This window comes from Chrysoperla carnea, chromosome 2 (genome assembly GCF_905475395.1).
Source record: "Chrysoperla carnea chromosome 2, inChrCarn1.1, whole genome shotgun sequence".
NCBI lineage: Eukaryota > Metazoa > Arthropoda > Insecta > Neuroptera > Chrysopidae > Chrysoperla > Chrysoperla carnea.
The window spans coordinates 34,253,774-34,325,862 of NC_058338.1; the positions used below are offsets into that span (position 1 = coordinate 34,253,774).

General features: G+C 28.5%; 2 protein-coding genes across 2 annotated transcripts; both read left to right on the plus strand.

Moving 5' to 3' along the window:
- The first annotated feature begins 395 nt into the window (after window positions 1-395).
- On the plus strand, window positions 396-3,547 carry LOC123293715 (probable cytochrome P450 9f2). Its single transcript, XM_044874618.1, has 7 exons — window positions 396-611; window positions 1,187-1,347; window positions 1,416-1,747; window positions 2,265-2,466; window positions 2,535-2,753; window positions 3,012-3,269; window positions 3,364-3,547. The coding sequence occupies exons 1-7, from the start codon at window positions 409-411 to the stop codon at window positions 3,525-3,527; spliced, it is 1,539 nt and encodes a 512-aa protein (XP_044730553.1). The 5' UTR covers window positions 396-408; the 3' UTR covers window positions 3,528-3,547.
- Window positions 3,548-15,461: 11,914 nt separating this feature from the next.
- LOC123292640 lies at window positions 15,462-33,373 on the plus strand. Its single transcript, XM_044873354.1, has 23 exons — window positions 15,462-15,604; window positions 16,658-16,868; window positions 16,937-17,097; window positions 17,457-17,791; window positions 17,872-18,070; window positions 18,219-18,437; window positions 18,926-19,186; window positions 19,333-19,498; window positions 21,836-21,853; window positions 22,922-23,125; window positions 23,592-23,752; window positions 23,988-24,322; window positions 24,382-24,580; window positions 24,648-24,869; window positions 25,525-25,785; window positions 26,176-26,339; window positions 30,232-30,500; window positions 30,567-30,727; window positions 30,957-31,288; window positions 31,453-31,651; window positions 32,528-32,749; window positions 32,809-33,066; window positions 33,186-33,373. The coding sequence occupies exons 2-23, from the start codon at window positions 16,672-16,674 to the stop codon at window positions 33,350-33,352; spliced, it is 4,710 nt and encodes a 1,569-aa protein (XP_044729289.1). The 5' UTR covers window positions 15,462-15,604; window positions 16,658-16,671; the 3' UTR covers window positions 33,353-33,373.
- The last annotated feature ends 38,716 nt before the right edge of the window (window positions 33,374-72,089 follow it).

The window sequence follows — 72,089 nt, forward strand, 5'->3', positions numbered from 1 at the left end:
CATGTTCAGTGCTTCTCCACCCCTAAATGTAGGACGAAACTGGAGCAAGTATTAACTTATATCGTTGTTTGTTGTTTATCTGTTAAAATCACAGAGCCCGTTCTTTAGAATGTCTATGTTAGTGACCAAACGGATCATTATGAAATTTTTCTCGAATTTGTACTACATATGTAGCCTTTTCCGTCATTCTAAAATCAGTTCACTTTCAGAATTCGGAATAATCTTACGATTGAGGTGGGGTAATCTATGTAATTTTTTGCATTTTGGGCCTACACTTTTTGAAATTTTAGATTACCTCTGCTGTAATTTTTATTAAAGTAACTGCGTAGTTTATAATTGGAACATGGATCGCTAAGGATGGGTTTATTAAATATTTTGATTAATTTATATTCTAGATAATTAATAAAAATGATTTTTGTAATACTTGCGACAATCATAGCCCTTGGATTGGCTCATTATTACTTTACTAAAAAATACAAATATTGGGAAGAACATGGTATTATTCATCATATTAAGTGCAACCGATATATGGAAACATACCGTTTTCTGATCAAAAAATTTGTTATGTACGATGATATAATGGAGGATTATAATGCTTTTCCTGATAAACAGTAAGTTACACATGTGTAAGGAAATTTTTACAATATAAAGACCAAGACTTTGTCAAGCATAAATTTGATATCAAATTTTTAAAATAATTTTTATACAACTGTAAATTTTCTTTTTTAAGATTAAATCTAAATGGTACGAAAATTGAGGTCTAAGAAAAAATATTTTCAACCAAAGTTGTTTTTTTGTAGCACAGAAACAGAATCTGACATATTCAATTTAATGTGACGTCTCGTAGCCTATAACCGGTGGACGATCAAAATGCTTTCAACGATATGTCATTTGTCAAATTATGATTAGTAACTTAGATGTCCGGAGGGAACAGATAAACATACATACATATCGGTCAAACACATAGCCCTCGCTGGGGTAAAAAGAGATGGTAGTTGCTTAATTTTTCCATTTAGACTCAAAAATAAAAATTTACAGTTTTTAATGAATTAATTTTATCTCTGGAATGTAAATATGCAACAAAATTCAATGGGAAATTTTTTCTTAACGAATTAAAACTTTGCATTAATGTTATCTCTCTCTTTCTCTGTCACACACCCTTTAATGACCGAAATATTTATTTTAGAGTTTATGGTGTATATGCTTTTGGACTTCCACAATTAATGATCAAAGATCCAGATATATTACGTAATATTTGCGTGAAGGATTTTGATCATTTTGTTAATCATATTGATGCGTTTTTTAAACATGATAGGCTATTTGGCAAAAGTTTGTTTGCATTAAAAGGTATTCGGCACTATTTATACTTATAAATTGACATGAAATCAGAAAAATAAATTTTAATTTTTGATTAGATAAAAAATGGAGAGATATGCGAACAATAATGACTCCAGTATTTACTGGTAGTAAATTACGTGGATTAGTTCAATTACTATCGGAATGTGGCGAACAAATTAATTTACATTATGCTCAAAAATATAAAGATCAAGATGATAAAGTACTCAAAATTGATATTATGGATATTAGTACTAGATTTACAAATGACGTTATTGCATCGGCTGTATTTGGTATAAAAGTAAATTCTTTAACGGATCCAGAAAATGAATTCTATTTAGCTGGTAATGAGATCATTAAATTTCCAGCATGGAGATTTATAATGATCATGATGCTACCAAGTCTTAGCAAGGTTTGTATAAGGTTTTTGCAATCGTGTATGGCGTCTTTTTAGCTCGGTATATGCATGGAGCTCGAAAAACAGGTTTAATTGAGGAAAATGCTTAAAACGAAAAATGTTTGGTTGCGAACCTGTTTTCATAAAATTCATTTTCGTGTTTCAAGCACATGTCAACTTAAAAAACACACCATAGGAATGAGAGACTAGTGCAAGACAGGATAGTAATGACAGAATTCGTCATAACTTAAACTCAAACACACTTTATTAGAAGATCTTTAACCTAAAAATAATGCTTATTTATTCTTGTTATGTAGATAAAATTTGGCCATTGTTAAAAAGCTATGTTTGTATATACTCTTAACTTTTTTTTGCTTATCCTTCTTTTTCTGCTTTATGCCGAGTTAGAAATTCTGCCCTAGCTGACATATTTTGAAATATATCATGTCAGCTTATTCTATAACATGAGAGTGTCCAAATTCGAGATTCGACAATAAACACAAAATTAGAAGGTTTTTTTTTCACTTTGCAGCTTACGAAAATGGGATTTGCGTCAAAACACATTTACAATTTTTTCATAAAACTTGTTGAGGATACAATTCGTATACGTACAGAGCGTAACATAATTCGTTACGATATCATTCATTTGTTGTTGGAGGCACGCAAAGAGCAAATGAAAGCCATTGAAACAAAACGTGCTAGTAATGAAAATGTGGATGTTTTATCCAAGAATTGTATGTACTTGCCGTGCCGTATCAATCCTCTCGTTAGCTAAAAATAATTAATTTAAAAAATTTTACAGTGTTAACTGATGAAGATATTACAGCACAAGCTTTTATATTTTTCCTAGCTGGTTACAGCAATGTGGCAATATTAATGAGCTTTGCAGCCTATGAATTAGCTGTTCATCCAGATGTACAAGTCAAATTACAAAAAGAAATTGAATCTCTTATTAAAGAAAATGGAAAATTAGATTATGATGTTATAAAAAAGATGAAATACTTAGATATGGTTGTTTCAGGTAAATAAGACATATGTTTTGACAATTTTTAGGAGCCATAGAGTAGGTAAATTAACAATTATACAAATACTGGAAATTGGGAGGTTAGTTGTTAACAGACATAATCTGTTAATACTTCATGTAACTATGTTTAATCAATTAAATACTCCATGAATTGAACTAGACAAACTGAAAATGCAGGGATGCACTTACAACTTTGATGAATTTATTCTTTGAAAATTTCAATCATAAAAAGGGTGATATTTGTGATTTTTACAGAAACGTTACGTAAATGGCCACCTCTTCCTGCTATCGATCGTGAATGCAATAAGGCATACAAAATTGAAACAAATAATGATATTATTGAAGTAAAACCTGGAATGATTATTTCAATTCCTGTGCTTGGATTACATTACGATCCGAAATATTTTCCAAACCCAAATAAATTTGATCCTGAACGTTTTAATGACGAAAATAAAGCAAAAATGAATCCATATACGTATATGCCATTTGGAATTGGTCCACGGATTTGTATCGGTAAGCTAATTTTAAAAAGTTAATTATTCAATTCATATTAACTTTCAAAAATAATTCAGTTAAACAAGTTATTCACTTTTATTTTTGTTTCTAGCTAATCGTTTTGTGATATTGGAAACTAAACTGTTTCTTATAAATCTTTTATTAAAATTTGATATTTTACCAACGGAAAAAACACCGATTCCTTTAGTTTTGGCTGGAGGAAATGTTATAAAACCAAAGGATGATTTTAGTTTATGTTTAAAATTAAGAAATTAATATTTTATTTTATAAATTTTGTGACGTTTTTATAAAAAATATAAAAAAATTAAAAACTTTATTGTGAAGCTTTTTTCTTTATTTCATTTACATAGATTCATTACTATCGTACAATAGATGTGAAGAAAATACTAACGAATGGTTATGGTATTAATATCAGGGTTTTGTGAAGGGAATATCTTCCCATCAAGATAAGTAGGGTTTCGTAGTTAACAAGTAATAATGTAAGAAGTCATAATTATTTATCAAGGAAATTCGTAATACATTTTTGATTCACAAATTCATAATATTGAAATTTTAAAATGTATAAAGTTAAAAAAGATACATATTAAGGAGCGATAAAGTTAAGTGGAATTAAATTCACATTGTTTGACTTCCTAGCGACTTCATTTTTTCTCATTTGAGTTTCTTTCACACCTTGTTGTCTCATGGGAGCATATCATTTATGGTGATCGACTGAACAAACTTGAAAATTGTCTCAAGAATCGAAATATAGAAACAGAAACTTTATTTGGGTAAAAATTGGATAGTTTTTGTCGCCAGAGGAGTTCTGAGGCAGTGTACGTGTGGTCGAACGAGAGTTCGGCGAGTGTTGTTATGGTGGGATAATGTTATGGTGTTCTGTATAAAAATCTCTGCTTGCGAAAATATTAACATTTTATTCACTCTTTACATCGAATCTATAGGGTGTTTACAAATTGAATTATTCGATAGGAATGTTAATGGTCGCTTAGAAATGTAGACCATTTAGAACAGATAATAAGGGAAACGATTGGGAGTGATTTCTTGAATCGTTTCCTCTATTTTTATCTGTTCAAAATAGTTTACACTTCTAAACGGCCATTAACATTCCGTTCGAACTTTCTCAAGTTGTAACACCCAGTACATTCAATGTCAAAAATTAATAGCTGAATGATAATATTATCAAAAGCAGAGATTTTTGTATAAAGACTAACTTTTTTTTGTAAACCTTATAATAAAATAGTTTTCTATATGAAGCCAACTAAAGTAGACACTCAATATACATGGTATACAAATGTAAACATTGCAATAAAAAGCATAATCAAATAAAAAAATATATTTATTAAAGTTTGATGAATCATTGTTTGTTTTAGTGTAAATAAATAATAAATAATTAGGTACTTAAGGACGTTCATTATACATACAAATTTATTATAAATTCTTTTCGAACATGTTAGTAAAGTTTCAGAATCCTTTGCTATTATTTTCTATGAGAAAAAATAAATAATAACCCTTTTTTTGAAAATATTGAATATTCTAATATACACCAAAAGCATGCATTTGTACACATACAGCAGAAATTGGACGTCTACATATATCTATACAGAATGTTTGATTTACATCTAGGCATATAAATATCACGAGTAGGACATAATACATACTCTTAAGTAATGCATCTAAGTGAGAGGTATTATATACATGTGTTAAAGCTTCGATATGCGTTGAGATAGTTTTAAGACGCTTGGAGAGTGGGAGTTTCTTCTTTCTGAATAGATGCTACAACAGATAAGCCACTATACAAGTCACTTTTGCAATTTCATATAACACCTATAATACCTCTTACCTAGATACACTGCCTAACGCATGTACTCTGTCATACTCGTGATATTTATATGCCTAGATGTAAATCGAACATTCTGTATAGTAAGGTACACACAATCTTAATTATACAATGAACTACAACGCTACCAGATTTATAATAACTACTCGTTTTCTATTGTCCTTTATAATTTTTGCCCCTTTAACTGTAACGAACGTCCTTAATATTCCTTTTATCAGTATTGAAATTGATAAACTTTTAATCATTGACTAGCACGTTTTTGGCGTATCCGTTTAGAGACAATTCAATAACTATTGTTTCATAGTCATTTAAATAAAATATCAAATATTATTGATATTATTATTGTTAGTCTACAAGATCATATCATTAGAGACAAGAGTATAAAATAGTCACTCATGTTACACAATCTTTTGATAGTAAATAATATAATTTTTCAAAACAATTTGTAATGGCGTCATTCAAGGTTTGTCTTTATAAGTTCAAGGTTTATAATGTCAAACGTTCAAATAAATGAAAATAAAAAATAATTACAATAATTATGTATGTAATAATCCTACATATATTTTAAATGTGATAGTCTGTAATTTTGTATGTTTGTTACTCAATCACGATACACTTTTATCCCAGAAAAATGTTAGGTGTTTTTGTGGAATTATAAAAAGTATCCACATTTGGTATAGATATGTCTTATGAAACATTATTCTAGGACAATAAGGAATAACTTATCTTTTTTTATTTTTAACCCCCGAACTAAAAAAAAGGGGTGTTATAAGTTTGACCGCTATGTGTATGTAGCTGTGTGTTTGTCTGTCTGTAGCATCTTAGCGCCTAAAATGAAAAACTGATTTTAATATTTTTTGATTTCATTTGAAAGGTAATTTAACGGAGAGTGTTCTTAGTTATATTTCATGTGCAAGCTTATAGTTTTGTACCCGAAAAAACTAAAAATTGGCGATGATTTTCAAAACTGATTCAGTTTGGAAAGGCATGACATATAATTTTAACATATAAATAATTACTATGGAAATCAATGGTCAAATAAACATGGCTCAATTCATTTCGAAAAGTGAAATGGTAAAATAATAATTCAAAACAATAATTCAAAAGAACAAAATAAACTCAAATATTTCAATTTCAATTAAAATATTCCCAAAAATTTGTCCCAAAAAAGGGAAAGCTCTCTAAGTATCTTTTTCATCTCATCTGATGTCCTTGACCACTATGATATTCATTAAAGAAAGAGTGCGTGCAAGTTTAAAATGTTTATAGGTGTGTCCGTGTGTTTCTCAGGGACATCGTAGCCCTTAAACGGTCGAACCGTTTGATTGAGAACATTTTGTAGCTTAGTTTCCAAAAATCGGTTTACAAAAAATAAATCTCATTTGTCGCGACTTAAAATTTAATGATAATATTTATAAGTGTCTTAACACTTATAAAATTATGATTTCTAAGAAAATTAATTATTTTTAATATCTCTATAGTTGTAAAAATATTTACAATAACATAAATACTTCTGACACCCAAAGTAAAAACATGCGATGCTCATACGAAATTAAACCCGTGTAAGTTACTATTTTTATGGGTAATCTGGCCACTTTTGAAATAAGGGGAAGAGAAATATTGTTAAACATAGTATAAAAAATAAAAAATGAAGTGTACCAATTTTCGAGTATCGGCTTAGTTTTCGAGTAATTGATTCTTAAAGTCTACATTTGAAATTATACATATGGCCATTTTTTAATGGTGAATCCTTTAAATTTGGATACTAAAATTTAAAGCCTATAATTTTGAAAGAATTTTGAAAAACATACCTATAGTTTTTTTAATATACCGATTTGAAACTAATATTAGCGATTTTCAATTATAAAATTACACTACCCACTTTAGCTGATTTAAAAATTATAACATTACACTTTGGTTGATTTTAAATTCACAACGCTTTCGTCGAACACGTTCGTTAATTTTTTCTTCGGTTTTAAATTGTAAAATTATTTTCCTCGATTTTAAATTATAACATTCCTCGATTTTAAATTATAACATGCCTCGATCTTAAATTATAACATGCCTCGATTTTTATTTATTAATTTATAAAAACAAATGAATTTTGTTTATATGTCAAATAGATGTGTTATTAGACCCACTGAACTGTATTTTTTTAAATCATGATTTAGACAATTTTGGCCATAAAAAATTATTCTACTTTTGAAATAACAAATTATGCACTTTTCCGTTATAGTTAAAAATCATTTTCCAGTACATTAAATTAGTAAAATAAAGCACATTGAAGACTTAAAGAAGAAAATTGGATAATTTTTTAATCAAATAATAAAGTATTCTAATACTAGAGCATGCATGAATTATTGGTTTCCATGGGAACATAAAAATTCTAATAAAAAATGGACTCGTAATATATAATTCCAAATTTTACTTTAGACTTCGATTACTCGAAAACTAAGCCAAAACTTGAATTATTACTACATTTAAAAATATTCCATGGTCAAATCGAGGCGCCACAATTATCGTACTCGAGCCGAAATCAGTAATATGGATTTCATATAGTTCATCAGACCTTAAAAAAAACGTAAAATACCTGAAAAACATCTTGACACACAACAAACCTGCAAAAACATTTTAAAACAACATCTCTTGTATAAAGACAATTTGTTTAAGTAATTTCATGCATGGATGGATGCACTTGTTGACAGATTTGGTCTATTTTTTTCACAGACTCAGAATAATGTTTGCTTGAAGTTGCAAAATTTTTGATTGATTAGATCGCGACATAATCAACTGCAAAGTTTGCGATTTCAAAAGTTAAAGAAAGAAATTTAAGAAAAAAAGAATTATTAATTATTAATACGCTAAATTATTATTCTTTTAGATCGATAGATATTCAAATTAAGTGGAAAAACTGGCGACCTGGATGTTTGCTCCGATCGCCCACCCTTAAAGCCAATATTGATCTCGTCTTTTAAACGGCCAAAAATTCTGAAACTTTGGGATTCAATAGTAAGCTCTATCGAGTTCTTAAATTTAATTTTCGGTTAAATTCTTCCGAAAAAAAATTTTACCATAACTTTAACATGGGAACTGATTAAACAAAACGCTTTGTTGCAGTAAAAACATGTTGCATTTTAACAGTTTCAAACTCAAAATTTCATTTTTCGGACTTTAAATCGTCATCGCAAATAATAAGTCAATTTTATGATTGCTGGATGAAACATTTTACTACAGATAAGTGAATTTATTAGTTTTTGGAACCTTATGTTTATAATTTTTTTTATTAAGGTCAAATTTTTATTATTTATTTGATTTATGATAAATACTTGCAAATTTTATATCAAAGTAGGTAAATATTTGAGAAAAATTGACCCTGTTATCAGCCTGTTTATTTTGACACGCCTGAATAAATTTAATTGAATCGACCCGAAATATGATTTGAAAATAAAGATCTACAATCTCACATTTTATATCATAAAACTGAATAAAAATATTAAAAACGTCAGTGAAAATTTGACCTAAAGAAATGATAACAAGTGTGAATGTGCTCTTAAATTTTGATCTATTCGGGTGAAGTAATCAAGTATATCCAGTTAAGACTCGATTTAATGTTTTTGTAAAAGTTTCGTGGTTAAAAAGCTGCGTTTTGTAACAATACTGTACACAGGGCAGAGGGCAGATAGAAAATACTCTCTGCCTCCTAAAATCGATGTTTGCATACAAATAAGTAGATCATCACATATGTCGACAACTGGCTCATAAAAATAAAGCTGATTAATTCTCTTTGTCAGGTTTTTTGAGAATTAATTAAGTAAGTATAAGAGTGGACTTTTGGATGGAGCAATAAGATTTTGATGAATTTTGAAAATCAGATTCAGAAATATAAATCTTTAGACTGATCGTTTATGAATAGAATATAAATACATTTTGTAACATTTTGGAGAACCGCATGCGATTAGATAATATAGATACAAATATGGAACAAAAATTTACTTTTGGAGATTTTGGATTAAAAAAATTAAGGTATATTTGTTCAACCTTATTTTTAACCCCCGAACTAACAAAAGGGGTATTATAAGTTTGACCGCTATGTGTGTGTGTCTGTCTGTGTGTCTGTCTGTCTGTGGCATCGTAGCGCCTGGACGAATGAACTGATTTTGATTTTATTGGTTCAATTTGGAAATGGCATAACATACAAATAATTACTATGGAAATGAATGGTCAAATAAACCTGGCTCAATTCATTTTGAAAAGTGAAATGTTAAAATAATTAGGTAATTCAAAACAATAATTCAAAAGAACAAAGTCAACTCAAATATTTCAATTTCAATTAAAATATTTCCAAAAATTTGTCCCAAAAAATGATTGCTCTCTAAGTATCCTTTTCATCTCATCTCATGTCCTGGACCATAACTTTGATATTGTTTTAAGAAGGAGTGTTATAAGTTTAAAGTGTTTATCTGTGTGTTTCTCAATGGCATCGTAGCCCCTAAACGATCGAACCGACTTGATTGAGAATATTTTATAGCTAAGTTTCCAAAAATCGGTTTATAAGGAATAAATCGCATTTGTCGGGGGGTTTTTGTAAATTTTGTTTTCACATTTCATAAAATTTTGTAAAGATGAAATTAACGGTATGGAGTTTATGAAAATATTATGAGAGTGTCTTAAGTCATTATCCATCCCGTAGCTCCAATTTTGGTATGAGATTGTGTTTATATATAGGTTAAAATCTAAAATTTGCATACATTGCTGTACCCAAAACTTCAGTATAGATTTTTATTCGAACCAATGTTTGTAATGGGACAAATCGTCCGCATAAACTTATTTTAAAATAATTTTTATTCTTTTTGTTTTTAAACCACGACAATCCCCAGAGAGGAGTTATCAATTCGATTGTTCCATTGTTTTTGTGTATGCTATGCGATATGATTCGTTTTCTATCGAATTGGATAAGCTTTCAAAAGGAGTAGAAAAGTAGCGATGAAATGGTTAAAAACATATACAAATTTTAATAACATTAAGAAAAATCTCCACTTTAAAGAGAATGTCCGAGGGAATAATTAAGGAAACAATTTTTTTTTATAAAAGTTTTAAGTACCATAATGACTTGACAATTATTCTTAACTTCTTTCCAATAATTATAAAATCGGATAAGATTATTTAATAACAAATTCAAAAAATAAAAATATTTATAAACATAGTAATAAAACTTAAAAGATAAAAGGAAATCATAAATAATAAAAATTCGTGTTTTGCGTGAATTAATAAAAATGTTTGTTAGAACAACGTTTATTCGCGTAAGATTATTTAATTCGGGTTCTGACGAATCGGTAATTTCGGTACAGCGGTATAAATCCTACATAAATGTCTCGGGTGGATATGGCAGCGTGATAGATGGGAATCATTTCAATTGACATTGAATCTTCAGTGGAATTCAGTGGAAAGAATCAAATGCTAATATTTGTGTTATTTTAACGTCGTCAATGATGTCAATTTCATGATGACAACTGACAAACATACGCTTAAAGCGCACACTTTTCATGTTTCTTACAGCCGAGTACCTTCCGATCAAAGAATACTTGATTCCTTTGCCGCATTCAAGTGCAAAGATTAAACAAGTACAAAAATTAGAAACTACTAAAAAAAACCCACTAACAATAGATAAAGCGTGAGAATTCATAAATAAACAATTTATGTTTTGAATGAATTAATAAAAATATCCTTGAGAATGAATGATTAATCATATTTTGTTTTAACAAAATCATCATCTCGAAGAATACTTCAATTAGCACACAACACACGTCAAGAGATGATAGTAAATTTTGTCTAGTAATAATATTAATTTATATCTGCGACTTATATTTTAATTTGTTTACACGCACTAGCAATCTATGAATTATGATACTTTGTCATTTCATGTCGAAAATTACTTTTGTTAAGATGTTTTTATTAGCTTCATACGTATGTTAGTATGTTAGTATATAACTTTGAACATTTTGATTTCCTTCAAACGTCGGACATTTGGCCAATTATTTTACTTCATATGCAATGTCTTGCAAAGTTATTTGTGCTGACCGAGTTGTTTTGCCTTCTTATGAAGCAGCAGAAGTTCGCAATACAGAGCGATAAATTCAAACGTCGTTACCAGAAAATCCGCCGTATCTCCGAACATAATTAGAATTTAAAAAAATCCGTTTAAGGACATATTCTTTAGGGACTTTCCTTTAAAATCATGAAAAATCGATTTCTTCAAAAATAAAAATTTCTTGACCAGAATAGTGTCTTAAACTTACAACTACTGCATATTATAGCTTAAAATACCTTTGTATATCTTGCCATATAAAAGGTGTTTTTTTTAAAGGAAATAAACTTTAAATTGAAGTCAAACACATCAATCGCTACAATGGAAAGCTAATTTTATATCATTTGTGTTAAAATATGATTTGGGTTTTAAAGTTGGTTACGTTGGTTTTTCTGGTAAAGTCTGGTCCGAATGAAGCGTAAAGTGTGCATGATGCGAAAACCACACATAACACACACTGTTTCAAGTGTGGAAGTTGTCAGATATTTTGTGCTCATACGTGTTTTGTTATTCCACTGTAATAATAGATCTATTTACTCAAGAATCAGAAATGTAATTTGCCTTTTAAGGCAGTACGCTACATCACTTATTTAGACTTATAGAATGTAAACATAGTATGCATATTCATATGATAAAATTTTTAACACATGTTTTTATCAAATATGAGATAAATTTGGCTTTTTTTTGTATGTTTTTGAAATTGATTCACTTTTATTTACAAACAATGATTAAATACTAATTTTAATTATCTAACAGTATTAACTCAATTAATTAATTTATACGTCAGAAAAATTTTACAAAAAAAAGGCAAAATGCGTTGTAAAACTGCTTTTTTAGTTTGTTATGTGGATCCCTTAGGGAAGTGTGAACAACGTTTTGAAAAAAAAAAAGTTGTGCTACCTGCGTAATAGGTGAAAATTTGTTTCCACGTATTTCGCAGGTAACATAAACTTGTAAACGGTCCAAATAACATACCAAAAACCATTCCAGCCGCCATTTTTACTAGTATTATAAAATTTTAAACATTGTTCGAAGCATTTAGAAGACTTTTTTCTGTTTTTTTTTGTTTTTTAATTTCTTTCTCTATCTGTCTTTCATCTCTCTATCTGTTATAATTATGGACACCAAGTTTTGCCTTCTCGCGAGAAAACAATGCTGTTTACGGAAATTTGTTTCAAACAAAAGTTTTCTTTTTTTATAAGGAACACTTTTGTTCTATCTCTAACGGTTTAACATAAGCAAAACTAAAAATTTTAAATTTTCTGAAAACCAAGTAATTTGCATGCATCATGTCTCAAAAACGATAAGACCAATTTATGCTAAAAGCTCATAGTTTTTTAATTGAAATGCAAAAACTGAAAAAAGTTCGAAAACTAAGAGAATTTTCACGTATAACGCAGGTAACAAAATTTTTTTTGCTTTCAAAACGTTCTTTCTTCACACTACCCTAAGGAGCCTATATAGGTAACATACTAAAAAAGGAGCTTCACTTTTTATTGTAGGTACTTGAAAAATTTATTGTACTTAAAACTTAAAAAAAACCTAATTAGTCCCACTTTCGCAGATTATGTGTCAATGCACTTAAACCCAAATTGTAGTCAAATTCAAACAAACAGAAAATATTATCGGTAACTAAAAGTGATTCAGAGTGTCTTGTCATGTTTTCAATGGCTCATATTATGAGTCACTGTTCCTGATAGCATAATTATCATTATCAAGGTCTTATATGAATTATTATAAAATCGACAATATTTGATTTTGTGATATCAACAAATTTCAAAATTCGTATTTTAGATTATTGGTCATAAATAGTTAGTTCTCTGAAAAATATACGTAAATATGAAACTCGAATGAAGTAAAAATGGTAACAGAAACAAGAGAAAAAAGTAAAACAAGAGTAAAAAGACCAGTTGCATCACCATGCAACTTGCCACAAAGTCTATAAGTTATTGAATGACAAACTTGCGATACTTTCACAAATCTTAGATTTTTAAATTAATTTATTAAGTAATTTATTTATTTAAATTATTATTTAAGAAAACTTATAAATTTTTATAGTTTTAGCACCTACCTAGTTTCTAAGACAAAATAAGCATGCACTTTAACTTATATCGAAGGTCTTGGTCTTGGTACTGGCTTTGCACAGGAAGGCTTAGTTTTGCAAAGCGATTTCTTCCAAAATAAATCCGATGAGAGTCTATATTCTAGTAAATAGAACATTTAATCACAATAAATACATTTTTCGACCGAATTTCCGAAGGGTCTAATCTTGATAGATTGTAATATGGTCTCGATTTATTCGTAAGACTTGCAAGACCAAGAATAAATGAGATTTTGCTCATCATTACCAAGCGCTTTGTGGCGTTTTAGAAATAGAAAAACGCAACATTGTTCTGGGCATGGTAAATATTAAAATTCAATTACTGATACTCTGTGTTTATTAAATAAACATCTGTCTCCCTTTATCCAACATTCCATGTCGTATGTCAATACAAGAGGAGAATGGCAATTAAAACTACTTGTATTCTCTTCGACCTTGTGAGGGAATTTACATATATAATAAACAAATATAAATAAACACGGAAGTACACTAGAACCGCAAAAAGAGACATAAAATTATACAAATTCAAAGAAAATTTTTTTCTAAGAGGTTTATTAGAAACTCGAAAATTCGTCGGCCCTAAGTCTAGGTAATAAAGCTTTCTTGCTCAAATATTTTCTACGAATACGTTTTGGTTATTCAGTTTTTTTCCCTTATTTATTTCGTTGCGTTCTGAGCGCACGCACTGGCTCCACTTACCTAGAATCGGCACTCTTACATTTTCTTGGAATCATAAAACATGGGTTACTATAAATTGGTACCGTAGGGGAAAAATTTTTTTAATTTCCTTTTATGAAAAATGCTTAAATCTGCCATTAATTTGTTAAGGCTTGTTTCTATTCTTTATCGGGGATGAAAAATGCAAATTTTAGAAGTGTTATTTTTTAGAAATCTGAAGTGTTTTAGAAAATATTTTTTTATTGACAGATAAATCTTTTAAATATTTATTCAAGTATGTTAAGTTAATTTACCTTTCAATAATTTGTAAAAATTTGTAAAACTGATGGTCGGTGTGGAACAGATATACAATAAAAATAAAAATTGACCTTGGCAGCGCTGCAAGTATATTGAAAATATAGCAGTTTTATAATTATTCAATTATATTATTTGCAAAGAATGTAGGGGAGAGTTGGCTTTATTTTACTACAAGTTAAATCGTTCCACTCGTAGATATTCCTTATAACTATCAAATTTTTTCCATACTATCAACACTAAAAATGATGGCCTAAACAATTTTCTCGGGGCCAAACAATTTTCTAGTATGTGGAAGTGAAAAAACAAAAATTTTGTTTTTGTGTATTTTATTTTAAAGACAAAATGAAAAGGTTTTTTAAAATTAAAATGTGCCTTTATTTTAACGCTGTGTCTATTTCTTCGTTTCATCAAAAAAAAAAAATTGATTTTTGAATTTTAACTTGTTTTTACCACTTACAGTGGTAAACACAATAACCAGTATCAATCACCAATAATTGAATTCTAGCATGGTAAAATTAGAGAAGGTATGTTCTTGCGCATGAGGGGGTTGACATCTTTGACCATTCAGCGCCATATTGGATGTTTATCTACATGTGTTACTTGATCTTACACCTCGAGGTCAGGTATGTGTCAGATAAAAACTTCATGCATAAGGATGATTTTATAAAAATTTAACTAAATGATTTTATCAACCTGTTTAGCTACTTAAATGTGATTTTTCCTTTCATTTACATACAAATCAACTAAGAATCTACATTGATAATAATCACGCCATTTAACTGCCAGACCGGGCCAAAATGTGCTCTCAAAAAGCAAACAAACCTTTTCTAATTCTATCATGAATTCTAGAAAATAAATTTTATGATAACCAAGATAATATAGTTTGAGATTCTCATTCATTCATATTCGCAAGGCTATTCATAAAAAAATTTTTGAGTCCTTAAAACTGATACAATATAACCGACTTTCCCCTAGTTGAAAACTTAAATTTTAATAATACTCAGACAATATGTGTTTTTGAATCTGTTTTACCTGCCCGTCAAAAGACATTGATCGAGTGTTTCATATCAGATTTTTTTATAGTAATAAATGTCCATATATAGTATTTAAATATCATAAAATATATGTGTTTAAAATCAGCGCGTAGAACGGAGCAACTAAAAGTATCTAATCTAAAATGTTATTAATATAAAATAACACGCAATCATTGTACATAGTTATAGTTGATGTTTTAAAGCAAATTGATGAGTGTATTATTTCGTAATATTAGTGTTAGTATCTGACAAACAACATTGTCAGTGTTTGCGTTTATTTTACAAGTGTTAATCTATTTTGTAAGTTTTATTTATTGTTTATATTGATAACTATTCATTCACTTGATTTTTATGGGATCCGATGGAAATCGTTTTCCCTACTGAACTTTACAGAATCAAAAACATGCAAACGAAACTTTTTTCGATTTACGTCCTGAAGTACCCTAGTCCCGTACAATACATTGTTTTTATTTAGCTAAAAAGCAGACATGTGAACTTCCGTGTGCGACAGAAGAGAAAACTTTGGGAAAAATGTGTTTTTTTTAATGATACAGTATGAATAATTAAAATTTCATAATTTGAAAATTAAAATTATAACTTTCTAGCTAAACCCGGTTAGGTTTCGCTGTAGCTTTGTCTGTTACTATTTACTGGGGAAGCTAAATTTTTATATTTATTTTTATTTCGCTGTAGCCCATTGTGATGGGCTTTATAGCCTTACCACCTTTTCTGCTGATAATTTCATTTATCAGCTCCTCAATTATTTTCAGAGGCTGAATGCACTTCCTTCATGCATTAACCATGCACCACCACATATCCATATCGATATATAACATTTCTATATCTTATACAGAAAAAACTATTATACTAAATATATATACTAAAAAGGCAAGAACACATTACGTTTTCCAGGGGGTCTTCCAGCCAAATATTGACTATGATCAATGTTTCTAAACTGCAGGGACGCTTCCAAATCATGGTGGAAACCAAGATAAAATTTGGTTCTCCTACTAAAAAGTTATTAAATAAAAAGACGCGACTAAAGAAGTTTTCATTTCAAAAAGCTTTCACTTAAATTTCATGTAAGCATCCTGCATCCCATGTATATCAAGATATGAGTACTAGTTTTAGTCCCAAGTTTGTAACGCTTAGAAATTAGATGATACCAATGAAATTTTGATATAGGCGTTGATAAAATCACTTAATTAGTCCATTTCCGGTTGTCTGCATGTCTTTCTATTAGTCTATCACCACGAAAACTCAAAATCGAAAAGATATAACAAGATGAATGATATTGATGTTTTCGAGTTCACGTAGGTCCACAAAATATTCATACTTTAACTTTTATTACAGATATAAATTTTAAAATGATTACCATAATCGTTGGTGTTGTTACCATACTAGCGTTATTTCATTATTATTTTACTCGTACATATGAATACTGGAAAAAACGTGGCATACCATATTACCAAGAAAGTAATGCATATCTAGAATCAATTCGAATATTTCGAAAAAATGTTATGAATGAGTTAATCGACCAGTATAATGCATTTCCTGATAAAATGTAAGAAATGTTAATTAAAATGAGAAAAAATTTGAAAACATTGTACTAATATTTATTTTTGTCGATAGTGCTTATGGGATATACTTTTTTCGAATGCCTCAATTAATAGTGAAAGATCCAGAATTAATTCGAACCATTTGTATAAAAGATTTTGAACACTTTACAAATCACCAAGGTGTATTTTTTCAAAATGATGAAATTCTTGGCAAAAATTTATTCGCTTTAAAAGGTAAAATTTTGATTATCATCCTGAACTCGTTTTAATTTGGGTTTTGCAGAATGTTATTCAAAATAAAATTTTTGATCGACCAAACATATTTTGTTTGGTCGATCTAAAATTGTGAGCCCACTCTTATTTATCAATTATCAGTAATATACATACTATAGACTACTTCAACGGGCTCTGTAAAAAACTAAAAGCAAATATTTTGGTGGATAAATTTCTCATTTTTTTGAAAAGCAATGTATTCTATGACGTATTTACAAATAATAGACAATAAAATTTAAATAGAAAAATTCTTATTCTTAAAAAGAAAGTAAAAACTTAATATTTCAAAATAAATGAAAATATTCCTCAATACTTTTTAGATAAAAAATGGCGTGATATGAGAACCATATTAAGTCCAGTATTCACAGGCAGTAAATTGCGTGGCTTAAGTGAATTGATGTCAGAATGTGGTGATCAAACAGCGGCATATTATGTTCAAAGAATAAAACAACAAAATGACGATAAGCCTTTAAAAGTAAATATTTTTGATGCTTGCGCCCGTTTTACAAATGACGTAATTGCATCCACAGCTTTTGGAATTAAAGTGAATTCCTTGGAAGATAAAGACAATGATTTTTTTAAAATTGGTCAAAGAGTTTCATCTTTTTCAACATGGAAATTATGGCTTTTAGGTTTGCCTGCTGTTATACGAGAAGTAATATTAATTGAAGTCTATACTATGTTATCATAGAATTAACTTTTTTTTTCTAGAACTAACAAACTTTTTTTTTATAGTATTTCAATATAAAAATATTTGACAATGATATATATGACTTTTTCCGAAATATTGGCAATGAAACTATCACAGCTCGGTTAGAAAAGAATATTATACGTCCTGATATGATTCATTTATTATTGGAAGCAAGAAAAGAACAAATAAAACGCAGCGAAGAAGGAAATGGAAAAATTGAAAATTTACCCCAAACAAACTCTAGTAAGTCTCTGCGGTCGCTAATGACCTAGACGTTAAAAAGGACCTTAAATAAAATAAAAAAAAATAAATAAAAAATAATAAAAACTCTAGTAAGTTAAATTTTGTGCGCTTGAATTTTGTTTTTTTTTTTTTAAATATATTTTTTCAGTTCTTACAAATGACGAAATAATTGCTCAAGGTGTTATATTTTTCGTTGCTGGATTTACTAACGTAGCGTTAACGATGTCTTTCGCGGCATACGAACTAGCCGTTAATCCAAAGGTACAGGAAGAGCTTTATGCTGAAATTAAAGAAACAGAGAAAAGAAATGCAAAAATTGACTATGATACTATTAAACAAATGAAGTATTTCGATATGGTTATTTCAGGTTTGAGCAAATAATTCTTTTAATGATTTTTTAAATTTAGAATTTGGATTTGAAAATTTGTAATTAGGATTTTTTTCAACATTTGAACAGATTATAATAAATGATAGTACTTCTCCTTTCGACATTTTTCGGCATATTAGTATTGACATGTGTTACCGATCTCAAATGGAAATGCTAACACCGAGAGGGTTACTTTTTTACAGTAAATATCACTTGGTCCAATATTTCCATAAAATTTTTTACTTTTGCAAAATTTGACTACTCCAGTTTGTACTGCAGTTTGCAGTATTTTGTGCTAAATCTTTAATGGAAAGACGAATATACGTGTGGTTTTACAAGAAAGACGTGACCAGACTACAATTTGAGGTTCGAGGAGCCTGAGGAGGTGCTCATCTGCTCAGTTGCTTTATTTGCAAACATCTAATTACTTGCCCATCTAATGTTAACTATTAAATGAAGACTTTTATTAATAACATCTCTCATTTTAGAAACTTTAAGAAAATGGACTCCTGCATCCGCTACAGATCGTGTATGTAATAAAGAGTTTACAATTGAAACACCTAATGATGGAAATATTACTGTGAAACCAGGAATGACTTTAAATATACCCATTAGTGGTCTGCATTATGATCCAAAATATTTTCCAAATCCACAGAAATTCGATCCAGAACGATTTAGTGAAACAAATAAATCCAAAATACATCCATATGCTTACCTTCCGTTTGGAGTTGGTCCACGTATTTGTATAGGTAAACATCCATTATAAATATTTTTGTCAAAAACAGAAGACTTCAGACTTAAAATTTAGAAGTTCACAGATATAAAATTTAGAAGACATATTTATTTTAAAAATAATTACGCCTCTATAGTTTTTATGTTTATGTTTATTTTTTAGCCAATCGCTTTGTTTTGGTAGAAACTAAAATATTATTGTATCAAATTTTGAAAACATTTGAAATTGTGACAACTGATGAAACACCAATTCCCATGGTATTAGAAAATGGTGCTGCACTGAAACCCAAAAATGATAATTTCGGATTAGCATTCAAATTGAGAAAATAGCGTGTAAATTATAATTTATTTTACCAAATTTTTATTTTTTTATTTAGCATTAAAAATTTTTAAAATTTGAGACTTCATGATTTTTTTTACATGTGATATTTAACATATTTAACTTATATTTATTGTAGTATTAAATGTATAATAATTAATATAATTGTTTATAGAAAATCAATAAAGAAGTTTTTAAAATTGTATGAAAATTAATTCAAAGTACCAATTTACTCACATTATTTGATGAATATTATTTTGTTCTTGTTTTAATAGTACAGCAAGCAAGGATATTTTCTATATATCTGGTGTGCTTTTGAAACCCGAACGACTTCTAAATATTTCGAGACTCGTTAATTCCAAATTGTTAAAGTGGGAAAAAATCTCGGCATCAATAACATAATTTTGGATTAAAATATTGATAGAAAATTCGATTACCTTCCATTAAGAGACACTTCCAAAAAAATTGTTTTCCCCGTCAAGTACAAAAAATGTCATCTATCGAAACCATTTTTTAATCGTTCATTTAATTAAAAATTTAATGTTAAAGTTCAAATTTTTGAAAGGTAATATAAACATCTTTTATGAATGGTTTTGAATCCAAAGAATTTATATACATAGAGAACGCCAGGAATGTGCTAGCCTGTAAGTGGATGCGATATGATGAATGAAAGAGAAAACTGCCAGTGAGTTCTCCTGTGTCCCTGGCATAGTCATATGTCATAATCATATGATGCATAGAGATTTTATATCTGCTATTATATTTGTTTTCTACAAACAGGTTATATACAGTTTTGTATTATTTTTTCTGAAAAAGTGTTTAATATACTGATTTGCATATTCTCCAATATGTGGTCGCAATTTATAGGCAAGACTATAAACCATAATCTTTTTTTTAAGATAAGCCTATACCATTATTTTTGTAAATAAATTATATTTCTTCTGATACCACTTTCGATTGGTTAACATATCGCTGTAATTATACCTATATTGACCTACCTGTTCAAATCTGATTGCCATATATCCATGAACACAACTAAGCAGGCACACCTAGCCAGGCATATTATTCATATTATAAACTCAGTTTAAAGTAAAGTTGTTTAGTAAACAAATGATTAAAGTTAATTTAATCAAAAATTATTCATGAACAATTTTTGATAGACAAGCTATATTTTAGATAGGTGTGTGTGCTTATCAATTAATAAAATTTCATAAAAAATGTGGTGATCAGATGGGTGGAGGTCGATCTCCCACGGTGTACTGTTACTTATTTAAAAAAGTAATATTACTTATTTAAATTTTCAAGTTCCAATTTAGGGCTCCCTACCAGATAACAACTACTAAAGAGATGATCGTCTTCTTAGACTGTTTTTGTTTGTTTGAATTTGATCGAGAGTGTTGGCTATGTTTCAAGAAAATCTGTTCAATCGTTTGAAGATCATCAACACTTTTGGAGTTGTGATCGGTTTAAACTCCTCTTTGTTGGTCGGGGGTTAAAAAAAGAAGAAAAAATCCTACTGCACCTAATGACTTTCTTATAGTGTATTTACTTTGATAATGTTAGAAGCAACTAAAATATTATATAAACCTCTTTTAACTTTTTGTTTATTTATTTCTAACGAATAAAATTAGGGACAAACTTTCTGGATAAGCACATTATTAAAAGTCCAAATATCAACACATTTCATATGCGTATTTCGTACGTAGTATTCAAACAATTATCTCTGTTAGTTAATTCCAACTTGGGGTTTGGTAACCTGAAGTACCTGTTCCTGTATATGGATGATAGTTGACAGATAAAATGATTTAATGTTTAAAAATTTCAGAATGATACAATGAAAATGGCTAAATCATCGTTTTACTTAAAAAGTTAAAAATAAAACTCATTCAAAATAATCTACAATGATTTACTTTCGAGTGCGTATTTTAACTTCTATGCATAAGATAACATAATGACAGTATAATAACAGCAACAACAAAATTTCCACTATTAAGAGTATCTAGGATGTAAAGTTAGAAATATGCGAGACAGAATTCAGGGAGATTTTTCGAATTTCCTCGGAAACGGTCCTTTTCCTTAACTTCCCTCATCATAGGCTCTTTTAACTTTCTCTTTTTGAAATGTCTATAATAGTTATTTATGGTAGAAAAATGAACGTATTTTTTTAACTTTTTTTAACTTAAAAAACACGGCGTTTTGTAACTAAAATGAGTGTCAAAATAAAGAGTGAATCGTAAAAAAGTTTACCTGCAAGTAGGGGAATTGGTTGTACAAAGCATATTCCGTTTTGGACTTCCAAAAGTATTAAAGCGAAACTGACTCAATTTCGCTTTAATACCTATCTTAGTATTCATGGGAATGGAAAGTTAGTATGGGAATGGAAAACTAGTGTAAACCTATCATACAACCTCTACTTATAAACTTTTTGTATGTATATAGATGTTGTGTAATCTTTTCATCAAATTTTTTCAGCATATCTTATCTTTTTTTTGGTATAAATTAACTGAAAGTCATTGTTTATATTTGTAGTAACGGATTATTTTCATTAAATTAAAATATCATTCATTACATGTTTAAGTTATACTGTTTGATTTTCATCAACAAATTTCTGTGTTTACTAACATCAAAAAGTAAGTACATTTTTTTGTTGGTGTGTTTTTGTAAACAATAGCCGTAAAATTTGTCCGATGTATTAAACATGAGAAAACTAGATATAACTTCAACATTGACCAAAAGGCGATTAAAAATTCAGGAGAAATGAAGGTTGTAGCTTGATAGGCTTTGTTTTTTAAGTTGAAATTACCCAGCGAACACGACATTTTTTGACTGTTAGGCGATACAAAGTTCATCGGTTCAGCTAGTATGTAAATATAAAGGGTTGTTCACGCTATACACGAAGAATTATGGTTAAACGGCTTGAATTGAACAAAATTTTCTTTCAAAAATAGAAAGAGAATTATTAGCTGCACATTTTAAAATGATTTTCGTAATAAAGAGTGTGACCGGAAACTCGGAATGTATCAAAGTTTTTTTTTTCTTTTTTTTTTTTTTTTAATAGAACACTATGTAATTTCATTTTTAGGTTCTACGATCAAAATAAAAGTGTTTTTCATGAAGGTTTGTAATACGAAAATAATTTTAAAATGTACAGCGAATTACCTTCCATTTATTCTGTCCTTCCACACTATACGAAGATTATGCCTAAACAAGCCGTTAAGCCATAATCTTCGTATAGTGTGAACAAACCCTGTATAATTTATAAATTAAACGTAGCCTTAATTTAGCAGATATTCTGGAATATAGTAGTACCTAAGTAGTTTAAAAATGCGTCGATAAATCGATAAAAAATTAAAACAACTAAAAAAAGTCATGACAATAGTAAGATTAGTATTATTGATCAAATTAATAATTAAGTTTTCTATTGCAGATAATCAAATAAGATGATTACCGTAATCGTTGGATTAATTACAATAGCAGCCTTGATTCATTACTACTATTCAAATGTGTATAATTATTGGAAAAAGCGTGGGATACCATATTACTTAAAGAATAGTGTATATTTAGAATCATTTCGACTTTTTAACAAAAACTTTATGGACGATGCGATCGAGCAATATACGGCTTTCCCCGACAAACGGTATTAGTTACTTCTTAATAGAGTGTATTCGCTCCGAGCGTGAATTTCGTTTCCATGACAACGATACACTACTTTAATTATAGAATTAATGGATGCATATATAATTGTGTGGATTGCATTGAAAACTTACATTTAAAATTTAATATTCTTGTTTCACAAATTTAAATAAATAATTACGATAATTAACATTTGAAAAATAATATTTGTACAATTTGATTTCTTATTTTCACAATTTTTAATGCATTAAGTTTAATTAATTAGTGTTTTTCAATCATTTTAATTTGCCAGTTTCTATATCATTAACATGTAAATAATTGCAAATTAGTCATAACAGCCCACTTTATCTCCAAAATTTTTCACTTAAAGCGCTGGCATCGATTTTATTATCCCCACCATGACTACGCACACAACGAATAAACAATTCTTTACGTTTCATATAATTTTTTCTTCTTGCTTTCATTCATAGCGCGTATGGAGTATTTACTTTTGGTCAACCTCAACTTATGATAAGAGACCCAGATTTATTGCGTGAAATTTGTGTGAAAGATTTTGAACATTTTACAAATCATCAGGATGTATTTTTCAGAAATGATGAGATGCTTGGTAAAAATTTATTTGCTTTAAAAGGTAAAACATTTTTTAGCCGTTTTTATAAATAAAATACTTAGATTCTTATAGTTTCTTGGTACACGTAAAATTCGAAATTTCTCCCTTGACTTGTTAAAAAATACAATGGTTTGTACTTTGTGAGAAGTATAACAGCTTATATTTTACCATTTCTTGCAAATGGCAATAAAAGCATAAATTAAATTCCAAAATAAAAGCTCAAAATTGATGAAAAAGATCAAACTATGTTTTTTAGATAAAAAATGGCGTGATATGAGAACAATATTAAGCCCAGTATTCACTGGCAGTAAATTACGTGGATTATGTGAGTTGATGTCAGAATGTGGTAACCAAACAGTGACATATTATGCTCAAAAAATAAAACAACAAAATAACAATAATCCTTTGAAGGTGGATATTTTTGATGCTTGTACACGTTTTACAAATGACGTAATAGCATCCACAGCTTTTGGAATTAAGGTCAACTCCTTGGAAGATAAGAATAATGAATTTTTTGGAGTTGGTCAACAAGTTTCGAGTTTTACATCATGGCGACTATGGCTGTTTAATTTACCCCTATTCGTAAAACAAGTAAAATTTCTTAATACTTATAAATATTAGAAAATTTGCTGAGGATCGAAATTTTTTAGGCTTTTAACATTAAAATATTTCCTGAAGATGTTTATAAATTTTTCCGGCAAATTGTCAATGAAACTATCCGAGTTCGAGTAGAAAAAAATATTATTCGACATGATATGATACATCTATTAATGGAAGCTAGAAAAGAACAGATCAAACGTGCTGAAGCATCCAATGGAAAAGTGGACAATATCTCTGCAACAAATAATGGTTATAATTTAAAAAATTACCAAAATTAATGAAAATTTTCTGTTTATAATTAAAATTTTGATTTCAGTTCTCACAAACGATGATATAACTGCTCAAGGGGTTATATTTTTTATTGCTGGGTTTTCTAACGTAGCATTGGCAATATCAATGGCGTCTTATGAAATGGCCGTAAATCCTGAAATCCAAAAGAAAGTGTACGCCGAAATTACGGAAGTACTAAAAGCAAATAATGGGAAAATTGATTATGATGTTATTAAACAAATGAAATATTTGGAAATGGTTATTTCAGGTATGTCGCATAAAAATTGAGCATGTTTTATACAATTTGGGTTTACAAGCTAACTGGACGTTCATATAAATAGTGCGTTTTCAATCGAAGCACCAGTTTTAACGAATTAGACACAATAATTTTATGCACCATTTTTGCCCTGGCACTAGATGATTTTATTAATGGTTACAGTATCATTTAAAAAATACTTCATGGGCTGGTAGCTTCAATGCTGGTTCATTGCTCTATTAATTTTACAGTTATTTGTGACATGTTTCACATAAACAATATTTTAAGACAAGCTTCTTTTACATTAGCATTAATTGAAATGGAAAAAATAATTTCTTCTCTCAATATATGTTCGTGTCTTTTTATCACCTAGACATAAATCAACGCTAGGTAATTTAGAAGGAAAATTTATTTTCAAATTTTTAGTTCTTGTTCAGCCACCCCCCCTTTTTTTGGCCTTCATGTTGAGTATTCCTATGGAAGTATATCCTAACGCATAAATTAATTAAGTGTTTCAATGAATATTTTAACAAAAATGAGAAAAATAAAAAAAATTATTACTTTAAAACCATTTAATTAACAATCTTTTTGTTGTTGAAAAGCATATCTCTAACCTCATTTTTCAAAAGTGTCGTTTTGATCATATATTGACCGTTTTGAATTTCAGAAACATTACGTAAGTGGAGTCCGGTTGTGGTAGGCGATCGTGTTTGTAATAAGGCATTTAAAATTGAAACACCAAATGATGGTGTTATTAACGTGGAACCTGGAATGACCATGAGCATACCGATAAGTGGTCTACATAATGATCCAAAATATTTCCCAAATCCAAAGAAATTCGATCCAGAACGTTTTAACGAAACAAACAAATCGAAAATGAATCCGTATACATACATACCGTTTGGATTAGGTCCACGAATTTGTATTGGTAAATATAAATAAGTTTTTTTTTACTAACATACTAAATTATTTTCCCAAATTGAAGAAATAAACAAATAGATGACAGCGTGGTACTACGTTCCTATGGACGCATTAAGAAATTACCCTCAATACAAACACAGTAAAATCTTTCATTAATCTGTTTAATAAAGCCACCTGCATCATGACAATGGGGAAGCCAAGCCTTCCTCTTACATCCAGAATACTCGCTGAAGTCTTAAAAAATAGCGTCCACACCACTAACTGGTTATTTAGATAATGTTTTTTCATATCAGGAATAATTAATGCCAGATAATTATTCTTTTTTAATCCTAGTGTTACGATTACTTTATAAAAATAATTTCGTTACTTTAGAGTAAATTTTATTTTAATTTTTTAGCAAATCGCTTTGTTTTGATTGAAACTAAAATATTACTATTCCACATTTTGAAAACATTTGAAATTGTGACAACTGATGAAACACCAATTCCAATGGTATTAGAAAAAGGAGCTGTTATTAAACCTAAGGGTGATACTTATGGATTAGCATTTAAAATAAGACAATAATTAATAAATTTTAATGTTTTTTTGTATATATGTATATAATTTGTGTGTGATTTAGTTTTAAATAAATGAATTTTTTTACTAATGTTTTTAATTTATTGACTAGTCAAAAATATAAACGCAAAGTAATTTTAAATAAAACAAGTGAAAATAAACTATTCGATTTGAAATCATTTATATAGTACATTATTTATATTTAAACTTTTGTTCTATCTCTAAAGGTTTACAAGGTGGAAACGAAAATGAACCAATGAACCAATTACATGTCTTTATGAACACCTATACCAAAATTTTGTTCGTAGCATCAATATTTTTAAGCTTTACAAACTTGCGTTTCATGTTTTAATGCTGCTTATAATAATGATGGCTAAATTTTTATCACTTCAGGTGAAAAACTTTACTTTACGTGTAGCGTATATGAAATTGCTTTTTTAAAATGTTTAGAAACTTCTAATTAGACAAGGCGGCAGACATAATTGAAGTGATGTTAATAATTTTTTTTCGTTCATTTAAGGTAGTTCCAGCATGAAATCACTTTTCGACAGATTTGGCCGAATTTTTTTTCTCGGGTTTATAATAGCTTTATTTATGAATTCCTAAAATTTCATAATTTTTGGCCGTTTAGATCGCGAGATATTTAAAGACAAAGTTCGCGATTTTGAGGGTCATGTCCCATTTAAAGCATGTAAAATGTCCGGTCTCTCCAACTATTTTTTATGATATTATTATATATTGAAGAAAAAGTAGAAAAAAATGTTTATACAATAAAATTCTAAAAAAAAAATTTAGAAATTAATTTTCACTTTCGAGATATTAATTTTGACGTAAATTGATCGAAATTGGGACGTTGGCATAATTATTTCCCATTTTAAACGGTCAAAATTTCTGAAACTTTGGGAATTAATAGTAAGCATTATTAAATTCTTAAATTTAATTTTTCGTTAAATTATGTCGAAAAAAATTTTAACCATAGCTTTAGCATAGGAACTGCAGATACCATGCTGGAAATACCTTAATAAATTCCAATTTCATTTTAAGTTTTGTTATGGTATTAGGTTTAGTTTTACAGTTTGATGTGTAATGTCGCAAATTTAATTGGTAATCTGCTGTCTACCTGATTAATAAATGTAAGGGAACACTTTATTATTACTTATATTGCTTGCGTCGATCTAGATAATAAAATTCACAAATATTATTGTTTTTTTGATTTGATAATTGGTCACTTAAGTGATTCAATAAATTGTAAGCTAAGTGGTGCTTATTTATATATAATAATAATGGGGTTTTAACCTCCGTTTCTCAGACCACGTCTAGAACAGAGGCCACCCACATCATTAATTTCAATCTTTATTTATTTGTTAAATTACATCCGAATATACAAGATGATGTGGGTGGTGTTGGTTACTTCGCTCTTATCCAAGCGATGACAGTGTGATCAATTTACCGCCCCATTAACTTTTTTTTTCACACTGCCACTGCCTGGTTTCGAACCCGCAATCTTCTCGCCAGTAGTAAATCAAGTGAAGACGCCATAACTAACTCGGCTACTAGCCGGTAAAGTACTTGACTAAAGTAAAAATTTAAATTTATAGGAACTCAGCACGAAGTATAAATACGCATAACATTTCGTGGTACGCTGATATTAAACCATAACAAAATGAACATACTTAGACAATGAGTGACGATTTTCCATTCATATTTCAAGTACGTTCATTATATGATATGCCTCGAACTGCAAATAGACAAGCATTATGAATGTACGAAATTTTCAATTCAAATTCCTAAATGTAGCTTCGAAAGATGTTAGTGAATATTTTTTAATGGTTTTATAATGTTATGAATTCCCTAATTACAGTAATTTTTAACTTCAATTTACACATTTCTGACCCATCATATAAATCTTCTTGACCTTGATTGTAATTAAGGAATATTGTTTATTATTTTCATTAAGGTATTTCCAGCATGGTATTTTCCGTTCCTATGCTAAACTATGGTAAAACCTATTTTCGCATTCACACGAACAGATTGTTTAAAAATTATTTTACCTCCACCAATACTCCTGGGTATTTATTTAAATAGATTTTATTGATGCCAAAAGAAGTATATATGTTTTTGAAAAGAATATATTTAAGTCTAGTTCAACTGTTCGTCCCTAAATTTTTGGATCATTTCTTGTAAGACTCTTTTGAATCAAGGTAAATACAGTTCTATGTAGTAATTGTACACATATCTATTATGTATTAAATTGCAGAGTTTGTTCTTAAATTAACATAGGCACTACTTAACTTAAATTGACCCCATTCTGACGTAACGTCTTAATACCCGATAGTATAAAATTTATGAATTTTATCAATTATAGTATAGTTTTTTACATTGAGTATTTTGTTCGCATTGACTTGATATGAAGGTCATTAATAAAATAATTTATATCCTGCTTAGATCACTAATTATGTTTTATTACAGCACACATTATTCTGTTTGTTGATACATTGTGAGATAATAAATGTTACTATCAATCGTAATAGTGAAACTAAAAGTTGAATTAATATAAACAATAGCTGTCATACTACACTGATAAAAAAAACATAAACACTTATTAAAATAGTGAATATTTGAGTGAACTTATTTTTTGTGAAATATTTGAGTAAGTTATATTTTTTATTCACAATAGTGAATCAAATTTTTTACCTTTACGCACAGTGAATTAGTATTATTAACAATCAATTAAAACTGAATTTATTGATCTAATTGTTGTATATTTTATAATTTTATTCTTGTTTCTAATATCACATTATTTTTGTTGTACTCGATTTTTCTCAAAAATCTTTTAAGAGTGAAGAGTATTATATATTATTCGAAATTTTGATAATTATTCAAATACGATCATTATGTTCAAATACGATCCTTTTTCTCAAAAATACTTCTTTATCAGTCTCAAAATTGCACACCAGGGCTTCGTACCACTCAACAATTCAAGTATTGTTGTGGTGAGTATTGATACTGGTGACTCGTTATAAATCAGGATTCCTCGGATTACACTATTTGTTGCATGTATATCATTGTACTGTCAAGGGCGTAGAAAGGGATGTAGAAAGTTCGCACGAAAAGTGTTGAATGTTTCGGATTCTCGAGAATCTTATGTATATTTTATCCTATGTTTGTTTGTACCCAAAAATTTGTGTTTTCTTTCATCCAGTACGGGTAATTTAGGGTCCTTTCTAGTTTACAAGGTAAGGATGATATACAAGATATAAGCTTAGTATTAAGGTCTTGTTAGGATTCTTCGAGTACAAATCCCTAATAAGAAGACTATCTAAATTATATTAAGAAATGCAATAAAATAGTCAAAATACGAGTCTTTATAATACAGACATTGATATACACGTTGAAGGTATAAATAATCGAAATTCAATATTAACGGTACAATATCATGGATCGAGAACCACGAATCGGATCGATTTTTAGCCTGGATTTCAGAAAGTATTCTGGACTTGTTAAAATTTGTTTTGAAAAGTTTAACGAATTATTTTAAAAAATTTGATTCAAATAATAAAATACTCTTTGAAATATTAAAAAGTAAATTGACAGATTTGACCTTAAAATTACGAAAATGTTCACTTAAAGAATTTTCTACTTTTCCATTGAATTTTTTATTTTTATTTTATTTTGGAAGATAAGACTAAATTCTAAATAAATTGCCAAAATGTTTTTGTTTTATAAATAAAAATTAATTCAAATTCAAATAATAATAGCTAATTTAAACTATTGTTCATAACATATTCTATTTATTTAAAATTAAAACTTGCCATGGAATGATTTAGCAATCCTAATTGAAAACACTTATATTAACATTTATTTGTTTTTAGCTTATTTTTTTCTAGATTGTAAAAAATATGAGATAAATCATTATGAATTTTTGTTGAATTTAATTTTTGTGTTAATTGAAATTCAAAACTTGAAGATGTTTGCTATAATTGCACTGATTGTAATTTTGTATTTGATACATTATGCTATAACTAATGTTTATAAATATTGGGAATCACGTGGTATACCATATTATAAACCAAGAAATGCATATTACGATACATATTGTACTTTTCTACAAAAGGATAATTTTTCGTTAGAAATTGCCAAGGCATATAATGGTTTCCCCGATAAACAGTAAGTAATTTCAAAAACATTATTCTGTGTTTTTTAAAATTAATTGCGAAAAATTTTATTTTACAGGGTTTATGGTTCCTTTCTGCTTCGAACACCACAATTAATGGTAAAGGATCCCGATATTTTACGCAATATTTGTGTTAAAGACTTTGAACATTTTACTAATCATGTGGACATATTTTTCAAAGACGATCTATTATTGGGAAAAAGTTTGTTTGCATTGAAAGGTGAGGCTACAAAATGTTACCAGGTATATTGGATTTATACTATCATTTACGTGAAAATTATTTCACTAATAAGAAAAAAAGCTGATAAACTTTTAAATCATCCTGATTAAAACAGCCTTAAAGAACTATTAAAAATCGATTCATCTTTTTGGGAGCTACTGTCTTTTGTCAAGGCTAAAAATATGAAGAAACGATCTAGGTAAATTTAATATTCCTAATTCATTTTCAGATAAAAAATGGCGAGATATGAGAACAATTCTTTCGCCAATATTTACCGGAAGTAAATTACGTGGTATGGTAGATTTAGTGTCAGAATGTAGTGAACAAACTATGGATTATTATGCTCAGTTATTTAAACAAACGAGCGATAAAACAGTAAAAATTGATATTTTGGATGCAACATCAAGATTTACTAACGATGTAATTGCGACCTCTGCATTTGGTATTCAAGTGAATTCATTAGCCGATAAAACAAATGTTTTCTTTGAAACTGGTCAGGAGGTATCCAAATTTCCATTCTGGCGGTTTGTTGTTGCCGCTTTCCCAAAAATTGTGAAAAAGGTAAGTTTGTTTTAGTCTGAATTTTTAAAAATTGATAAATGTTAGTTTGGTAATAAAGACAATTGAATTTTTAACTGTGTCACGAGTATTGAATTTATGGAAAACAAAATATCAAATATCGAAGCACACGATAAGACAGTTTAAAATTTTTCATTATTTTACAGATATTCAACCTATCATTATTTCCAAGTAAAATTTATGAATTCTTTCGAAATATTGTTGAAGAATCGATTCGTATTCGAAAAACACAAAATATTGTTAGATATGATTTAATCCATTTATTATTGGAAGCTAAAAAAGAACAAATGAATAAAATTAATGAAAAAAGTGATAATGACCAAAAGTTGGAGCTGTCCAAAAATTGTTAGTATATTCAAAAATGTTTGTAATGGGTGTGACTGCTAAAATTTGATGAGCAGTTATTTGCTTGTAAAATTAGTGATGGATCCCGAACCATTAATTTTGTCTCTATCACCTATCAATAGGTGTTAGTTTTTTGATTGAATCATAATAATAATTTTTTTAGAAGGTTTAGATTCTATTATACTATTTCTAGCTAAGAAGATTAAAAAACTTTTTTTTCGTCTTGTAATTAAAGGATAAATTTTGGTTATTGGCTTTCAGATTTTTGTTTAGTCAATTTTAACGATATCAATGAAAAACTGATTTAGAGGTTTGCTTTTTATAAAGTTTTCACCCTTAATAGCTTAATATAACATTTTTCTTTGTTTTAAAACTTCCACGCGTACTCTCTTAAGTAACTTTGCGCTCCTAGGCACGTACCTAGTTTGTCTTAGGGATAATCCACTGCTGGGAACTACTTATCTTTTGGTGCAGATTCTTGTTCTTTGCCGCAAATACTTAAAAAAAAAATATAATGAACCCAAATTCTAAATTTAATATAAATTTATTATTTAATTTACTTTAGGGTTTATTAATCGATTAGAATAATTGTTTCTTTTTTTTTTTTAAAACAATAGTTAAAAATTTTAATTAATTTTAATGAAAAATTTGATTGCACGTGCGTCAATCTTTCTTTTTTGCCGAGCTGATTTTTGAAAAAATGTTTTTTGTATTTGTTAGTTAATTGTCTTCTTATTTGAAGCGTTCTGAACGAATATTCATCAATATTAAGCTTGTGGCGCCTATTACCCATTTTTGGAAGGGGAAATGCAGTCAGATATTCTCGAAGTTGACATTGGATACTCATATTACTAAAAAAGGAATTATTTGTTTTAGTATTGGACATTGACGATATAACTGCTCAAAGTTTTATATTTTTTATTGCTGGTTTCATAAATGTTGCACTGACCATAAGCTTTGCAGGATACGAATTAGCTATTCAGCCTGAAATTCAAGACAAATTACGCAAAGAAATTCGTGAGCTATTACAGAAAAATAATGGAAAACTAGATTACGATATTTTAAAGAAAATGAAATATCTAGATATGGTTGTAACAGGTAAATTTCAAAACATGAAAAATTTTCAAAAGGTTTCTAAATAATATTTTATTTTACAGAAGTTTTACGAAAATATCCGCCAGCTGGTATGTTGGATCGAGTTTGTACCAAAGCTTATACAATTAAAACAGCTACTGAATCAATTGACTTAGTACCAGGAATGCCAATTAATATTCCAGTGATGGGCTTACATTATGATCCAAAATACTTTCCCAATCCAAATAAATTCGATCCAGAACGTTTTACTGATGAAAATAGAGAAAAAATGAATCCTTATACATATCTACCATTTGGGGTTGGACCTCGATTGTGTATAGGTCAGTATTTTTTACAAAAAGTATTCTTATAACATGTGGGAAAAAAATTACCACTACTGTAGCAGTACAGTACAACAGTTCGTAAAATATACACCTTAAATAAGCTCTAATTTTTTCAGCGTCTCGTTTTGTTTTAATGGAAATCAAAATTTTCTTGGTGCATTTAATAAATAATTTTGAAGTGATTGCTACTGAAAAATGTCCTATTCCAATGGAATTTGAAACAGGAACAGTTCTTAAACCTAAACATGATGAATTTGGGATAGCGATAAAATTAATCAAATAAAAACTTTAATTAAGTACAATATGATTTTTGTAAAACATTTTTTTACTTCCCAACACGCTTTGACCTTTCATAGTCTGTGCGAGGTTTAACCATCGTTCCTGTGTAGTTATTTTATCCTTCACAATTTTTCCTGAAAGATACCAAGGCAGATCATCTAGTGCCGATCGTTGCGTAAAAACGGTAAGATTATAGATTGGCAAAAGCTAAGCGTGGAAACTAGTATTACGGTAAATTAAAAAAAATTAACAAAACCTATCGATAAGGAACAGTATCACTTGCTCAGCTTTTTTTGTTAATAGATGTTTTTTGTACATCTTTGTAAATTATATAGCTGTTTCTTTACGATCAATACTCGTGATTTAATTGTTATAGATCTAACAGACGAAAATTAGAAGAAACTGCAAATCATTGAAAAGCGTGTTGGTTTTTGATAAATTAAATCAAAGATAAAATTTTTTTCCATATCTCAATAATAGAATGCGCTGTATTGACAGAAAGTTTTAAATTTTGAAGAGTTACTGAAACGCTTGTCTTGACATTCTCGTAATATCTTTTCCCAGACCTTGTCACCATTAAATTGGATCGTTGATACTTCAAATTAACTATAATCTGCATTGTAACGATAGGAGACTTAAAATGTAAAAACAGTTACTTTTTCAGAAATCATAAACAATTTCGATTATTGCAGAAAACAATGATAGATATCTTGGCAGATATAATAAACAAATCATACTTTTCAAACATAAACATAATTCGTTGGATATTTATTATTATATAAGGATGTTTTCGAATATTTTCATATCGTAAATAAAAATGTAACAATTGTGTCCACTTGAAATTCAAAGTGTTTTTTTTCTGCATACTAATGGCGGCATATATTTATTACAAAATACTTTATATACGATATTAGTAATGCTCCAGGTCTAAACTCTCTTTTTTTATGATTCTACGACAACATCCACAAGAACAAATTTGTGTAATGCATGGTATATGCAACTGACTAGGACTTTGTGGGTCTCAGAGTTTTACCCGGCTCCCTATCATATATATTTATTATAAACAGGCTGTTTTATTTTTAAGTTGACATTTGCTTGTGACTCGAAAAATAAGTTTTATCGATACAAATGCTTCAAGCAAAAATATTGGTTGTATTATTGTTATTTTTATTGAGCTTGAGGGTTCAAAACTGCGGGTTAGAATGCATTTACGGTTAGTGTCAAGGATGTGCTTTTTGAGGGTGATAACTTCACAGCTCTTTTTCCATTTTTATACCACAAAATCATGTTGTTAGTGGTTTTTAAAGCTTTGAAAACTACCCCATCCTAACTAATCTGATCTAGAGGGATAAAAATTGAAATATAAGATGTTTTATTGTCAAGAATAAGTTTTTTTTCAGTGGAAATTTTACTTTATTGCACTTTTTCATTCCGGTATTTCTACATAAAGAAATTTCATTGAGAAATACCATATTTTTCGCGATTGTTTTGTTTCAAAACAAAGCATCCAACAAGAAAAAATATTTGATGGGCGGGAGGAATGTAACTTTAGTGATGGAGCTTTGCTGCTCCCAAGTTTTTTTAAACTTTGTTAGTGTTAGCTGGAACAACACTAATAAATAAATATGTTATTATACATAAACATATATTTAATACATTATTTATTCAGTACTTGACATTTGAATACATTCGGTTTCCGACATATAATACCATAACGTTTGAGATATTATATACATATAATATCACTGTCGTTTAATTTGTGTGTTTAAATACCGAGCGCCTAAAAAATAACAAAATAATGATTTCGACCAAAGTTTTAGGTTTGTCTATATAAAAATTAGCGTGAATGGAAACTACCTACTTGAAAAAAGTAGGTCTTTAAATAAGAATTCGAATGTAATGCCATTCACATTCTGAGAAAAAACTGCGAAACTTTATTAAACAAATTTTAAACTTTGTGTTTGACCTTTTATTTTTATATTCAGACTGTGTATACCAAATCTCATTATATTTGGATACTTGTTTGAGTTTTTGGAGCACAAAAAATGAATAATAATTTAGGAGGTTATTTCAACTATTGTACGGATTTATAGAAATGTAGAATCCTATACTTACCAACTTTACTTCTTTCTTAAGTTGTCTAAATAATTTTTGTTAACCGTTCAACACCAGCCGTTAGAATACACCCCCTTTACTGCCAAGGTATTAAAATGGCAGTGGAAACGGAGAGTCTGTCAGATCCAGTGACATTTATAACAACACAATGGAATAAGTGTATCCAGCAAAGCGTACCCAACCGTTGAAGATCTTATATAAATTTGCCACTATTATTTACTAGAATTCGCAGAAGGAACTATCTCTATTTAGACCATTTATAAAGACAAACTGTTTTCTGAAATTCCATTTTTCCCATTAAAGTCACCGATCTATTCACGACTTTCGTCTTGCTTTCTTCTTTAACAGTCTTTTCGACAGTCGACATTCAGTCGACTGACATTCATTAGTTTGATATTATCATAGCTTTTCCGATAAATCTGCTTAGCCCAACGTTCTACTGCCGTATCAATTGACACACACGAAGATGCTTAATAAAATAACACATCTTGAAAATGAAATTAAAACTGATTCAAAATCGAAGAAGTTTTAAACTTTCGAAAATTGCTGTCTGCCCCTTTCTTGTAAAATATAGTTTTATTTGAAGTTTCTATAAAGATTCATAGACATGACGTCACTTCCATTATATGTTCCTCTTTGTATACTTAGAAGTTAATAACGCTTAGATTTTGCGTATTTCTAAAAAATTTCCAAAATCAACTGCACTTTGTTGTACGTTTAGTAAAAATTCTTTACCTAAAGCGATAAAAAAAAATAGTTGTCATTATTATTTGACCAAATTTTTTACAAACTTATAGAGTATTATCGAAATCATTTTTGAACAATGTGTGTCAAATATAATAAATATATTTATGATCGTATTATTGAACAGAAATAAACACACATGATTATATAAAATATTATTTCATAGTAAATTAAATCTCAAGTCGACTTTCTCACAATTTGAAATTGAACAGATTTTTTCATCGATTTTTTGATCGATCACATACACAGAGTGTCTTTATTGACTTGCCATATTTTAAATATTAGATAGGTGTATAAATCTCTAGTTTTACCTAACATTGGGGCAAGTTCATAGATTTTACTAACAAAAGTTGTTTGCTTTTTGAAAGGAATATTTATTGCATTTAAACCTTTCTGCTATCTTTTACGGTTTAAGAGATAAATCCTAAATAACCGAATTGGTCTGTTTGCAAACACGAATGCGTCCAGAACATGCTATGATAGTTTCAGCGCGCTATTTCTTTTCCTTCCTCAGGTATCGTGCTAATGATATAAAATGCGAATCTGATGAACATTAGAATGTGGAAAATGTAACTACCTGATATATACTTAAAATTTTCAAAATGCATATTTCTGTAAACAATTAATTATGTTATTAGGTGAAAATGGTATAGTGCAGGCGCTATTGGCCCAATTTTATAGGGGAGTTGTGTATTCAAAGAGGCTTAATTTACTTTTATTTTGTTGTGTAGGCGAGTGTGTAATAAGTTCCAAAATAAAATTAGCTGATTATTATTTGGTCTTTAAAATTCAATGTGTTTTTATTAAGGCTGAAACGCTATGTTGCCATAATAAATCTAATACCATCTATTCGTACTGGAGAAACCATTCAGAGCATTTTTTTCTAAATTAGGCGATTTTGTTCAGTCAAAAATCATCATATCTATCAAATTCCTTTCTATTAGAAACTACATACTGTGTCATAAGTTTTTTTGGGATCTTTTAATATGAATTTTGTGGCAGACAATTCTCGGCAACAAGAGTTTCTTCATCGTTTGGGGTCTCAGAAAGTAGAATCAAAGCCTTTCAACTCTTATTTGCATGTTCTAGCGCCTTTACTAGAATTTGAATGTTTTATAAACAATTTACAGTATACTGCTATTTAAAAAAAAAATAGAATCCGATTTTTATATATGAAAATTAAAATAAAAAAATCAATTGATATGTACGAGGTTTGGGACTGTGCTGTGATAAAAAAGCAAGAGATAAAAAATAAATATATTGGAATTAATAATCGTTTAAATGCAATACTTATTTATTCACAAACACGATGCTGCTATTTAACACACACACACAAAGTCAATAAAATATAAAAAATAAAATAAAAATGAAAAGTTGATATCAACACACATATATTTTGCTTTATATTTTTTTTAACTAAAAATATGGCAATTTGTTCATGCCAATGTATTAAAATAGGTGCTATATAATATACAATTTATTACAATCATAATTTATAGTTAATTTATTTGAAAAAATTATTTAAAAAATAATCTTAACCATTTTCTTTATTTACAGTATGTTTTTAGAATAGTACAATACTTTACCTGTAGCGATAAGTATACAAGTAAGTAGTCCGCTTCGCTAGACGATTCAAACTTTTCTCTAAAATGATAATTGTAAGTAAGCCCGATTAGCACACTCTCACAGAAAAGTTCTGCCGGCCACGTATATACATATCAAACATGTGCATTTAAAACGTGTGTAGAATTTTAACTCAACCAGTCTACAATTCACAAGTTCATTTGCGAATTTCGGTACTACTGTTTCTGGTTTCTCGACCTTTTTTATTTCTCGAGACACGAGAATTCTTGTCCATCATTTTTGGAGTTTCTCGAGTGTCTCCAGAATTTTTGAAATAGTTTCGTCCGATAATAAATAAACGGGGTTATTCTTTAGCTGACAACTTATAAGTTGCAATTTTGAACTATTTCAGGTAACAGGTAACAAAACTTTTTTTTGTAATTGATATTCATGTATCTCTTTAATGAAATAGCAAAAAAATGCATTACCCACAGTGATTTCTAGACGAATAGATGTATCAACCAGGTAAGCTGCTAATCGTGCCTCGAGTTTCAAACTTATGGAAAACGAGTTTTTCGACTTTCAATGTATCATAACATTTTACGATATAAACATAAAAAAGGCGTCAAATATCAAAATATTAACATTGAAAGTTATTTGACGGTTTTATCTTAGGACCATGTGCAAATATCTTTTTCTTCATCTGGTATAGAAAGGCGAGTAACGTGTTTTGTATGAAAATAACACAAATTAAGTGTTTTTTTAATAGTTTAACACCTCGCAAAAAAATACGACTGTCCATTAAAAAATAAAATTCATAACTTTTTTTATATATGAACTCCTATAGAAAAATAATAATAATCCTTAGTTTATATTATTATTGACTGAAGGTGGTGTTGATGTTGACACATATGTTAAATGTTGTACTTCATAGGTATTTTAATATCAGTTATGGTGTTTCACAGCGGTGGTCTTATGTGCCGATATCTTTTGATGTTTATACAAATTTTTAGTTATGGTTAATAACATTCAATGAATTTTTTTTCTTTATTCTATATTCCAATGATCTCAACATTTAAATTGATGTCACGAACTATTTGTTAAACAAACTACAAATATTTTTTATATAATAATAGTCGGTTATGTAGGCACCTACACACCAGGACGATCTTTGGTAAAATCGATAATTTCGATATTTTACAGATGACAAAATATAATACAATATTAATTTATTACGTAGTATTATAATGTAAACCTGAGGATTTACAAATTAGTATTATTACTTATAAACCGCATGATACAGAACTTTGATTACAACTTATTTTCTAGAGATTTTGTTACACTCTTTAAGCTGCCGCGCTGTAGAGACAAAATTTCCTAAAATTTTAAATTATTGTCTTGTTATATCCAATTGGAAGGTAGCGATATTAAGGAGGACCATCTTTAATATGGGTCAAAATTGAAAAGTGTCCAGCTGCAAATATTACATAACAGTTCTAGTATTTATCAGAATGGCATGAAAATTGTGTTTGATGGGAACTTCTTTACCAACTTGTTTCGTTCTCTATTATAGTCTTTTATTCATTTCTATTAAAATTTACACTTTTGCTAGAGCAGCGCCATTATACTCTTACTTAATGGCTTTCGACTGCCACATTTTGATAGACCAAAATGATCTTCCATACCTCTATCCTCTAACTATCAAGTAATTTTTTTGTTTTATATACTAGATTACAGGTTTAAGTAGGCTGCAGTAAGCACTTAAGAACCTTGTCTAAAAATCTATACATTTATATAATTTGTCGGGTGATGTGAGAGTACGGGCTCCGGTAATCTTTTTAGAAAATTAAAAACCTACAACTTAACGTTGTGGAACTGCTTGTTTCAGATTTAACGAAAATTTTGACCAAAATAACTAATTATTGCGGCCTAATTAGCATCTTAGAAATTAGGGATTTCCTAGAGTTGAATCTGTTTGAAAAAATTACTTTAGAAAGTCCTAAACAATAACATAGCAGAATTACATATATTGTTTATCGCGGTCAAGAATACCATGTTAGCAGTGACAGGTACTATAAAATAAAAAAATAAAAACAAATATAAATTTATTAAATCTTCGATGTCGATGTATTTTATATTATACACATATTAATGAAAATTATTTCTGTGTTTCTTTACTACAGGAAATTAATGTTGTTTTAGTTGAGTCGTCTTCAATTTACTCTTCTTACATCTGTAGGTTCTTATGTAGGTAGTATTTGTTATATAAAACGCAGAAAAGTTAATAGCTTTTCTTTAATCATTGTTCTTTATTTCCTTGTTCAAAATTAATTTTAATTTCGTGTGTATATAAAATATAATGTTTTTAGATAATAATATATAAATTCATGTTTGAAAACACAAAAAACAATAAATATAATAATAACAAGAAATTCATATAAATTTGTTCTGGTAGAAAATTTTTATACATATAACAAAATTTTAAAAATAAATAAAATGAAATAATGAAAATAAATATGCGACTGATTTGATATTTTAAATTTGATTATTATACTTAGTAAAATAATGTGCAGCTTCGTTTCCGAGGTTTTATTCATATTATATTTTGTAAAATGGGTATATTTTGATATTTTCTTGAAAATTTTTGCTAACAACTTCTGACACCTGAGGATCATGCGTAGACATTTGCAGGCGACTTGTTAAGTGAATGATCAATTAAAATTTACAAAATTTAAAAAGCCCCCGAAAAATGCTATTTATTCCTTGTAAACCGATTTTTGGAAACTTAGATATAAAATATTCTCAATCAAGTCGGTTCGACCGTTTAGGGGATACGGTGCCACTGAGAAATACACAGACGCACAGATAAACACTTTAAACTTATAACACTCCTTCTTAAATCAATATCAAAGTGATGGCCAAGGACATCAGATGAAATGAAAAGGATACTTGGAGAGCTATAATTTTTTTGGACAAATTTTTGGAAATATTTTAATTGAAATTGAAATATTTGAGCTGACCTTGTTCTTTTGAATTGTTGCTTTTGTTACTTTTCGAAATGAATTGAGCCAGGTTTATTTGACCATCCATTTCTAGAGTAAATATTATTTATATGTTAAAATCGCCGCTCTTGAAACATAGCTAAGAACACTCGCCTTAAATTACCTTTTTTAAGGCGCTACGATGCCACAGACAGACACACAGACACACACACATAGCGGTCAAAGTCATAACACCCCTTTTTTATTTCGGGAGTTAATAAAATAACTAAAACACTTTTGTAAATTTTATTAATTTTCGGATATTTTACGAATGAGAATGTATAAAAAAAATAATTTAAAAAAAATAACTCTGCTAATCTACAATATAGATACACCTTGTACGAGGTAAATGCTAATAATATATCTTTGAAGTATAAAATATGAATTTTAACCACATATAATAAATTAATATTATATTTTTATATTACCACATATAAAATAAAAATGATTCTTCATATTAAATGAACTTGACGACATTTTCTATATGAATGATTTTCATTCTCATTTAATCAAATTAATGTGATTTTATTTGAATAAATGCTATGGATGTTAAATTATTACCATACCATCCATACCAGACCCATATACTATACTGTACCCATATATACCCTTGATATATTTCTCGTTTGAATAACAAATGAAATAAATTTTCAAAGAAGACACTACTACAGTCAAAATTGGTTATAATGGTGTTGAAGGGGCATTCAACGTACAATTTTTGCCGTTATAATATAGTTGTTAGCGGAAATTATGCACATTATTTTGCTGAAATAACCTGTTGCACCCTATAAGAGGACAGAAGTATAGGCTTTTTAACTTAAAAACAATTTTTATGAAAAATTTGAAAACCATGTATTAATTGGGACAAAAATTTCCGTTTATATAATTCGACACTTTTTCGTTTTTATACGACCATCTAGCATAAAAATTGACTAACTATTTTGTAAAACTGATGAAACCACAACCTTATACCGGAGGCAAAAATAAAGCTTTAAAAATAACAAATAGATTGATGTACTTTTCTTTTCTTTTAAGTCAATATTTACGAAGTTATGGCTCATTTCTTTAGCCATATTTATCAAAAGTTTAGCGTAATAGCCCTTGCATTTCATTTTTCTAAAAGACTATGACGTATTTCCTTGACAAATGGAATAAAAAATAAGACCAAAATCAAAACCAAACGCTCTTCGAGTTTTGGTCAATAGATCCGACAGTCGGTATAAGCGCTATGCACATTGTATCTTTCTGAAATGATTATCTACTAGAGAGAAATGTGACTCGACTTTAGACACTTCTCTTTAGATATAGCTTGTCTTTTGTCCAGGATGATTTCAGGAATAATATTGCTAACAAATATGCCCTTAGTAGTATATTAATTATTGATCATTAGCTAATGCTAATGTTCGCTACATTGTAGATAGAAATTAAAAGATGTATTTTTTGCAAGAAGCATTCCCGGATTGCAGCAAAAGGCACTAGGACGTTACAGCACAATTAACCCTTCATTGAGAAGTTACTATTTATAAAATTCGAATGGTAGACATTAATAATATTCAAAATAGTCCATCTCAATCGTTATAAACAACTAATTCCAATGATGGCCGGTTGATCGCTATAATCAATGTGCCGTTTTATCCGATATTTTAATAAACCATGCGTCGTTAAAAGAGGTTTTGTCTATATGTGTTGGATCAGAAAATTCGAACACATTTTAAGTAGCTTTAACAGTTTTGAGGATATACATATAATACTAGTGGAAATTATAGTTCTGTGTTTGTCTTTTATTCGTTATGTTATGTGTGGATGTGCGGAGTAGCTTTTACTTAACAACTATCATTATTATTTCAGATTACATAAATACTTCATCTATTTTAACATTGCTCTTGGGCTTTAATTTGTTGTAGCTTAACACTTTTTTGACTACAAACCATTTCAATTGGCAATTTAACGATAAAGTTTAAAAGCTTAAAAATCGCTTTATTAATATATAGACTAAAATTAAACAACTAAAACTTCAATAAAAAACTTAGCTTTAAAATGCGCGGGATTTCTGATATCTGTAGGTAAGTAAACTAATATAAATGAGGTATAAAGTCCCTGCTCCATATGCATGCTTAGATCTTTAAAACTACGCAACGGATTTTGATGTGGTTTTTTCTAATAGATAGAGTGATTCAAGAAGAAGGTTTTTATATATGCATAATATAGTAGAGAAAGGGTTGATAGGGACAGCTTCAAGGATTGTTTTTATCAATTTTTAACCTTCGAGGGGTGTAAGGGTGGAGCTAGAAAGTGGGGATGAATAAACGAATATTTTCAAATATACCGTGTTGGGGTATAAAATAACAGAGCATGACGTGTACCTTACAAAACTGTAATCCCTACACAAAGGGGTATGGCGGGAGGGGTAATAGTGAGGATGTTGCCCCAGAAAGCGGGTAGTCGTTAAATAAAGCTTCAAATAATAATTGAACTGAATAAATAAGTAAACAATTTTCGATCTTTCCTGTGTAACATAACACACATTATCATTCTTTTTGTATTTTATGTATAACATACAACAACATGTAGTATATGATATACTAATTGATGTCACGAATGCTTTATTTTTGTTATTCGTTTGAATTGTGTATCGTTACCATTTAAACGCCTCCAATAAAACTCACGAACGGGGCGAATAAGAAGTATTCAAGAATTTAAGCTCAATTTGGTAACGTAATAAAATGAAGTAGAAGATATCATGGAAAACAATGCTTTTATATGGTATCATTATTCACCCAATGCAGCTAAAATATTTTAACAAAATCGAGAAGAAAGGCTAGATGTGATGAAGAAAGGGAGTTCAAATATATGAATATACATATAGTTAACATTGTACGTACAAAATATAATATATTTATGAATGTACTAGAGTGATACCGACCCGCTTCGCTGGGCTTAAAATTAAAACAGTCGAAATAATTGTAAGGATTGTTTAACACAGGTAAAATATATGTTTGGTTTTCTATTTTTTTAAATGTATAATTGTCGTAATTCATTGAGTATATCAGAAAAGATGGCCGTGAAATATTTTATATTGACTATTTTTACAGAAATCTGTAATTTATGGTAATGTCAAATGACTACTTTTACAGATATCTGTAATTTATGGTAATGCCAAATTAAATTAATTAAAAAATTTGTTTTATTAATATATCTTTATAAATTATATCTCATGTTTTATTCTGAAGTATGAGCTATATTGCTTTACAGTTTCATTAAAAACCATTCGCTAGCTGTAGCGTGAAAGCGTAACAAATAAACAAACAAACAAACATGCTTACTTTTGCATTTATAATATATAGAGATAGAGATGTGTGTGTATGTATTATATACATACATTTGGAATCATCTTGTCGTGTTAGAATCCACCCTTTTACTAATCCGACAGAAATGGATAACTGCGGAAATCCGTATCGGACCTGGTGAATAATTCTTAGTGACGCTATATGTAATAGAAATGACCATTTTATTTGGCCAAACAAACATGTCCCATTTCTATTTGTGTATTCATAAATATTAAAACATCTGACTTATATGTTTTGAGGTAAATTATACAGGTATACAGGATGTCTGTTGATGAATCTGAGAACAAAGAAAAAAATTATTATGTTAATAAAGAGACTACTCGATTCTTTCAATAATTTCTATCATTAATGATTACGGAACAAAGAACAAAAAAAGGGGTAGTTATTAAGTATCAATATCCCTATATATTATAAATGTGAAAGTAAGGATGTTTGTTTATTTATTTGTTTGTTACGCTTTCACGCAAAAACTAGCGAATGGTTTTTAATGAAACTGTACAGCAATATAGCTCATACATCAGAATAACACATGAGCAATAAATCAAAATGATATAGATACTAAAAAAATTTTTTTATTAAATACATATATTTAATCTGATATTTACTATTTTAAATTTTTACAGAAATCTTTCATTTATGGTTCAAAATGATGATCATTGATGAAGCAGAGTTATGATCATCATTTTGAACCATAAATTAAACATTTCTGAAAAAATTTAAAATAGTAAATGTCACAATTCATGGCTACCTACCTTTTGTGATATACTCAATGAATTATGACTACTTTACAATTTAAAAAATTGAAAACTGTGCATATCTTTTTCTAGCTGCAAAAATAATCCCTTCAAGTGTTATGGAACGTTGATATTAAGTGAGATAAAATGAGGTGGAGGGTATAAAACGGTGGTTTTTACTTTGGGTCCAGTGAAGCGGGCTGTTATCAAGCTAGTATTCAATAATTTGCAAGTATACCTATATACGTATTTAATAATTCTAATTAATATTCATAAAGTTAAATGTCCTATCTATAAAAAAAAAACTTTACACTTTCATTTGCATAAAATTTTGATTTTTTAAAATGATTTTTTGATCTGTTAAAGTTAGTTGTATTAATGCCCAAAACTTATTTCTTTATAATTGTCAAGCCTGTTTTTTCCTGAGTAAACGAAATCTTTCTTATTCCTTTATCAAATTCCTCGATTTAACCCTCATTTTAAAGCTTATCGTGCTGGCTTATGACGAAAAAAAGAGTCACGGTCTATAAAATGTACTGCCTAGGAAAAAAAAGAATAGAGGAGTAATTTTAAGATTTAATTTTGTTCATTAAGCATAATATGTATATCATATCTGTAATAAAATTGCCTACAAATAAAAAAGGAAATTACTATTAATTTTTTGTTTTACTTATAAATTATTTCTGTAACCTGTGCTTAGCTGCGGGTTCCGCAAAGGTCGACCTAGTTATGTGTAAGATACTTAAATTTTAATCTTTTTTAAGAACAAATTGTTTAGTATTATTCAAAAAGACCTGAAATTGGTATTGGGACCAGCAAACATTAAACATGACTCATCACTGTATCGGTTCTAGTATCAGAAAAAGGAATTTTTTTTGGGAAGATTTAGAAATGCTTAAAAAAAGACAATTGGAAAATGGTTGAAGCTAGGATCTTTTAAATTATCATGGCAAAAATACTCAACGCTTTAACATCTTCTTCAGTAAATTTTTTTTCCCTGAGATCTTTTTTCGCGAATTTTGTCCATAATTAACTGCGCTTACATACTTAAATGAAAATTCAATGATATTTTTAGCAAAATTTTGAAAGAATTTATAAAGGTAGATTTTTCAAATAATTGAGTTGAGAATGTCAAAGGTAATTGTAATGGAAAATATTACATCGTTTTTTGAGTGTTTGTCGACACTTTTTATCTTTGCCACTGTTCTGAAAAGGAATTTATGGACAACAGAATATGTAAAACAAATAGCAGGAAGTTCGCAAACGTTAAAATCTTTTTGCCAATTATTCCTAATCATTTCCCATAACAATTACAATCATAACAATTATATGTATTATTAAATTTTCAAATCATATTTATTAATAAAAACAGTTATCAATTTAAGTACTATTTTCCGAATCCAAGTACTTTTAAGTAACTTTTTCCTTTTGATGAAACTTTAGTCACCTTGTATATTTATAAAATATAAAATATTTATACAGTTAATTTTTGATGATTGCTTAATTTGTTAATTGAATACTTTTTAAATTATAAATAAAATGAATTATCAGAAACAAAAGGTTCAAAAGTTTTTGTAATTATACAAAATTTTATATAAAGGGTCTATTTAAGTGTGTATAAATGGTGATGTTATTAATTTGTATATGGAGAGTATTTGTAAAGTTTTATTTAAAATATAGGTAAATAAAGAAAGGACCGCGCTCTTTGATATTGCCATAAGCGGGTAATAATATTTTAATTTCTATATCTATACAGTCAACTCAAAAGTGTATGTATTTTTTGAAATATGTAAAAAATAGAAATAACTGAAGCTATCGCACATTTTTTTAACTTATTTTTCAAGTAAAATATCACTCCTTAGATAGTGCAACAACATTGAGAATATTGCGCTGATATATCGCTTTTTATTCAAGTCAACATCAATTTTTTAATCTACTGTGAATACTTTAACGAGCCCCCGATTTCATTTCAATTTATTTTGAAATAAAAAACTTTAAATTTCAAATAAATACGTGCAAATGAAAATTTTACTTAATCATAAAACTAAATTATGGTAATGAATTTTAAGGCTGGTTTCGCGAATTTATGCAGTAAGACCGTGCATTTGAAATCATAATGAGATTTACATTATTTCAAAATAAATTATTTTTTTCATTCTATTTAGACAAATCTTTTTTTATCTAGTTTAGGTTTACTATTTATGCAAAATTTTTTTATGTTTTTTTTTGTATCTTAAGGGTAAACTACCACAGGGAAAAAAAATGTAATATTAAAACATGTCGCTAAAGATTAGCATATTATATTTTTGTTCAGTGTAAATGTTTTTTATAGAATATAATACAAAAATAGAACAAAGAACAATATTGCTGGAAGCAAAAGTAGACAAATATACAATGTGATTCAAGCATTTCATAGTGGTTTCGTCATACTACTAAAATAAAAATCGAAAGTCAATTCTATAACATCTAGAAAATCTAAACTTGATGGAAATATAAATGAAAAGCACTTAAGTATTTTAATTTGCATCATAACATAGAAATTGAACACACATAGAAGGGTTGATCCAATTTCAGTTTCCTATGTTTGTAACTTCGAAAGTTTCAATGCTGTGAACACTTGCACTTGTTTCAAACGTCAAATGTTAAACATTCCATTTACGATATGCATCATTTAACTAGGGCTCAAAGCTCTAATTGTTTCATTCTACAAAACAAACAAGTCTGTAAGAACTGTGTATAGATTTTTACGCAAATAATTCGCATTATTGTGCAAAAATCCGAGGAAAGTGAAAGCATTAAAGATAAGGTAAAGCGTGTGTATCATCGTACCGTGCGTTAAGCCAAGAATATTACTTCAATCATAATAGGGTTTCACCTCAAAACCTAATGGAATAAGCTGATTTTTTGTACAAACCTTTATTTTGATAGTAACCTTTATTTTGATAGTACAAATGGTGTTTTGAGACAACATTTGTATTATCAAAATAAAAGTTTGTACAAAAACCTTTGTTGATCACTTCTTTTGAATAAGATGATCTGGATAATGCCATTGTATTTCTTGTTGTGAGGTTTTCTTAAGAGTCGCATATATCAACAAACATGCAACGGTGGAGCACCTAAAAGCTAGCATCCGCCAAATTTTAGCCGAAATAACTCACCAAAACTTGCGAAAAGCCATAAATTAATAGCACATTTTGTGTTTTTATTTTTTTTATTTAATTTTTAATTAAAGTTAAGACACTCAATTTGGATCAAACTTTATTACCCGTAGCAAAATTCCCAGCTACTCACACAATTATTATCTAAGGGTTTTAATTTTCATTTATATTAAAGGTGTTTGTTGGCAAAGACAAGGGGGCAGGGAGTTTTCATAAACATTTTATTTTACTTTTCAATAAATATTTTAAGAAATATTTACACCGTTCAGTGTAAAGAAATGAATTTTCTTAAAGGTAATAATAACATGAATAACACTGTACAAAATATAATGGTCGAAAAATTTATCTTTAGATAAAATGAAATTTGTTGCATAAAATAAAACGAAAAAAAGAGTCCCTTCTTAGAAATGTTTTATTTTGGTTAAATTTTTATTTTTATTATGTATTTGTTGTAATAGGTAAAAAAATTTAAAAAATTTTGGGTACAAATATTGTAATTATTGATGAAAAATATAAAGGAATGAAAAATATATGAAAATTTTATATGAAAGTATAAGTTTACCTTAGAAGATACAGTACAATAAAAATTTACAAAATTTAAAAAACCCCAGACAAATGTGATTTATTTTTTGGAAACTTAGCTATAAAATTTTCTCAATCTAGTAGCGTCACTATTTAAGGTCAACGATGTCGCTGAGAAACACACAGACGCACAGATAAACACTTTAAACTTATAACACTCCTTCTTTAATCAATATCAAAGTGATAACATCAAGGACATTAGATGAGATGAAACAGATGGGACAAATTTTTGGAAATATTTTAATTGAAATAGAAATATTTGAGTGGTCTTTGTTTTTTTAAATTATTGTTTTGAATTACCTAATTATTTTACCATTTCACTTTTCGAAATGAATTGACCCATGTTTATTTGAGCATTGATTTCCACAGTGATTATTTATATGTAAAAATTATATGTCATGCCTTTTCCAAACTGTATCGATTTTGAAGATCATCGCCTTTTTTTTCTTTTTTTCGAGTACAGTTATAGAAAGATATTTTCATGAATTGGGAATGTGTGGAACATAAGGGTCGTGCACACTTTCTTTAATTTCTATATTAAAATTGCAGTATAAATGCATTTAAAATATCGGCATTATAAACCAAATAATAGTCAAAGGATTTATTTAAGTAACAGATGAGAGACATTATAAATATGGAATATAATAAAAAACGCTTTTGTGGATAGATACCTACAAGAAGTATAAAAGTTTTCTGAATGTCACGTTGAAAGAATTTATATATTTTTTTTGTTTCTCTTTGCGCCCCTTCAACAGATTAACTTGTCTATATCCCAAAGATTTATTGTAACAATACAATAATATATATTTCAAAGTGATATCTGAACAAATTAGATATTTATATATTCAAAGATATTTATTATTTTTTTATAAATATTTGTATATATATATATATATATATGTGGATCTATATTTCTCATCTACTGAAAATTCGTTTTCAAAATTTCTGATAATTTGATACAATTTTTATTTTTATTTTAGTTCTTCAATTTTCACTTAAAGTAGGTACTGATCTATTTGAAAAAAAATTTCGATTTGTAAAAAAATGTGTGGAGACCTGACCCTTAGTAGAAATAGTTTATTTGACTTAAAAAAAATCCATAAAACCCTTGGAGTCTTTGATTTGAGTGTAAAGGCATAACAAAAAAAGTTTCAGACCGTGTAGTTTTTACAATTTTTCGTTTAGTTACCTTGATCTTTTCCTTTTGATCGTTGATTCCTGCTAACCTGCTTGAGTTACATAATTAGGAATATAACAACTAAATAGCACATAAACAGCACTAAATTTTTCGGCCAGAGTTGATTTGGTTTTGTGATGATGGAGGGGGTTAGAGTTACATGGGTGTAGGTAACGCTAAGTTTTATACTTGGAAGAAATATTTCATCGACAGGTATTATAAAAAAATTTTGGAATAATAATAAAATTTTTGACGTTTCAAGAGGCTTGAATACCTTATTTACTTATTTACATCAGGCCGATGTAAGCTGGTTTCTTAAAACTGGTATAAACCATTTACTCAGTGTTTTACCAAGAGTTCAAATTAAAAATGTTCAATTTATGACAAATATACTAGAGCGAAACTAATATTTATTATGTGATATAAATATTTTTATTTTTTAGGTAAGAATATTTTTTATCTAAAATATTATATATGCATTTATTTCATATTAGAATATTTCCATTTATTTAAAGAATTTGTTAAATTTAAAACAAAATTAAATAAAAAAGGTTTTATATAAACTGATTTTCTGAAGATAATTTTTAATTAAAATTTATATATTTTTTTTATTAAAAGTAAGTTAATCTTATTACCTATTCTAGGAATTGCTTTATATTACAATAAATAATGTGTAATAGATCAACAGAAATTACAATATAAAAGAGAAGTTGCATGTTATTTAATTTTATTTTTTTTGGAAAGTTTACTAAAAATTACTCAGAAAAATTTAAAAAAAATTCATACCTCAGTGACGTCAACACATCGTTTTAGCAACGCCATCGCACGGAGAGATGATAAAATTAGTAAGTATCAATAATATGCGTAATATATGAACCGAAGATCATTTGAGTGATGGTACACCAAACCAGACCATGATATTGGTAAAAATGATAACCCCAATGATATTGTATAAAAGGGTAAAAAAATATTTTTGATCCACGCTGAAATTTCAATAGTTTTGATGATGGAATAAGCTGCCTTGCACACTAAAAAATATTCCTCAAGATTGAGTGAGACCGAAGTCTGGAAAGAATGAATATGAGAGAGATATTAAAACTCTAAAAATAATATTCAAAACGAGCTCTTTTATTTGATACGCCATAAAATTTTGTCTTAAAGTTTTATTTCCTTAGATTTCTGGGTGTTCAATATTTACAAAGATATTTTCGATAATAGTTTTGAATATTTTACTTACTAAATAGGAAAAAATCAATCATAATCAAAGTCGCGAGAAATATCTTTTACAATTGATTAATGAATATGATCATAAGTCAAGATTGGCCCCCAATGGATCATATCCATATGGCTTGTTCACATTCTTATTGTAAGTTTATTTAAAGTAAAATAAACTTACAATATTTATATTTTTTATTATTAAATCTTTATAAAATGATCTCAACACATAGGATTCTTTCTACTGTGACACATATTTATCACTTACGTTATTTTGAAAACAAAAACACTGGTGATTTACGAGAAAGAACTCTCTGGTTGGTTATATTCTTAGTTTAAAGTTAGTTTGATCAATTTGTAATGGTTGAGCAGAAACTACAATGTAATTATTGTAATTTTACTATGTTTTACGTTTATGTAAGCCGTCACTGGTATGACTCTAAAAGGGCAACTGAATAATTTATAGATTAAATATTATTAAATTTTTAAAGTTAAATAAAATTGTATTTTCTATAACTTTTAATAATAGAACCAGTTTTAAACGCCAACACCAATATCTTTGTTAATTATACTATAAATTGCAGAAAACCTAATTGAATTTTGCTTCTGCTTATATTCCCAAAAAGACGTTCCCAAAAAGACGTTCCCAAAAAAATGAGTAAATTAAAATATTTGAGATTTTCGTTTCAAACTTTAAGGGGGGATTCTGTAAGAACTTGGTAAAATTAGACGAAAATTAAGAGTAAAATTTTTCGATATATCCCATAGTTTTTTAAATATTGATGACCAAAGATTTAGAGAAAGTCACTCGTAGAAGAAATTTTTGTTTTCTTATCGTTTTTATTAAATGCCTTTGATTTTATCACTTTAAATGTATTTAATGAAAAAACGAGTGCCACTTAGTTGTAATTTTCTTTATAGGAAAATATTTGTCACACTTTTAAATAACGAACATTTGTTTTCCAAAATATTCTTAAGAAAATTGGTCTTGTTACATAATAAAGCATACCTTTAAAAACACTTCAATATAGGATTTATATGTTAAAAACGCAAACTTTGACAATTTGAATCTATAAATATAACCCCGTTATCGTTAGGGGTATTAAAAAATTTACCTGCTTCTAAAGGGCATTAATGAGAATGCATATACTTGCTCTAAGGATGATGATATAATTTTATTTTAACAGTAAAATGGAAAATATCTCTTATAAAATTAGAGAGCGGGTTCGGTCATAGCATAAATTATACTACAAATATCATTTTTTTAAATTTTGTGTTTATTCCTTTTTTTAAACCTGTTTTCTACACCCCAACTTCTTTGCTAGTAGTCACAATAACTTCTGTTAAAATTCAAAACGTTTGCATGTTTTTCGCAAGCACCATCGACAAACCCTCATGGCCACATAAAAAATTTAAAAAAATATTTTAGAAATTTCAAGTAATGATTATTGTATTCAATTTTCGAGGCGAATGCAATAATTTCCTATCAGCGAAATAATATGTATATAAATAAATGTTACTTGTATATAAATCACAAACCCAACGATTAGTTAGTAAAACCACAATAAATACCAACGTTAAGTATGTTTGCTGTATGGCTAGGTTCTGGAAATATTTGTTTGGAAATACGAAGAATACTGTATTCAATTATTTCCAACATGATATTTGTTAAGGTTATGCTATGCGGCCACTATAACAACATATAAAATTTATAATTCAATATATCAATTATAGTAATTCCGATATAGAAATGATTCTTCGCGATGAATATTTTGACTTACAGGTGACTAACCAAATAACAATTTTTTTCTGCAGGCATCGTATAATTTGAAAAATACTGAATAATTCACGTAAATCACTCTACATGAACATGACTGAATAAATTTAGATTTTACACATTGGAGGGACGATACAGGTTACAACTTTTTTTTACATAAAATTCTTCGTTACCGGTATAAAACAACAACCTTTGTTATAAAATAATTCACCACTAATTAACACACATAAAAATGTAAAAAATAGGGATAACACAACCTTTTAAACTTTATATATAGGTACCATTTATTTCTGTGATTACCTTTAATACAAAAAATTTAGAAAAATTCTTACACTAAATGAATTAAAATCCTGTAGCCTATAATATAATCAACATGTATTTGTAACATGTATGATACAGAATGTTTTAATAAAAGATTTAATTTTTCAATCATTTCTTAAAACGTGAATTAAAATAACAACGTTTTAAAAGAAAAAAAGAAATGGCAAATTTTTGGTACGAATGTCATATTTTAATACCATGTATACATGAAATATACAAAGTTCAGTCCCAAGTTTGTAACGCTTAAAAATATTGATGCTACGAATAAAATTTTGGTATAGGTGTTCATAAAATCACCTAATTAGCCCATTTCCGGTTGTCCGTCCGCCTGTCCGTCTGTCCGTCAAGGTGAAATTTTTAAAGCGTACTCAGGTGCTAAAAAGTGAGGTCGAGTTCGTAAATGAGCAATATAGATCAAGTGGGTTTTGGGTCCGTAGGACCCATCTTGTAAACCGTCAGAGATAGAACAAAAATAAAAAATAAAAAAGGTTCTTTATAAAACAATAAACTACTTTTGTTTGAAACATTTTTTTGTAAACATGACTGTTTACCCACGAGGATGCTAATTAGGTGCACATTTTATAGTATTGTTAGGTGTATTAATATGGGAATATCAGTTATGTGTGTGTGGATATTTAAAAGTGGATATCTTCTATTATTTACGTGACGTCCAAAAACAAACGATTGCGTCATAAACACTGTCTATACATGGTATTTCAACAATTAACTCAGTCAATTGTTTGTTTTCACGTTCGTTTTTGGATGTATTCGATATTGTTTTGATTTTATTTAACCAATCAATCCATTTGGAGCTGGTTTTCATCATCTGACAAGTACACACTTACAGAGGTAACCCTTATTCTTTGTCTACCTGCTTGAAAACTGAATTTACATTTAAATTTAAATTTTAATTTTTTTTTATAAAAATATTTTTTAATGAAAACGCTTTCATAAAAAAAATTCCTTAGGTTGTCAAAAAGTTTGTTTCAAGCGTAGCTTTTATTCTTTTATTGGCAGAATATTCATTAATATGTTTATTTTCAGTTTTTTGCTTCAAACAACATACAGGTTATTCTAAATCACCAGACAAACACAAACTATGCATTTTTTTAAAATTAAAAGACAACATCCTTTGACATTTTTCGATCTGCCGCTCCGGTCAACGGTGCATTAGAACGAAAAATGCTAAATAACTCTTCGTATTACAAATAGTGTGTGTTTGTTCCGGTGATTTACGGTCACCCTATATATTGTGGTTTCCTGTACTAAACATGGAATATTGTGCGCATATTTGGTAGCTGTGGAAAACTTTTATTATATTATGAGAAAACAAACACATATATCAGGATTAGTATTATCCTTTCTTCACTTCTAACATAAAATTCAAAAAAATAAAAATAAAAAAATAACACAAGCATTATCTTACTAATGAAGTAACCGAATTTATTTTAAAACATTCTAGTTATATTGCACGTTTTCCATGTAAACTTAAAATATGCACAAAAAATTTCGTTGCCAACCTTTGAATATGAGTTTTTAAAAATGTAGAAAATAATTGTAATACAGAAGTAATTTTAAAAGTGATTAACTACACAACCAAGAGCTCGTATATGTACCTATACTTGTCTTGTAGATAAGCGCAAGGGCCCAGGCCTCCCACAAACTGAGGGCCCTCACCAATTCGGATATAATAGAAGAATTATTGGTATGTTTTTTAATTGACCCCAAACTCGATAGCAACTAAGAAAGATTTTCTAGTGTAGTTTTTAGCAAAGGCTGTCTAGTGTAGCTGTAGTTGTCGAATAACCACAGTGGACCGACTATAGTTCGATTGAGATTCCTAGATAATGGAATAGCGGATGTTGTGCAACAGTCATCGAGAGACATATTTCGAACTAAATCTTTCGTTCCTGTTGGCCAATTGTATCGTTGAATGAACAAATTTCAGCGTGCAAAGTCGTTGATGAAAGATTTGGTTTTTTTGGCTGAGATGACCACAATGAAACCTTCTCAGTGGGAAAGAAAGGCCAAAAATCTTGTGCATCATTACCCTGATGATTTAGACCAGAATTTAGCCAGAGAATTAATTCATCTTTTGCAAAACAGTACGAAAAGAAAGATGGTGAATCGAATCAAATTTGTCTCTATCGGATAATTTTGAAAAATATTGTGCAATCTATTTTTTGTAATGCAGAAGTGGCACTTCGTATTTATTTATCGATGATGGTAACTAATTGCAGCGAGGAAAGATCATGTTCAAAAAGATTATAAAGGACATATTGCGAACTTCGATGACTCAAGAACGCTTGTTGAATCTCATGCTTCTCAGTTGTTTTTTTTTACCCATTTTGTACAAATTTCTTGACTCATAAAATTTCCGAGGCCATGTATGGGCACTTATTTGTAACTACAAATTCGTTTTGGATAATTTTTGAAAGTTTGTCCTGTTTATTCACGGTTAAGGTTGGTAAATCTATATTTATTATTCATAGTCAAACATTACTATTTTATAAAATCTCTCAGAAAATTCTCTTTTTTAGTATATGTATTTTTATTTAACCATTTTGTGAAATTTTTTTCTCCTTTTTTACTGTAAATATGATTGTATTAATTAATGTAAACCAGTTAAAAATAAATATTAACCACGTAAAGTGGTGGTTTATTAAACTAACAAGCCTTTTTAAATGTTATGGTGAAAAAGTTTTTGTTTTGATTTCAGCGAAGAGAATGTTTTTTTAAACAATTTTTTTCAGTTTAATATAAATTTATATAATCAGTTACGAAGGAAACAATTAGTTTCATTTTTAACTACAAAAATATAAGTATATTATTAGAGATAAACGGAAACGCAATTTTGACTCTAAATGTAATGAATCTAAATGTACTTACGCCAGTCAAATTCTACATTAAAATCCCAAACGCGATGTAAAGCTGCTTTTTTTGATATGTTATTTGCACCCCTTAGGGGAGTGTGAAACTACGTTTTGAAAGCATAAAAAAATTGTAGGTCTGTTTTAAAAGTCAGTGTAAATCTGTTCATACCATATGAATAGACAAATCAATATAGGTAACTACACCGATATGTTAACCAATCGAAATTGGTTTCGGAAGAAAGATGATTTGATTACGAAAATAATTTGTATAGGCGTGTCTGAAAAAAACCGTTCATTGAAAAAAATGGATTTAATTTATTGAATTAAAAATAGGAACACATTTCGATAGAAATGTTTATAAATCAATAAAATTTCAAAAAACCTATGTCTCATCTGGTTATCAGATGGGTGAAGATCTTATACCGTCTCTTGTACTATAAAAAAATCTTTATAATAATTACTTAAAATATTTTGTATTATATGAATGCACTACTGAAAGTAAAAACTTTTTAAAATTTTATTATTGCGAAAAAAATTAAACTTCAAAATCAGTAATACAAAACGAAAAATGGAGGATAACAGTAGTACCAACGATGATGTAAATATAATTGAAGAAGGAAGTACATCTTATTCTTATTTCTTATTCTTGGCTGGTTCTTGGTATTATAAAATTGTATGATGAATTGATTTTGGTTGTAGAGGTGTATTCCTACGTATTTAAAATTATATCATCTCTGTTAGTGACATTTAATTCAAGTTTTTGAGGATTTTTCAACAAAAATATTTTTAAATGCATTATCATGATTATACTGTCTTGATTTTACTCTTAAAAGTAAATCAAATTTCACACTTTTCCATTATTAATTTTTATTCTTTAAAATTCCGTACTAAAATCATTTACAAACATCTTCTGTAAAATAAAGTTCTTATAGATACAGGGTATTACAAAAATACGTAGTGTAATGCAATACCAAGTTCTATACAAAAAACATAGTAAAAAACCATCAGTAACTTTTAGTCTTTTTGTCGATTTTGTAGTTATTTTGAGCTATTGATTTTTAGATAATTTTATTTCAAAATTTTGAAATGGACGCCATTTTGATGCTTGCCTGGCTTTCAAAAAAGAAACTTAATATGTAAGAGATTTGACGAGTTTCGTAAGAATACCTTGAATATAAGTTTTTCGTAAGAATGACTTCCCATTCCTTATTTATAGACTCATCTTTCGGTAAATACTAGATACAGATTTACATATACTAACGTAGAAATTGATCCATAGTTTCGTGGCCTATGAATTCACATTCCAATCATACATTTTAAACAAACTTATTTTTGTACACCGAACCGTTGATGTTTCATTTTCAGACTTGACAGATTTAAAAAAAATATATATCGTAATTTAAAAGTTTAAACTTCTTGAACTGTTGATGGAAAATGAATTAATATAAAAGGTTTGTATATCATAATCTATACAAAAATCTTTTTGCAAGTTGTTAACAACAACAGGGAAAGTTCTTTGCAATTTTATTGTCTAAAGTTTTTGATCAAAAACTGTCACCAAATCATAAAGATCACAACCAATCTTAATAATAATGGGAATTTTAGATAATATCGCCGAAAATCGACGAAATATCTGCTGAAATGAACAGAAATGAAATGAAAAATGATTATTCTCTTTTAATATTGAGAACTTGAGTTCGAGGCAATAATTCGAATCTATCTAAATAATTGTAAACTTTGATGACATTTCGCCTGATTACTTTCCTTGCCATTTTCAAACACTAATCATACCTACTTATCACACCCCCCACTATACATTCACAATACTTACCGAGATGATATTGTGTTACTGTTTCATTTATATAATACTCCAAAGTGAATTATAAACTTTATAAAAACTTTTTTATCCGCGGAACTTAGAAAACCCAAGTAAAAAATTTTTAAGGGCTCGTAAATAAAATTTATTTTCCTTAGGAGAAATAAATAAACCAAATTATCTTATTAGTTATTCAAGGCCAGAGTTTCCATCATGAAACTCCATCCATTCCAAGAAAAATTCAGTGAAGTCATATTTAAATCGGAGACTCTCTTGACAAAATAGTAGCGATAGATTAAAATGAGATACTCTGTATATCTAAACTGGAAACGAATGGTAGCTAAATCGACTTCGAATTCTATAAACACTTTTATTTCCCTATAGGTACTAAAATATATATGTAATATAATATTAAATAAGTATATACATATATATGTGTTATAACTATATTTTATAATACCATCGAGACTAATTAATATAGATCAATAAGATAATTTATTTATGTATCCGGGACATGTATCTATTTAAATTATTATATGGTTTTTATTTTCATGGATATATTTGGAAATAGGCACTAAAAACTATTAAATTTTTATTATTATTTAAAAAGATGATGAAACCCGATAAATAATCAACAATATACTATACTTTTTCTGTATCTGGTAATTCAATGAGAGAACCGATATTTCTTTTGTTCGATGTTTAACAACACATCATCAATACCTCGTAGGGAGATAACATTTTGATCGAGATGCAAAGTCTAAATAATTGGAGATATCTAATATTAAAGGGTGGAAGGAATGGCATTTTTTTCTCGACTTAGTGAGGATAAGGTTTAAGTTATCGACGTTCCACTGTAGATATATCATTTAAGACCGAAGTTTGGCGGTGAATGATAAAGATAAGTAGATGAAAACATAACATAATGTTTTGGAATTTTTTTAAAACTTATTGGCTTAAAGAGGATAATTACATCTGAAAAGAAACAACCGTGAAACTTTCGAGAAACTTCTTGTATTTTCAAAAGTGGCAAAATTTTTAACCATCAAAATTGAATATCCCAACGAGTAACTAAAGTAAGTTCCAAAAACATGATGAAATGTTCTAGATAGTTTTCTAGGAAAATAATCTGAGAGCATGTTGCACTGAAATCAACGTGTTTTAACTTTATATTTAGTAGATATACTTGATTAATAAATAATGACAGCTCATCAAATTCAAAAAAACAACCAATCTGTTGTGGCATGTTTAATATTAAAAGATTATCAACTTTTGCCTTCAAAATGGAAGAGAATCTATATAAAACTTAATAAAATAAAGAAGAGTCAAATCACTGGTAACTTGAAAGTTGTATAGTAACAGTTTATTATTTATTTGTTAACAATGGATGTCATTTTATACAATTTGCCATTGTTATTCATACGAACCATTTTAAGACAAACTTAAGACAAACTTTTAAATTGCAGACGCGTAGGTATAGCTGTAGGTATGTTATCCATTTCGCATATTGTAAAAAGATTATAAAATGACCCACAGTAACTTGAAAACAAAAATTATATTCATCCATGATTTTCGTTACATTTTACAAAAAATTGTTCAATTATTCGTAGACATATTTAATTTTCTTCACAAGTAATTTATACGAACCTAGGACAAACGATCACAGTCCTAGCTTCTGTGAAGAATATAAGTTTTTCACAAGCTATGATGTAGTTTCACCTGTCCCGTTGTCTGTCTGTAATCAAATCTTGCAAGTCAAATCTGATCTACTTCCCAGTTTTCGATTGGATGACAATTCATGGTAAGATTGTGGCATCCTGATTTTCCTATCGCTTCCACCATATTTGATATATATATAAATTTTTGAAAAATAATGGGGCATGCGCATTTTTGATATTTTTAATTGAGCGCTTCAAGCTTTTAAAAATAGTCGGGTATGAGTTTTATATAATAAAAATAGTACCTGGATGACGATCTTCATGAAATTTAGTATACAGGGAGATTTTTGTCGATAAAATCGATCTAGCAAGGTTTCATTTTTAGTAAACGTTGTCTATCTTGAAAAATTTTATCTTGGAAACAGCTCTAACGAAAAAAATAACGAGTAACCCTCGGTCATTCAAGTACTATTACTTAAAATACTGTAAAAAGTTAGTCCAAACTCGCCTGCTTGTAATTCATTTAGTGTTATTTAAATTAAATGCATCTACCTACCATAAAATATAAATATACAATTAAAAATGTAACTTCATACAGTTCACCTTTTTAATAAAAACTAATTCGATATCAACCCACACGAATCAATTAAAATTCTACGATAATCTCAATGTTTTTGTATCCATATCATGTTACTGTCTCGTAACATTTTAATATGCAACCACCAAGAAGACAACAGCCTATCTACCTATTTAACTACCCATTTTAAATGCACACCAAATACGAGAATGTTTATGAATAATCTTATGAGAATGAAAAGAAGGTATCATTTTTTATATTTATCTTATATCTTAATTGCATCTAACATTTAATAACTATAATTAATAAATATAATTTATGATTTTTAATAATATGTCAATTTTATATGCATAAGATAATTATTATTTTATTAATTCTATACATGTTTTAAATTAAGTTATTAAAAAATTAAGATAAACATTGTTCTTTTGTTTAAATAAAGAAAATTTAATCAATTTAACATGTATGTTAATTTAAATATTAATTTGTATCACTAGCTTTGGCAGTAGAGTTGTGATTAAGGATGTACGAACAGCACCAAAGCAATTTTAAATAAAAAGCTTAATTTTTTTATATGAAGTTGGACTAAGTCTAAATCAATTCTGAAAATTTTAAGGGGGTGTTGCCCGATTATTTAAATAAATAAATGACTTCGACTTGAAGACGGATGATATGTTGTCATAGGATTCTCCAAAACTAATCAGTGGAAATTACTCCAAAACTTATTACGAATGTATAACCACGAAGCGGGGACACAAATTTAAAAAAATATAAATAGTTTCATTTTTGATTATGAATTATGTTATAACTTGACAATATAAGATGAAAAGTAAGAACAAAATTGTTGCGGGGTTGAAGCATAGTATAGCTATTAATGAATGGAAGCTGCAGATTAATTTAGATAAATAATAGTCGATGGTCAACAGTTATAATAAAAAAAATTGTAAGTGAAACTAAGTTCACCGGCCCTTTTAGTAGAAAATGAATATTTCACGTTATTTATCAATCACTTCAACTTATCGTTTCGGGTTGAACCGTATGTTTCAAGAAAATATGTCATGTAATATCATAAAATAGTGGGTTTCAAAAATACGAAACTGAATAGTAAATTATTAATTAAATTCAAAAGTAGTAATTAATAAATTAAGAATTATGATGACGTTTAATTTCAATACTCTTAATGGAAGAAATACATTTGGAAAGAAGGATAAAAAATGTTGGGTAGATATGAAACACTTAACGGTTTTTTGTATTCAATTTTTATGAAAAGTTTAAACTAAAGAAACCTTGAGTACAAATAAATTCAAAAACTATTTCAAAATTTCAAAAAAGCCGGTTTGTAAACTAAAATGAATAGAATATTACCATAAATATTTATAATTAAATTATTGATTTTTCAGATTATCTTAATTAAGCGTAACACTACTATAACTTAATAAAAGCCACGATTATTCAAATTTTTCTTAAAAATGTTACTAAACTAATTAAAATAAAACGTAATTATTATGTTAAGGTAAATTTTAATTCAATCATGAGTGGGCTTAGTAGGTATTCATATTGCTTTTACAAAAATTATAAATTAATATAATAAATTAAAAATTTGTCTATTAATTAACAAAATTTAATTAGTATAAGTTTATTTTTTATTTAATATTATACTGCGTGTTTAACTACTATGGTCAGTATAAGTTTCATTGATAATTTAATTAATTACAAAATATAGCTAGCGAGTTGATTTTAGAGAAAATGAATTAAAGAAACCGGTAAAAATTCTGTTAATATATAATATCTATATTTTTATTTCATAAATACCTTTTACTACAGTGTATATATAAACAACTTCCAAAGCTCTCATCTATAAACAACTTCCAAAGCTCTGATCGATTCGTCTTAGGTATCGCAGCTCCTAATTGAGATTAATTAGATTGAGAGCGTCCTTAGCTAAGTTTTAAGAACTATTCAAATATCAAAATTGATTAACCCGTTTTGAAACAATGAATACCCCCTTTTTGTAACTTGACCCTTGACAAATAATGAAGGTATTTCTAAACCAAAAAAAATATATATATATTCCCTCAAAACTATATCGTCTAAGGTTTTTAGGGATATGAATTTCCATAACTTTGAAATTAATCATCAACATGTTTAGCAAAATTTAATAAACCTTCCGCAAAATGTTGGCGTTTTGAATTATCTTAATTACAAAAATACCTTGATTCCAATTATACAGTAAAACTGATCTTGGCAGATATTGGTTCTTTCAACTGGACTATAATTAATCAACTTTTTTTAACGATTGTAAATTTTAATGGTACTTGCTCTCTGCCTAATATGTATCTATCGATTCTTAATTAATTTAAAAATCCAGGTATGGTTTTTAATAAACGAATAAAAAAAAATCTTGTGGGCTGATAACGCTTATGTTTATTATTAATTAATTTTATTATCGTTATTTAAATATGTTCAATTATAATAATGTTAAACAAAAATCAATTCTTTTATATGCTGTTATAGTAATTAAATTTAATTATATATAATTCAAAATATACCTAAAGGTTTATAAGTTCGCTGTAAGCGCATTTAAAATAGAGAGTGGAATAACTTAAACAATGACTTTTCCTTGAAAGCGTTCGCTCAGTTTTCTATATACGGTAAGTATGTTATTTAAGTATTCGAAAACCTAAAATTAATTTGCCAGACGTTAATTCGGTTGCTAAACCTTGAATACAAGTGAAAAAGTTATGAAAAAATAGGGTGTCTTCATCGTAAATGCGACACACTGTATGTAATGTTGTTAAAAAACGTCTTATGTATATGATCAGTGAACGTTCGTTACCTTCGCGCGAAAACTATCCTTACTTTTAACTAAGTTTATGCCGTGTATAAATGTAAGCATTTCCGCAGCCAGAACTCCAGTGAGGTCTATTTTTATCGATTTTTGCCACTCTTCCGCTCATCTTTTGTAACAAAATGACCAACTTACGGGAATATTAAGACTTATGAAAAAGTATTAAAATCACTTCAGCTTTTTAATCATCAAAGCTAGACGGTGCAATATTCTGTGCATCAGATTAGTTTTCCTTTGCGTTTCAAGTTGACCAATTTATTAATGTTTGTGAAATAATTTTCTACGTTTATATTTTCACAGACATTTCTAGAAACAGTTTTATAGTCACATATAATATACTTTTTAGATAAAAAAAAAACATGAAGCACATTAATGATGTCATCGTTTTAAAAATGATAAAATGAAAAAGTATCATCATTAACTTATAATTGTCTACCCAAAAATAATTTAAAGTTTATTCTTTTTTTACACATCTCCAACAAGAAAACAATAAAGTTTTGTGAACGATTAAATTTACGGAACGTAAAAAATACATAGGAAATAAAAACAACAACAAAACAAAACAAAAATATGGGAGTTAAAGTCATAAATACAGAAATAAATTTTTGAAAGGAACTAATAATATTAAAGTTGAAAAAAAAAAGTTTTTTGGTTATAGTTCTTTATAAAAATGCCTCTCTTTATTATATTTCAGGTAGTAAACTTTAACTTGGTTGACTTTAGCGCACAGGATATTTTATTAAGTTTCTTTTGCTTGTCTTCTTCTAATCTTTTATGTATACACACGGTTAGTGGTCTTTTGTAAGCAATAAAATCATCAGGGCGCTTCGCCACAGGGGAACTACAACTAAATGTCGTACATTATTATAAAATGATTATACTGTACTCGACACACATAGATTTAAGATCCAATATGAAGAACTATAACAGTTGTTGGTTGCTTTGCTCCCGTCGACAACCAATAGATATTATTTTAAGTATGACTATCGTTTACTATTAAAATTATTATTATTATTATTTTAGAACAAAGTTTCCTTCTTCTGTTCGGTAATAATCGTCTTTCATAGTGTTCCACCAATCCATTAAGTTAACGAAAATTAAATATATGAATAACGGTTTAAACTAGATACGAAAAAATATTTACTTTCCTATATACCGTGGCAGCCATCGCGTTAGCCATTTATGATATATGAAGTAAAGAGTTTTTATGAACGTTCTTATGCATAAAACAAAGAAAACAACACAGTAGTGTTGGTATAGCAAGTATACAGTCAGGCAGGTTTGGTGTGCCTGTTGGCAGCGATCATACCCCATAAGAGACAATGCCTTGAATAAAGTATGATCACTCTCAATAGACACAACAAATTGTGTGCTTGCTATACAACAAAACTGTTTTGTTTTCTTTGTTTTATGCATAAGAACGTCCATAAAAACTCTTGCCTAACGAGATTGCTGCCAAACTGTATATAAAATCAAAGTATTACTTCAAAAGAAATGAAAGTCAAATGAGAATTTTAAATATGTTCACTTTAAATGAGTTTATGTTGGTTTAGTTAAGCAGGCTGTGGTAATGTTGGATACCTGAAAAAGAACCCCCCCCCCCCCATCATTGTACAATGATTCACTAATCCTTAAATAATCACGAAACGCCAATGAATTGCAGAAAACATGCGAGTTCCACTGCTTTCAATTGAGAGTTGATGTCAAGGAATGGCTGACCCGAATGTCTCTGTGGTCTGATGGTAAGAGCCGAAGACTGGTCAACTAGTAGGTCATAATTTATTCTTCTTGCTCCGCCTGACACTTCATGGAATGGGTATGGTGTATTGATGAGAGCAACTGTTCAGTCTTATAGCTTCTTTCTATTCAGTTTATCTGCATTATAATTACCATGACATTTGGCTGGCACATCAAGAGGAAAGCGGCAATGCGTTACCTTAGAAGTCTCTTTTGAGTGCTTGGCTATTAAAGATACCATATTGGTGGCCATTAATTTCATTTAATACATACCAAAGTTACCTAGTAAACGGAATGATACCAATACCTTTGGATTTTTAGAGTTGAATATATACCCTAGTTTCATCCTAAGTTTAGATCTGTTCAAAGCACCTGGTTAGTGTTGCCAACTTTCAACTCTAAGTCCCACTAAACAGGCGATAGAAAACCACTAAAAAACAATTAGAGAGCAATAATATTGCCAGAAATGATATTAAAATATTAAATTATTTAAATTATTTTCCCACTAAAGGTAGAAAAATAGTAAAAAAAAACCACTAGTTTTAGTGGTAAAACTACTAAGTTGACAACACTGCACCTGGTTCTTTTTTTGCCTAGCCAAGCTTCCACTCCATTCTTGAATGGGAGATTTTCTAACTAAAAAGTAGTCCCAATTCTAGGAGACGGTAAAATGTAAACACGATATCAATACGCTTTGGAAGTGAGTATATTTTCCAAATAATTTTATGTATGAAACTTTATCAATTTAAAAATTGAAGAACGTTACAGTCAGAAAACGTTATAGTTAACTTAATTGCATTCTTAAAAATATATACAATAGACACAATATGATAAGGTACAGACGGTATTGTTGGAATAATATTGATATTGATCTTCGATTTTAATCATCAGTTTGTTACATTCGGTTTTATATTATTTATCTGACATTTAGTCATATTTAATTGAGATGACTGTATGAAAATCAGCTATAAATTTATATTTATAATATTTTATAACTGTTCATAGTTATTTTTATGACGAATGAATATGATTTTACCATTGACATAAAAATACAATATCTTCTTGTATAACTAAAGGTAGACACCGTACGATGTTGACGTTTAAACAAACAGATTAAAAATTGAATCGTTCGTTCAGAACAAAAGCTTTGACAATTTGTTATTTATTGAGAATTATTATTTGTAGAGATACTTTATTCTTATAAATTATACAGCGTGAATTAACACGGTATAATATTTTCGCAGTTTAACGATTTTGTTCATTTTGAATGCATTAGGAAATATTCATTTATTGCATATATCAGAGTTATCTTGTACGTCCATTTTAACCACTTTGTCATTACTGAATTAGATCTATGGAGAATTTTCGCACATAATATTTTTGTATTCATTTTCACGAATAATAGGGAGATAACTACGCATGTGTTCTCTTTATCTATTTTGTGAGATTACCACATGAGCAGCTAACTTCAATATGCCTTAAAAACTCAAAACTAACAAAAAGGATAAAGAAATGTGTTAAAGGAGTCTCTCATTAACCCATAAATAATGATTTATTTAGCAGTCTAGAACAAACAAACATCTGAGACTGTCGAGACAGTTGTGTACCTTGTAGGTGATTAAGATTCAGAACGAATTTTAGTGTCGATAATTTTGATTAAAGACAAACCTCCGATAGGTTATAGAGATATGTTTATCTTCCAACTTATTTAGATAATTTAAATTTAATAAATGGTTGATTGTAAATTTTACGATTTATGTAAACACATAAAATCACAACTAACGTATTCATTCATAATGGCTTATAGAAATACTAAAGTTTTCTGCCATTGAATCATATATAAATATAATGATTTATCGAAAAATGTCATGTTTTACTTCTACTTTTTTGAAGTTTTTTTTATGTGAAATAAAAGATATGTATGTGAAACAATTAGGTGTCGGAGTACACCTAATTAGTCTATTTTCTGCAAGGGACCACGATAACTCCGAAACAGAGGAAAGAGGTATACATTTTGATAGCCTGCTCAGAACATAAAAACTATGAAAAGTGAGTTTGAGTTGATAGGCCTATCTTGTAGACCGTAAGAAATAGAACAAAAGTTTAAATATAAAATACACCTTACAAAAAATTAACAAATTTTCCTTGAATCATTTTTTCATGGTTTTCCCGTAGTTTCCCTTTTCTGTAAAACCATAAAAGATACACCGTTCTATAATGTACGTTTTATATGACACAGAGTATATGTTTTGAGATGACGCAGGAGTTGAAAAGGAGCGTTTACTCGTGGCTGTTGTCACAGGTAAAACTCAAACGCATTTTTATTGGCAATTCGTTTTCGCCAAAGTTGAACTTTTTCGAACCAGATGTCACAAAAATATGAGGGCAAGAGCTTTCATAAAAATTTTTAATTTGGTGGAGAAATATACAATAAAAATTTGATAATATATTGCGATGAATCAGAAATCGATTTATAATCTTCAATTGAATCAGCCTGCACATTTGAGCGTTGAATCTATTATGACGCGAACCTTCTTCTTTCAATTAAAATCTATTTCGCAGTATCAGCCAGTTCAACAGCCTCGCCAACAGCCAGGTTTTGTTTTTTGAAGTACTCGACTCAAAAACAAAGTCAAAGAATGTACCGAACTAAAAATATGCATAGATATCTGACATTTACAAGACTATATTGTTAATTCAAATTTATGTGGAGAACTTCTCAATGAGAGGGGTTTTGACCCTAAAAATCTCTCCCGTGCGCACGGGCCTGCTAACAGTAATTGGTATGAAATTGAAAATAGGGCATGAAGATGGTTCGAGTATGTATACTTTGTGGATGTATGAGGTGGAGTATAATATAGTTCAATTAAAACTTCCATAGAACAACACACACACACTCAGGGTTAGTTCACTTATTATTACAACAATATTATAGTTACATCAGATGAATTAATTAAACAATGAATATACGTTATATTATACAGAGTAAAGTGCTCATCTTTTAAGTGGTTTTGTGTCATAAATGTATACGATCTAGAGATGTGCTGTGTGTGTGGGTTTTTGGGGGGAGAGAAAGTTATCATCAAGGTATTTAATACTTAGAAATATGTGACCATGATACTAACTTTTGGCTTTAGGTGATATTAAATGCATATGCAGTTCCTACATATTATTATAGAGGATAATTGTTTTTATTTCTTGAAGCCGTTTAAGATATCATCTAGCCGTGACAAATTAGTGAATGAATTTAGTAGGGATTGTACAATTATTTTAATAAATAAATGACTTCAAGAGTAGGCATATTTAATATTGGTCTTATGGCAAAACGGTAGATGGATAATATGTTTTCATAAATTTCTCCAAAACTAGTCAGTGAAAATTAAAAAAAAACTTCTAAACCTAAATTAAAGTTAAAGCCTTAATAAATTATTGGAAAAAAAAAAATCCATTGTGCCCCACCTAATTAAGGATGTGGGGACACAAACCACGGAAGTGGGGACACAAATTAAGAAAAAAATTAATATTTTTAATTTTGATAGTGCATTATTTTATAACTTGACAATATAAGACGAAAAGTGGGAATATAATTTTTAAAATATCGAAAATGAAAAATTTTCTTGAAGTATTTAGCTTTCGATATTTCGAAAACCAAGGCAGATGCCGAAAAATTTTATTCTTATTTTTCCCATATTTATGAAGTTAATTAACAAAATTAATCATCAATGTTGAAAGTAATAGTCTAAACGCAAAGTCTAAACTTGATTTGGCGTTCCTGCTGCCTTAAAAGTATGACGATTAAAGTCCAGATTTTTAGTATAGGTAGTTGTTAAACTACCAAATCTACACAAATTTTTCAACAATTTCATAAAATTTTGATTACGTCTCGTTAGCGACTTTCGGGTAGCATATTGATGCAAGGTTTTCTGGTATTTTAAATGGTTACTAGGCAATAGAACAGAACAAATAACAGTACGGGAATGTAAATTCAGCGCAGAAAAATTTACTTCCCCGTACTGTGTGTACTCCCAGTAACCATTTAAATCACCAGCCAGGTTTTATGGCTTCCAAACGCTGCTTGAATGAATATTCGATATTTTTAACAACTTCAGAAGAATAGCGTGTGAATTTCGAAGAAAAACTTTCCCGAGCTCCTTTGGTTGCTGGCCTTGGTTGGTGCATAGCCACCCGGGAATATATTGCTTTTCCTGTTAAATACGCAAACTAGTATTTTATATCACTTGTTTTCAATCATCAACAAGAAATAGTGTTAATACAATAAAATAAATTATGCTACTATAAAATAATTAATTGCAATGGGTGGGTAATAAAATATTTTTTGTCTGTTGCAAGTGACGCCGTCACTTAATAATGATAAAAAATGTTGATGTAAAAATGTAATATTAAAACATTATAGTTAAAAAAAATAACCAGTTTAAAATACTTTTTAGATTTGTAATGCGATATGTGAAGAAGTTACACTTTTTTTTATAATACAGTTGATGTATGATATTATTATAATGATATTTTATGTATTTGCATGATTAAATTAATCAATCTTAATACATTCCTGATAAATTCTTTATTGGTGGAATGCATTCCTGATAAATGCTTTATCTTTTGAATGACTTCACCGTAAACAATGCCAAAAAACAGATGGATTTCTATTCTAGCATGTATAATATAAAATTATATAATAATAAGAATGAGACATATTAAAAAAAGTACTAGAGAATACGTCGGGAATATTTCTTCCATAAACATTTGATTTGAAGAAACTTGGAAAAACGTTTTCTATTATGACAAATTTACAAAATTTCTATTATATTATCTTTCCACGATTAAAAATATTTAACTGTATTGACAAGCAAATCAGCATACAATTAAATTAAATTATGTGAAGCTATAACAATAATGATTCTTGATTTCTGTTTCCTAACAAACTAAATAAATCCCAGTAAAATGGGGATGGAGAGCAGGAAAATTTAAAAAACTTATTCGCTTAACCATGTGATTATTTCTACTTAGAAATATTTTGTTATTATTAAGTACACAGTTTTACAAAATTTGTTTGCCTCGAGAAATCAATTCCATGCTCTAGGTAACTAAAAAAATAAAATAATAACACGTAGGTTAAAAACTGATTTTCCTAATTTTCACCTAAAAGGCCATTACCTTACTGTCCGGAGATTTGAATTAAACGTAATCACCGCACTTAAAACTTTGGAATAACTGTGTTTTTTAACTTTTAATTAATTATTGTATGAATAATTGATATTTCATAATTTCAAAATTCAAATTGTTTACATACTAAACTCGGACATATTTCGCTGTGGCTTTGTCTGATATTAATGATTCGGGGAGTAAATACAAATTTTGTAGGAAATTGGAACAATAAATTTACAAAAGAAGAAAAATTGTTCTTGAGAACGGTATTACGTCAAAAATAACCGTTTGCCTGTAGCGACGCATTAAAAATCGCCATATGAATTAAATTATGTGGAGGTACTTATTATGATAAACTAACTTTTTACAACAAATATATTCACTTTGTCAAGAAGTTTAAAGCCTAATTTACATATAGTTTCTATTTATAAAAATATACATTGTATCCAGCTTCTTTTTTTGTGTTGTTGTATACATATACACAATTGTGTAGGTATCCTTTTATATTTAGGCCTATAACATCTTACATGCCTTGTTATACGTGAGATGAATTGAAATTAGTTCAAAATTAATGTAGATATGCAGTAGTATTAGAGTAGTAGAAGCAATTCTCATAAAAACAGTATCTTGTTAAGAATTTTAAACCACTGCTTGTTTGTTGTAAATGTATTCAATTAAGTATATAATTATATACAGCGAAATTGTTTTAAAATGTGCATTTTATATATTTTATGAATTTTTACCTACTCACAGCCTAGAATTTACTTGATATAATCTCTTAATGTATTTTATTTTTGTTTTTATCGTATTTCTAAATTTCTCTTTCTTATGGCTTTTTAAATAATTTTATTTAGATAAAAAACCGACAAAATTATAATTTTAAGATAGATTTTTTATTTTGTAAATTTTTGTTGTTAAAAATTAATAATAGCTAAGTAAAAGAACAAGCTGGTAAATAAAGGTTAGGTTAGGTTAGTTTATATTGGCTGCCCACGAAGGACATACTTAGGCTATAGAGCCCATTGTGATACCATATATGTGTTTTACCACCTTTCCGCTGATTATTTCATTTATCAGCTCCTCAATTTCAGAGGCTGAGTGCACCTCCTTCATGCATATACCATGCACTAAACCAGCCCATCACAACTACTAATTAAATTAATTTTTGTTGCGACGGCGGGAATCGAACCCGCTACCCTATGAATACCGCGGACGGAAATGGTTACGCCATAAAGAAAAGGGGCAAGAAATATTTTATTATAAATTAATGTTAAATTGGTTGGTTCAGTGTGTAACAGTGCACGATTGTGTTGCCGGACCGAGTTGTAGTTACTTTTTCTAACAAATTTGGTAACTGTGGGGATGTTAGAGCAAATATGTTACCTCTATTACCTAATTTGGTAGATGTTTCGATCGAATAAAACAAAACAAACAAAGTTATTGGTTACTAATTCAAGTTTAAATAATTTATTTTGATAATTATCCTTTAATGCCGGTTTTCCACGAAACGGACAGGTTAGTTTTTGTTGAGTTTTTGTCGAAAAACAAAAACAAAACTAAGACTGTAATGGCAATGTGTTTTGCTATATATATGTGTAATATATATCAAGGTATACATAGTTTAGTCCCACCTAATTAATTCATTCCCGGATGTCTGTCAGTCCCTCTTTGAAAAAAAAATCAAGCTGAAATTTTTATAGCGTGCTCAGGACGTAAAAAGTGGGGTCGAGTTCGAAAATGATCAACATAGGTCAACATTGGGTCTTGAGTCCGTAGGATCCATCTTGTAAACCTTGGTATAAAAAATTTAAATGTAAAAAGTAATGTGTATTATATAGGAATATCAGTTATGTGTGTCTGGCTATCTAAGTGTGAATATCTTTCTTTACTTACGTGACGTAAAAATGGTATTTCAACAACTAACTCTGTCAATTGTTTGCTGAGTCACTTGTTAACACTTTTTTTGAAGTAAAAATATAAATTTGAAATTTCAAACAATGGAATGAAATTCGGCGATCGTCGCATTATTCTCAAATTTTATATTCATTATTATTCCTGAAAAACTTTTGAAGATAAAATTATCACCTACATCGCTAAATTGTTAACTTGAGCCTGGAAAAATAATGGTACTGCCTATATAAATATAAAAATTTTAGAACTGAAATAGAACGACATATAATAATTTATAATATAACTTTTTGATATGAAAATAACAACAAGAAAAAAAAATGAATTCAAAAATTCAAAAACTACAGAAAATATTATATAAAACATATACGAGAGTGTACGCATAAC

What these genes read in the sequence shown, in the direction of transcription:
- LOC123293715 (XM_044874618.1), top strand. Translation starts at nt 409, where the DNA reads ATGATTTTTGTAATACTTGCGACAATCATAGCCCTTGGATTGGCTCAT. An exon ending in AATGCTTTTCCTGATAAACA is followed by an intron (nt 612 to 1,186) that starts GTAAGTTACACA and finishes TATTTATTTTAG; the next exon opens with AGTTTATGGTGTATATGCTT. An exon ending in TGGTCCACGGATTTGTATCG is followed by an intron (nt 3,270 to 3,363) that starts GTAAGCTAATTT and finishes TTTTGTTTCTAG; the next exon opens with CTAATCGTTTTGTGATATTG.
- LOC123292640 (XM_044873354.1), top strand. Translation starts at nt 16,672, where the DNA reads ATGATTACCATAATCGTTGGTGTTGTTACCATACTAGCGTTATTTCAT. An exon ending in AAATTTATTCGCTTTAAAAG is followed by an intron (nt 17,098 to 17,456) that starts GTAAAATTTTGA and finishes AATACTTTTTAG; the next exon opens with ATAAAAAATGGCGTGATATG. An exon ending in TCCCAAAAATTGTGAAAAAG is followed by an intron (nt 31,289 to 31,452) that starts GTAAGTTTGTTT and finishes ATTATTTTACAG; the next exon opens with ATATTCAACCTATCATTATT.